This window comes from Triticum aestivum, chromosome 2B (assembly GCF_018294505.1).
Source record: "Triticum aestivum cultivar Chinese Spring chromosome 2B, IWGSC CS RefSeq v2.1, whole genome shotgun sequence".
Lineage (NCBI taxonomy): Eukaryota > Viridiplantae > Streptophyta > Magnoliopsida > Poales > Poaceae > Triticum > Triticum aestivum.
Genome location: NC_057798.1, coordinates 296,573,967 through 296,646,055, shown reverse-complemented (window position 1 = coordinate 296,646,055; position 72,089 = coordinate 296,573,967).

Below are 72,089 nucleotides of genomic sequence, written 5' to 3'. Positions count from 1 at the left end.
ATACACTTATCCGATTTTCTGCCTTATATTTAACATACTGAATTGCGCATTATAGCCTGGCTCGCGATCTCCCCCAACGATCATCGTCATCTGGGAACGCACTAGGGACGAACGCGATGGAGAGCGAGTCGCCTCCGCAGAACTTGCTAGAGTCATATCCGGACACGAGGGAGGTACTTCTCTCTTGTATCTTCACGACCCATCAGTCTGACCCAAGTCACATAGGTCGGTTCCTCGAGAACCCCATTGTCCAGAACTCCCTTTGCGGCCTCCGATGCCGCCACTGCCAGCGATACCCGTGACCTGAAGCACGACAAAGTAAAGAAGCAAGAACCAAGGAAAGCCGCTCAGCAGCCCGACAGATTTCAATGAAGAAAACTTACCCGGGTATCATTGGAGCGGGTGGCCTCGCCGGCGCCGCCTGCGGACCGTGCCGCCTCTTCTTGGCGGGCGGCTTCGTGCCGACCACCAGATCCGCCGTCCGCTTCGCGGCCGTATTCCGGGGTGCGACGTCCCCCTTCCCATGCGGCCAGCTACCCGCCGCCGCCCCGTGAGAGGACCCGGCCGCGGCCACGTCGCCACCTCCTCCCCTCGCCGCCACTGCATCGACGGTTTTCATCAACACACCCGTCGACGGCCGACATCTCAACAAGTCAGACACAAAAATACTTACCTGCAAGGCGCCCCGCACCAGCGTCGGTGTCGTCCACCTCCGGATCCTCAAGCTGCGCTGCCGCCGCCTCCGAGCAGGCCCACGCCATCTGCATCAGCGCCCTGTCATACGGATGCTGGATGGCATTGAGAAGAACCTCCCTCGTCACGTTGGGGCGGATGAGAAGATGAGCAGTAGCGAAATATGAAGACCAAAGACACACCAGTGGTGCAGGGTGCACATGGCTGTAGGGAGGCTTCCCGAACTCCCAGTCCTCTGTCAGCCCGGCCTTGGAGATGTCATTGACCCGACGGGCGATCTGATCCGCCCCTAGGCACAAGTTCGACATCCTGGTGGGGTCCTGCAGGCCCATCATTAGGCCAATGATGTGGGAGCTATACTGCAGCGGCAGCACCCAGCGTGCGATGAAGGCGGCGATGAGATCCATGCCGCTAAGCCCCTCCCGCTCCTTCATCTCCACCACCCACTGGCACAGGTTGAGTACCTCCTGCGTAGGGTGCTGGGGGAAGTAGGTCTAGTTTTGCTTCTCCCGCGGCGTAGCATCGACGAAGGGCAGCAGATTGATGTCGTCTGTGATAAGTTTGCGGACGTAGAAGAAGCAATTCTGCCACTTCTTGGCAGAATCCTCCAGCGGCATCTTGGGGCACCCGCCGCGCTCCCGCGCATCCGCGTCGAGACGATGGCGGCCCCGCAAGAAGACATCTCACTGGCGGTCAGCCCCTGCTGCTTCAAGAAGAAGCGGCGCACCTAAAGGTTGATGGAGGGCTTCACCCCCAGGTACCCCTCGCATAGGGTGACAAAGCCGGAGAGCTGGAGGATGGCATTCACGCCGAGATAATGCAGTTGGAGGCCGGAGAACTCCAAGAAGGTGCGGAAGAAATTACTCGCGGGAAGACCGAACCCGCGCATGAAGTGCGTGAAGAAGACCACGCGCTCGGTCCCCTTCGGCCGCAGCTCCTGCTCGCCCTCCGGTAGCCGCTCGGCGACGTCCGTCTCCCTTGGCAGGTGCCTGGTCGTGCGCAGATACTCGATAACCACGGCGGTGGTGGTGGAGCCCATGCACGAGCCTGACGGCAGCACCATCAGCGATTCGGGGTGGAGCAACAAAATAGAGAAGGGATTGACGGAGAAGTCTTGCTCAAGGAGCGGCAGAGCGTCACAGCGCACGGCGGTCGCAAGAGCAAGGAAGAAGAAGATGGGGAGCGCACGCAAGAGTGATTGTTGCTGCCCCCCTCTCCCCAATTTATAAGCCACGTCTAGAATGTGGGGAAGTGGGATCATTTACGCACGCCCCTCCCACTTCCCCGCCATAAGTGCGCACGTACCGCATGCCATAATTGCCTCGAGAATACCAACCGACTTGCAGACCCTGCAATAAATTCGTGCGCGTGGGCGGAGGGTGCACAATGGTGGGCCCCCGCTCGTTTCCCCGTACCATCGCGCGCGTGGCCTGTCAGGCCCCATCAGTTCCCGAGCACCACGTGGCGCCCGCGCGAAGCCCAAAAGATTGCTTCAAGATTCGATGGACTCCACGATTCCCGCCCGTGTCGGGATGTCGCGATCCGGCTTCCGGAAGCCAGCACACAGTGGGTGTTGCCAGACCCGGCGGTCGCAAGTTTCATCAACAAGCATCCGTTCAGGGGGAAACAGTGAAGGCCCACCCACTTGAAGCCGGCGGACCTTCACGGCTTCGGGGACTACTATCGGGGGGATGAACCCCGGGCAGGCAACGGAACCCGGATCTTTTTCAAAAATCATCAGGGCCAGCATCGCCCCTTAGTCTGGCTCGCACTTGGCCGGGTTCCTCAACCCGGCCAAGCCCCTCAACCCAGCCGAACTCTTCGACATGACCAAGACGGTGACCCGGCCCCTGCCGGCTGGTGCAAGCCGGCAGAACCCGGCGCATCGAGGCTTCCCCAACAAGTTAGCTCTCCTGTGGCGTCTTCCTTCACCCGGCCACAGGTCAGCTCTCGTCCCATCCCAGCCGTACAATGGGACAAGTATCCATTCAGAGATGAGCGAGGCAACAGTGCCCCACCAACTCCTCTGACCGACAGAGGCATGGAAACAGTGCCTCACCTACCCTACTGAATGAGGCTGGCATGGCTACAGCACGCCAGTCGTCACTGCTGATGACAGTAGATGGCGACCAGGTGGAGCGCCACTGTAGCAGACTCGACCAGGCCACTCAGTGACATCCGACAAGATAGAAAACAGTGCCGCCTCACACATGGGGTCCTCGCCCGGGGAACCCGGCAAGCCCTAACACCCGGCGGGTCCCAGCACCGGCTTCCGGGATGATGACAACCCTGCCCCACGGCCATGTAACTTTACCATTGTGACCCTAGGGGGTTGACCTATAAAACCCCCTAGGAGGCCTCCATGTACAGGAGAGACTATTAGTAGAACACACATACACATACACACAAACCAGGGAGAGGGAGCAACCTAAGCCTTGGCATGCCTTCCTTCTTCCTCCAGATAGCTATAGGAGCAACTCTGTACCATATCATATAAACAAACCTCGGCAGGACTAGGGGTGTTATCTCTCCAAAGATCTCGGAACCTAGGTATGTCTTGAATCCCATGCTCGCTCATGCCGACCTCGCCTCTGGAGGTGCCCTCGCTCCGCCTCCTCTCTTTAGCCATCCTTTGGCATCTGCCGTGTGCCCACCACGACAACTGTCGTGCTCACTTCTGCCCTGATCCTTATCTGATTCTGTCGGTCCTTGCTCACTCTCTGCCTCGTCCACTTCTCGCTGTGCCACCAAGGCTGCACTAACCACTTGGTTAGTTGCCACTAAGTATAGCAGCAATGACTCTTGTAGTTTGGGAGTGGGCACAGAAGATAAGTAGGCCTTCAACTCTTCCAGGGTCGTATCTGATTATGGGGTCCTAATGACCCACAAGTGTAGGGGATCTATCGTAGTCCTTTCGATAACTAAGAGTGTCGAACCCAACAAGGAGCAGAAGGAAATGATAAGCGGCTTTCAGTAAGGTTTTCTCTGCAAGCACTAAAATTGTAGGTAACAGATAGTTTTGTGATAAGATAAATTGTAGCGAGTAACAAGTTAGTAAAGTAAATAAAGTGCAGCAAGGTGGCCCAATCCTTTTTGTAGCAAAGGATAAGCCTGGACAATTTCTTATAATGAGAAAAGAGCTCCCGAGGACACATGGGAATTGTCGTCAAGCTAGTTTTCATCACGCTCATATGATTCCCGTTCGGTACTTTGATAATTTGATATGTGGGTGGACCGGTGCTTGGGTACTGCCCTTACTTGGACAAGAATCCCACTTATGATTAACCCCTATTGCAAGCATCCGCAACTACAAAAGAAGTATTAAGGTAAACCTAACCACGGCATTAGACATATGGATCCAAATCAGCCCCTTACAAAGCAACGCATAAACTAGGGTTTAAGCTTCTGTCACTCTAGCAACCCATCATCTACTTATTAGTTCCCAATGCCTTCCTCTAGGCCCAAATAATGGTGAAGTGTCATGTAGTCGATGTTCACATAACACCACTAAAGGAAAGACAACATACATCTCATCAAAATATCGAACGGATACCAAATTCACATGACTACTAATAGCAAGACTTCACCCATGTCCTCAGGAACAAACGTAACTACTCACAAAGCATATTAATGTTCATAATCAGAGGAGTAATAATATGCATTAAGGATCTGAACATAAGATCTTCCACCAAGTAAACCAATTAGCATCAACTACAAGGAATAATCAACACTACTAGCAACACACAGGTACCAATTTGTGGTTTTGATACAAGATTGGATACAAGAGATGAACTAGGGTTTTGAGAGGAGATGGTGCTGGTGAAGATGTTGATGGAGATTGATCACCTCGCGATGAGAGGATCGTTGGTGATGACGATGGTGATGATTTCCCCCTCTCGGAGGGAAGTTTCCCTGGCAAAACAGCTCTAACGGAGCTCTAGATTGGTTCTGCCAAGGTTCCGCCTCGTGGCGGTGGAGTTTTGTCCTGTAAGCTTTCCCACGATTTTTTTCCAGGGTAAAAGCCTTCATATAGCAGAAGATGGACACCGAAGGGCCACTAGGGGGTCCAGGAGATAGGGGGCGCGCCCAGTAGGGGTGGGCGCGCCCCCGACCCTCCTGTCCAGGGTGTGGGTCCCCTCAAGTGTTTCTTTCGCTCAATAATTCTTATAAATTCCAAAAATAAGTTCTGTGGAGTTTTAGGATTTTTGGACCTGTGCAGAATAGGTTTCCAATATTTGCTCCTTTTCCAGCCAGAATTCCAGCTGCCAGCATTCCCCCTCTTCATGGTAAACCTTTTAAAATAAGAGAGAATAGCCATAAGTATTGAGATATAATGTGTAATAACAGCCCATAATGCAATAAATATTGATATAAAAGCATGATGCAAAATGGACGTATCAACTCCCCCAAGCTTAGACCTCGCTTGTCCTCAAGCGAAAGCCGAAATCGAAAAATATGTCCACATGTTTAGAGATAGAGGTATCGATAAAAATAAAATACGGACATGAGGGCATCATGATCATTCTTATAACAGCAACATAAATAGATTTTGTCATATGATTTCTTATGCTCAAGTAACAATCAATTCACAATGTCAAGTATGGTTCAGAAACTTCATTGGAAGCTAACAAACTATAATCTCAGTCATTGAAGCAATTGCAATTTATAATAATGTCAAAAAGAGTCAAGAATAGAGCTTTTCAGCAAGTCCACACAATCAACTATCATGTAGTCTTCTACAATTGCAAACACTCACGCGGTACTTGCGGTTGTGGAGTTTCAACCGGACACTGAGAAAGATAGGGGCTTATTCTGTTTCCTCCCAACGTATTCACCTTTAGGTGATGTTAACAATAATAGTTCATGCTGACTTACATCCAATTGGATATATATATATATATATATATATATATATATATATATATATATATATATATATATATATCATGATCTTTCAAACACGAGGAGCTTGCCAAAGGATAAAATGAAAAAGGGAAAGGTGAGGATCACCTTGACTCAAGCATAAAGTAAAAACATAAAGTAAAAGATAGGCCCTTCGCAAAGGCAACCAGAGGTTGTCATGTGTGTTTAGGGTTGGATGCATGAAATCTTAATGCAAAAGAACGTCACTTTATATTGCCACTTGTATGTGGACCTTTATTATGCAGTCTGTCGCTTTTATTGCTTTAACAACAAGATCGTATAAAGCTTATTTTCTCTGCACTAATAAGTCATACATATTTAGAGAGCAATTTTTATTGCCTGCAACATGACAACTTACTTGAAGGATCTTACTCAATCCATAGGTAGGTATGGTGGACTCTCATGGCAAAACTGAGTTTAAGGATATTTGGAAGAACAAGTAGTATCTCTACTTAGTGCAAGGAATTTGGCTAGCATGAGGGGGAAAGGCAAGCTCAACATGTTTGGAAGGTCAATGACAATATACTTTAACTGAGGTGTGAGAAAATATAAACAATTACGTTGTCTTCCTTGTCCAACATCAACTCTTTTAGCATGTCATACTTAATGAGTGCTTCACAATCATAAAAGATGTCCAAGATAATATATTTCTATGTGAAACCTCTCTTTCCTTATTACTTCCTATTAATTGCAACGATAACCAAAACTATGTTTATCAACTCTCAACAACTTTTATGCCTCATACTTTCTATGTGTGAAGTCATTACTATCCATGAGATCAATATGAACTCTTTTATTCTTTCTTTCTACTTCCTCAAGATCATGGCAAGAAAGCAAAGCCCTTGACTCAACACTAATCTTTATTATAGATAGCTCACGGACTCGATTACATGAAGAGATCACAAAGCAAAACTCAAAACTACTTGATACTAAAACTTCAATCTACTAGATCAAGATACTGCTAAAAGGATCGAACTAAATAAAATGGTAAAGATAGGAGTGTGATGGTGATAGGATACCGGGGCACCTCCCCCAAGCATGGAAGTTGCCAAGGGGAGTACCCATACCCATGTAATTATGTCTCCTTCTTCACAGTTGGTGTTATGATCTTCTTGGCGATGATGCACTCAGGATACGATTCTCCTCATCGAGCTTATTGACTTGTTGTTTGAGGTCCATAATTTCTTTGCGGACCTTGTCCGTAATGGCTAAAGCTCCCTTTACCCAAGGATGTTGCATAGCTTCTAGAGAACAAGTGACGCTCTTTTTCATATTTTCATAAGAAAGAAATGTAAAGTTGGAAGGAATGACCGAATTTGGAATAGCCGAGCTATGTAGTTCCCCCATCATGAATTCTGCTTGGAGACGAGAGGTAACTTCTTGATCTTCCTCCATGGCATCTATCCTTTTCAAGTCGGCCTCCATCTCATCCTCCGTTGATGATCCAAAGTGATAAGCATCGCTATTTGCTCCTGGACCTTGTGTCAGGTGAGACACTCGACTCTCCCCGACTGACTCTTGAGAAGACATCTTGCTCTTAAACTGCAACAGGAATAGCTCGAAACGAAAACAGAGGATATTTACGTGATACGGTGGTCAAAACCTTCGGTAGGTTATATAATGAATTTTTACTGACCAAAATACGTAACGTGCAAGAAAATGGAGTCCGGGAGGCACATGAGGTGGCCACGAGACGGGGGGCGCGCCCAGTAGGGGTGGGCGCGCCCTCCACCCTCGTGGAGGCCTCGTGTCCTTCCCGGACTACTTCTTTCTTTCTAAAATTCTTAAATATTCCAAAACTGATAAAAATTGCCATTAGAATTGTTTTGGAGTCGGTTTACTTACCGTACCACATACCTATTCCTTTTCGGAGTCTGGAATGTCCTGGAAAGTGTCCCTTTATTCCTGCGGGGTCACGGTTTCAATAATATTAGTTTCAACATTGTGTAACGCCCCAAGATCGACGCTTCAGACGCCTTCCATGTTTTTCGTTGTCATCGTGTGTTTTATTTTGTTGTTGTTTCATTTCATCATGTCATCATGCATATTGCATCCGCATGCTTTTATAAACTCGTTACCGTTCGTAGTTGCCGATTCTCTCTTTGTCTCTGTTGACCAATTGTTAGACCCTTGTCTTCGTCGACCTCTCTCAGACCCCTCGTGTGCGCCCGAAACCTGCCCCGAACCTGACACGCACAGTTATCTCTGTTGGATTGGAATCATCCCCTAACATCCGCAAAATATCTTCATTTTATTTATTAGACTGCCTAGCCTATTTTTCCCGGACCGTCCGATTACGATCGAAAGGTCGAGATAACCCTAACCTATCCCACCGCTATATATAATAGGACCAAACCCTAAAATCTAGGGAGATGTCCCATCCATTCCATCGCCGCGCCGCCACTCCACCAGGCCTCTCCTTCCACCTCGGGATCCTCCCATTCCCCACCGAGCCAATCACCAGCCTCATCTGCCCCGATCCAAAATTCCATCGGCCTCCTCTTTCCTCAATCCTCGAGCTCCCGCGGCCAGCCCCCACGCTCGATCTCTCCCGCAGCCAGCCAGCGCCTGATCCAGGATGGATCGAGGCCACGGCCGCGCACGCCTCTTCCTCCTCTGCTGTCGAGCGCGACCCGCCTTCGTCTCCTCCACCCCGCCGGTGAACCCAGCCACCAAAGCTTCCCCTCACGCACCTCGTCCCTGCTCGTCCTCCTCTTGGTTGGATGGAGCAAGAGCTCGCGCCCGAGGCCTCCCGTCCCCTCGCACATCCACGCCTGAGATTGACCTCCTCTGTTGCCTTCCCATCCGTCTTCCCCGAGCAGGAGCTCATGCCCGAGCTCCTCCGCCACTAGCAGCTCCACCGGGGCCCTTGCGTCGTCGAGTTCCACCAGGCCCAGCTACGACCTCCCACTCTTGGCGCCCCTTCCTTAACCGTGCCTGCTGATGCCACCAAGCTCCCCCGCCGCTGCTGCCGTTCCCCTGCCATGGAGCCTCGGCCTCCTCAAGCCCGACGCTATCCAAGCCCGTTCCCGGCCAGATCCGCATGCCCAGCACCTCGCCGCCCCTTCGCGCCGCTCGTCGGAGCTCTGTTCACGGTCACCGGCACCCTACCCACCTCCTCTGCTTTGCCACAGCACGAGGAGGACGACCCCAGCGCCAAGTCTCGCTTCGCCGTTGACCACGCCCCTTCCTCCAGATCGCCAAGGCCCAGCGCCTGCGTCCAACCGGCCTGGCCAGACTAGGCCCAATGTGAGCAGCTCCCCAGCCCAGTTCAAATCAGTTTCGGCCTACTACATTTTTTTCCTGTTCTGTGAATTTCCTAATTTCCAAGGAAATGGCAGAATTGCAGAAAAAACCCTAGAGTTCATGCATTTAATAACTCACAAGTGGTGCATCATATGTAAAAACTTTATATATGTAAAATGCTTAGTTTTTCATGTAGTTTCATAATCTGCTACTTTCATCCATGTTAAAATGCTTAAACTTGCTGTTTGTTGAATTTTGCATAAATGCCATGCTAAAATGCTTTATTTCATAACTAATTAACTGTAGCTCCGAATTTAATAAACTTTTTATGTAAATGGGGTAGAAAATGCCCAGTTTAACATGGTGTACTTTATTTTGCTGTTTAACAACATTAAAATTGTGTTTAGGGTAGAACAGTAGCTAATTCAAAATATGGACATGAGGATTTTCCAGAATTGTTGTTTGTTGTTTCTGGCATCATTTAAACTTGCCTAAATAGCTAGTTTAATTATGCTTCACCTCTTGCCATGTTAACCAACATTTAATCTTGTCTTGTGCATAACTGAGAGAGAAACTAAATAATTGATGTGGTGTTCCGTCAATATGCAACTCGTTGCATATTGAGCTCCACTTAATTTGTAGTATTGTTTGTAGCACTTTGCCATGCCATGCCTCTTTAAACCGGACATGCATCATACTTGATTGTGCATCATTCCATGATTATGATTGTGTGTTTACCATGTTGTATGCTTCTTTCTGGTTTGCTTCTTTCGTTAGCTTCGGTTTCGTTCCGGAGTTGTGACGATTCGCTCGACTACGTCCGTTTGTCTTCTTCATGGACTCATTCTTCTTCCTTGCGGGATCTTAGGCAAGATGACCATTACCCTCGATATCACTTCTATCTTTGCTTTCTAGTTGCTTCATTCTATCCCTATGCTGTGCTACCTATCACTTGTTTTACCATGCTTCCCATATTGCCATGTTAGCCTCTAACCCTTTTACCCTTCCTAGCAAACCGTTGCTTGGCTATGTGCTTTTCTCAGCCCCTCTTATAGCGTTGTTAGTTGCCGGTGAAGTTGAAGATTGCTCCATGATGGACAGGATTATGTTGGGATATCACAATATCTCTTATTTAATTAAGGCATCTATATACTTGGTAAAGGGTGGAAGGCTCGGCCTTATGCCTGGTGTTTTGTTCCACTCTTGCCGCCCTAGTTTCCGTCATACCGGTGTTATGTTCCTTGATTTTGCGTTCCTTACGCGGTTGGGTGATTTGTGGGACCCCCTTGACAGTTCGCTTTGAATAAAACTCCTCCAGCAAGGCCCAACCTTGGTTTTAACATTTGCCACCTAAGGCTTTTTCCCTTGGGTTCTGCAGACTCAAGGGTCATCTTCATTTAACCCCCCCCCCCCCCCGGGGGCCAGTGCTCCTTCGAGTGTTGGTCCGAACTGGGCAGACTACAGGGCCACCACGGGGCAACTCAAGGGCTGGTTTTACTCGTAGGCTGACCTATCTGTTGTGCCCTGAGAACGAGATATGTGCAGCTCCTATCGGGATTTGTCGGCACATTAGGCGGCTTTGCTGGTCTTGTTTTACCATTATCGAAATGTCTTGTAAACCGGGATTTCGAGACTGATCGGGTCTTCCTGGGAGAAGGAATATCCTTCGTTGACCGTGAGAGGTTGAGATGGGCTAAGTTGGGACACCCCTGCAGGGTATAAACTTTCGAGAGGTGTGCCCGCGGTTATGTGGCAGATGAGAATTTGTTAATATCCAGTTGTAGAGAACTTGACACTTGACTTAATTAAAATGCATCAACCGCGTGTGTTTCCGTGATGGTCTCTTTTCGGCGGAGTCCGGGAAGTGAACACGGACTTTGTGTTATGATTGTGCGTAAGTAGTTTCAGGATCACTTCTTGATCTCTTCTAGCTTCTCGACCATTCCGTTACTTCTCTTCTCGCTCTTATTTGCGTATGTTAGCCACCATATTTTCTTAGTGCTTGCTGCAACCCCACCTCATTACCACTTCCTACCCATAAGCTTAAATAGTCTTGATCTCACGGGTTTTGAGATTGCTGAGTCCTCGTGACTCACCAGATACCATCACAACAGTTGCAGGTGTCGATGATACCAGTGCAGGTGATGCAACTGAGATCAGATGGGAGCTCAACGAAGACCTTGGTCGTTGCTATGTTTCGTTTCATCTTGATCAGTAGTGCAGCCCAGTTGGAACGATCGGGGATCTAGCAGTTGGGTTATCTTCTTTTCTTTCGGCTTCGTCCGTAGTCGGACTAAGTGTGTACTTTGAATGATGTATGAATTGTATGTTCATTGTGTGAAGTGGCAATTGTAAGCCAACTCTTTATCCCATTCTTGTTCATTACATGGGATTGTGTGAAGATGACCCTTCTTGTGACAAAACCACCATGCGGTTATGCCTCTAAGTCATGCTTCGACACGTGGGAGATATAGCCGCATCGTGGGTGCTACAAGTTGGTAATCAGAGCCATCCCCGACTTAGGAGCCCCCTGCTTGATCGAATCGCTGGCGTTGTTGAGTCTAGAACAAAAATGTTTTGAGTCTTAGGATTATACATATCGGAGAGTAGGATTCTTTTTACTCCTCAGTCCCTTAGTCGCTCTGGTGAGGCCTCCTGGCGTAGATGTTTTGTCTTTCCTCTCCTCAAATTTCACTAAAAAAATTTAGGATCATGCAAGTATCTTGGGATCGTTCCGATATTCTTATGACAAGAACATTGTTTTTGGTGCCTCCTGTCATTTAGGGGTTGTGGCAGTGTCCCGGGGAGTTGAGCTCCGAGGTGTTGTCGTCATAATTTAATCGTTGCAGTTCAGGAATACCTGAGTTTTGCCGACATCGAAAATCTCTTTTATGCAGTTGTTGGTGAGATAACCTCGACGCCACCTAGTACCGCGGAGTTCGAGAGTATTGCCATAGCTCGTATAACGGATGCTTTTCGAAGGTTGAGGTACACGATTTTTGAAGGTTTCTTGGTTATGTGTTGACAGATGGATACAGCTTGGATCTAGGGATTGTTAGTTTTGGGTGAGATATATATTGCTTCCCCTATATCCCCAACACCAGATTTCATAACCAGAAAGTTTCGGGAGTTTATAAGTGGGAATTCAAGTATCTCGTAGGATATCTTTCCAACAGACACATGATACGATATGGGATCTATCATATGTTTGTTTCCGGCTTATTCTGCAAGCCAAATCCTTTGTTTTGTTTTATTTGTGGTATTCGAGTTGCTTCGAAGTCAAATGTTGAATCCATACCATTCATAAACGGTGTTCTCATATTGCTATGTGAATACTTATCCTTCTTGATCATCGAGGTTGTCATGTTAATTCTTTTCCTACAGTGTGGTTCTCTTCAAGTGGGTCCGATCATTCTCCCCATCTACAAGATCATTTCTAAGTTTTCTCAACGGTGTTTGTTTCATCTGTACCAAGTTGCCTTTGTTTTCCCGCCCTCCCACCCTTTTTCTTCAAGGACTCAGATTTCTTAATCATGTATCCCTTTTATTTGTGAGAAGTCTCTTCATTCGTTTCTTTCAATGTTCTTATGCGGTGATTCTCAAGAAGATACTAATGGAGCTACAAATTTATTATTCTTCGTTATCTTTTCTTCTTTGGTGGATTAATTTCAAGCTTTGGTGTTGATTATATCTCTTCCTTTTGTTTCACATATCTTCCCATGTGAATTTCTTATCCAAGGCTCTCTTATTTATTCACCTTGCCTAGTTCATATCCGGAGTGCTCAAGATATCTCAGAAGATTCGTATTTTCCATTCTTAATATGTTCAAGCTATTTGGAGATTATTATCTCATTCAAGTCATTTAATTCAACCAGTGTAATGCCCCCTTTCAATCAATCGTTCAACGGTGTAACTATGAGTGGGCCCTTCAATCGTTCAACCGATGCAATAACCGCTAATTGTTCATCAGGAAAGCTATCATTAATAAGCAGTGGGTCATTAAGAACATTCTCTAACCTAGACAAGTTGTCTGCAACGGGGTTCTCAGCTCCCTTTCTATCAATAATATGCAAATCAAATTCTTGTAGCAAGAGAACCCATCTAATGAGTCTAGGCTTAGCATCTTTCTTTTCCATAAGATATTTAATAGTAGCATGACTAGTGTAAATAGTAACTTTGGAATCAACTATATAAGGTCTAAACTTATCACATGCAAACACAACTGCTAAGAACTCTTTTTCAGTAGTAGCATAATTTCTCTGGGCAGTATCAAGAGTCTTACTAGCATACTGGATAACATTCAATTTCTTATAAACTCTTTGCCCTAGAAAAGCACCTATAACATAACCACTAGCATCACACATAATTTCAAAGGGTAAATTCTAATTAGGTGGCTGAACAATAGGTGCGGTGATCAAAGCTTTCTTAAGTATTTCAAATGCTTCTACACAGTTATCACCAAAGACAAAAGGAATATCTTTTTGCAATAAATTAGCCAGAGGCCTAGAGATTTTAGAAAATTCCTTAATGAACCTCCTATAAAAACCGGCATCACCAAGGAAACTTCTTATACCTTTTATGTCCTGGGGACATGGCATCTTTTCAATAGCATCAACTTTAGCTTTATCAAATTCAATACCTTTCTCAGAAATCTTATGCCCCAAGACAATGCCTTCATTAACCATAAAGTGGCACTTTTCCCAATTCAAGACGAGACTAGTGTCTTCACATCTCTGCAAAACTCGATCAAGGTTGCTCAAGCAATCATCAAAAGAGGCTCCATAGACGGAGAAATCATCCATAAATACCTCACAAATCTTTTCACAAAAGTCAGAGAATATAGCCATCATACATCTTTGGAAGGTAGCAGGTGCATTACATAAACCAAAAGGCATATGTATATAAGCAAAAGTACCGAAAGGACAAGTAAAAGTAGTTTTTGATTGATCCTTCGTTGATACAGGTATTTGAGAGAAACCAGAATAACCATCTAGAAAGCAGAAATGTGTGTGTTTGGATAGTATTTCTAGCATTTGATCAATAAAAGGTAAAGGGTAATGATCTTTGTTAGTAGCTTTATTTAATTTACGGAAATCAATTACCATCCTATAACCTGTAATAATTCTTTGCGGGATCAATTCATCTTTATCATTAGGAACGACAGTAATACCTCCCTTTTTAGGAACACAATGGACAGGGCTTACGCAAGCACTATCAGCAATAGGATAAATTATACCTGCCTCAAGGAGCTTTAGTATCTCCTTTCTTACCACTTCTTTCATCTTAGGCTTCAATCGTCGTTGAGGATCTCTAACTCGTTTGGCATTGTCCTCCAAATTAATTTTGTGTTGGCATAACGTGGGACTAATTCCCTTGAGATCATCCAGAGTATATCCAATAGCAGCACGGTGCTTATTCAGAGTTTTCAATAATCTTTCTTCTTCTTGCTCTGAAAGGTTAGCACTAATAATAACGAGATATATTTTCTTTTCATCAAGATAAGCATACTTAAGATTATCAGGTAACGGTTCGAGTTCAAACACGGGATCACCCTTGGGTGGAGGGGGATCCCCAAGAATTTCAATGAGAAGGTTGTGTTTCAGAATAGGTTCCTATTGAAGGAACGCTTCATCTATTTCCCTTCTTTCCTTCATAAACATATCATTTTCATGGTCTAGCAAATATTGTTCTAGCGGGTCAGTAGGAGGCACGACAATAGAAGGAAGACCAATAATCTCATCCTTACTATGTGATTCCCTATCACGAGTTTGTCTATGAAATTTAGCAAAATTAAACTCATGAGACATACCCTCTAAGCCAATTGTAACAGTATCCTTTTCACAATCAATCCTAGCATTAACGTATACAAGAAGGGTCTACCAAAAATATTGGGACAAAAATCATCTTGTGGGGAACTAAGAACAAGAAAATCAGCAGGATATTTAACCTTCCCACACAAGACTTCAACATCTCTAACAATCCCAATTGGTGAAATAGTATCTCTATTGGCAAGTTTAATAGTAACATCAATACCTTCCAATTCAACGGGTGCAATATCATGCATAATTTCTTTGTATAAGTCATAGGGTATTGCACTAGCACTAGCACCCATATCACATAAACCATGATAACAATGATCTCCTATTTTAACAGAAATAACAGGCATGCCTACCACAGGTCTATGTATCTTAGCATCTGGTTTAACAATATTGGCAGTCTCACCACACAAATAAATAACATGCCCATCTAAATAATCATCCAAGAGATCTTTAACCATAGCAATACTAGGTTCAACTTTGATTTGCTCAGGAGGTGTATAAGTCCTAATATTACTCTTACGAACAACAGTCGAAGTTTTAGCATGATCCTTCATCCTAACAGGAAAAGGAGGTTTTTCAACATAAGTAGTAGGAACAATAGGATCACTATAAGTGATAGTCTTTTCTTCAACTATAATAGGTGTAACTACTTTTACTTCAACGGGAGGATTATATTTAAACCACTTCTCCTTAGGGAGATCAACGTGAGTAGCAAAAGATTCACAAAAAGAAGCTACTATCTCAGAGTCAAGTCCATACTTAGTGCTAAATCCACGAAAAGCATCGGTATCCATAAAAGATTTAACACAATCAAACTTAGGTGTCATACCCGACTCCTTACCATCGTTGGAACCCCAATCTTCAGAGTTGCATTTAATTATTTCCAATAAGTCCCATTTGAATTCAATAGTCTTGAGCATATAAGAACCAGCATAGGAAGTATCGAGCATGTTGCGATCATTGGGAGAAAGACGAGCATAAATATTTTGAATAATCATTTCTCTGGAGAGCTCATGATTGGGGCATGAATATAACATTGACTTAAGCCTCCCCCAAGCTTGAGCGATGCTTTCTCCTTCGTGAGGCCAGAAATTATATATGTAATTACGATCACGATGAACAAGATGCATAGGATAGAACTTCTGGTGAAATTCCAACTTCAATCGTTTATAATTCCAAGATCCCGTATCATCACATAGCCTATACCATGTCAATGCATCTCCCTTCAAAGATAAAGGGAAGACCTTCCTTTTGACAACATCATCGGGAATACCTGCAAGCTTAAATAATCCACAAACTTCATCCACAAAGATAAGGTGTAAATCGGGATGCAATGTTCCATCTCCTGCAAAAGGATTAGCTAGCAGTTTCTCTATCATACCCGAAGGAATCTCAAAGTAAATATTTTCAGTAGGTTCAGTAGGTCGAGGAGAAACTCTTTGATCTTCTGGTCGGGGTGAATATACCCCGAACAAGCCCCTCAAAGGATTAGCTTCCATAGTAACAAGTGACAGAAAATTTCAGCACACTATATAAATGTTTCCTTACCAAGTTCCACTCACGAAAAGCGCTACGATCCCCGGCAACTGCGCCAGAAAAGAGTCTTGATGACCCACAAGTGTAGGGTATCTATCATATTCCTTTCGATAAGTAAGAGTGTCGAACCCAATGAGGAGCGGAAGGAAATGATAAGCGGTTTTCAGTAAGGTTTTCTCTACAAGCACTGAAATTGTAGGTAACAGATAGTTTTGTGATAAGATAAATTGTAGCGAGTAACAAGTAAATAAAGTAAATAAAGTGCAGCAAGGTGTCCCAATCCTTTTTTTAGCAAAGGATAAGCCTGGACAAATTTTTATAATGAGAAAAGAGCTCCCGAGGACACATGGGAATTATCGTCAAGCTAGTTTAAATCACGCTCATATGATTCGCGTTCGGTACTTTGATAATTTGATATGTGGGTGGACCAGTGCTTGGGTACTGCCCTTACTTGGACAAGCATCCCACTTATGATTAACCCCTATTGCAAGCATCCGCAACTACAAAAGAAGTATTAAGGTAAACCTAACCACAACATTAGACATATGGATCCAAATCAGCCCCTTACGAAGCAACGGATAAACTAGGGTTTAAGCTTCTGTCACTCTAGCAACCCATCATCTACTTATTACTTCCCAATGCCTTCCTCTAGTCCCAAATAATGGTGAAGTGTCATGTAGTCGACGTTCACATAACACCACTAGAGGAAAGACAAGATACATCTCATCAAAATATCGAACGAATACCAAATTCACATGACTACTAATAGCAAGACTTCACCCATGTCCTCAGGAACAAACGTAACTACTCACAAAGCATATTCATGTTCATAATCAGAGGAGTAATAATATGCATTAAGGAACTGAACATATGATCTTCCACCAAGTAAACTAATTAGCATCAACTACAAGGAGTAATCAACACTACTAGCAACCCATAGGTACCAATTTGTGGTTTTGATACAAGATTGGATACAAGAGATGAACTAGGGTTTTGAGAGGAGATGGTGCTAGTGAAGATGTTGATGGAGATTGACTCCCTCCCAATGAGAGGATCGTTGGTGATGACGATGGTGATGATTTCCCCCTCCCGGAGGGAAGTTTCCCGGGCAAAAAAGCTCTGCCGGAGCTCTAGATTGGTTCCGCCAAGGTTCCGCCTCGTGGCGGCGGAGTTTCGTCCCGTAAGCTTGCCCATGATTTTTTCCAGGGTAAAGCCTTCATATAGCAGAAGATGGACACCAGAGGGCCACCAAGGGGCCTAGGAGACAGGGGGCGCGCCTAGTATGGGTGGGCGCGCCCCCCACCCTCCTGGCCAGGGTGTGGGCCCCCTTAGGTGTTTCTTTCGCTCAATAATTCTTATAAATTCCAAAAATAAGTTCCATGGAGTTTCAGGATTTTTGGAGCTGTGCGGAATAGGTTTCCAATATTTGCTCCTTTTCCAGCCAGAATTTCAGCTGCCGGCATGCCCCCTCTTCATGGTAAACCTTATAAAATAAGAGAGAATAGCCATAAGTATTGAGATATAATGTGTAATAACAGCCCATAATGCAATAAATATTGATATAAAAGCATGATGCAAAATGGACGTATCAGGTCCATTTCATGGGTCCTGCCTTCTTCAAGATTTTGAAGAACGGCAAGGCGTGCTTGGCAGACTTGGAAATGAATCTTCTTAGCGCGGCAACGCACCCTGTCAGACGCCTCACATCCTTAACTGTCCTTGGCGCTTCGATCTGCTCGATGGCTTTGATCTTGTCAGGATGGGCTTTGATCCCCCGATGGGACACAAAGAACCCAAGTAGCTTGCCAGAGGGAACGCCAAACACACACTTCTCCGGGTTGAGCTTCAAGTTGATCTTGCGCAGATTTGCAAATGTCTCCTCCAAATCCTTGATAAGAGTTGCTCTATCCTTGGTTTTGACCACAATGTCATCCATATAAGCTTCAGTGTTTATGTGCAGCTGCGGCTTGAAACCAATCTAGACTACCCTTGCAAAAGTAGAACCGGCACCCTTTAATCCGAATGGCATGCGGATAAAACAGTACGTACCACATGGGGTGATGAACAAGGTCTTCTCTTCGTCTTCCTTGGACATGAAGATCTGGTGATATACATAATATGCATCCAGGAAGGAAAGCAAATCGCAGCCTGAAGTGGAATCCACGATCTGATCGATGCACGGCAAGGGAAATGGGTCCTTCGGGCAAGCCTTGTTGAGATCTGTGAAACCTATGCAAAGCCTCCGTTTCCCGTTAGCCTTACAGACTACTACAAGATTTGCTAGCCCAGTGGGATGTACAACTCCTCTGACCAAACTAGCTGCTTCAAGCTTCTTGATCTCCTCTGCAATAAATTGTTGCCTCTCTAGGGCCTGCTTCTGACTTCCTGCTTGACAGGTCTGGCGTGTGGGAAGACAGTAAGGTGGTGCTCGATTACCTCCCTGGGGACACCAGGGATATCAGATGGTTGCCAGGCAAACACATCGATATTCTCCCACAGGAAGGCAATGAGCGTGCTTTCCTATTGGTCATCAAGGGTGGCGCTGATGGTGAAGGTACCATCAACGCCAGCCAGCCCTGTCGGGACCTTTTTCACTTGTGGAGCAGTAACCTTGGTCCTTTTGCTGCTGGAACTCTTCGGCAAATCATCAACAGGTGCAGTGCACTCCGAAGAGGTATGCTTCTCGGATTCTTTGCTAGTGTCCTTGCTATCCTTCTTCTTTCCTCTATTTTCCTTCGCGGGAACTGCTGCTGTCGCTGCCTCTGCCGTGGTCGTGTCCCGGTACATCTTGTCCATGCAAATGATTGCATCCTTCTCATCTGATGGGATGGAAATGATTCCAACTAGCCCAGGCATCTTCAATGTATTGTAGCCATAGTGGGATGCCTCCATGAAGTTAGCCAAGGCCAGTCATCCAAGGATCCCATTGTACGGCAAGGGGAGGTCGACCACATCAAACACAATCTTTTCTATCCGATAGTTCAACTCCCACTCCCCAAATGTCACAGGCAATGTGACCTTTCCCTTAGGATGACTCATGTCGGGATTAACTCCTTGAAACGTGTCGGTGACCTCTAACTCTTCTTCTGCTATCTAATGCTTGTTGATAACCTTTGGGGAAATCAGATTCAACCCAGCCCTGCCATCCACCAATATCTTAGTGACCTTCAGGTTGTGAATTATCGGAGAGACCAACAATGGCAAACGCCCTACTGAAGTGGTATAGTCAGGATGATCCTCTTCATCAAAGATGATGGGAGTGCATGACCATTTGAGTGGTTTTTGGGCCTCTGGTGTTGGTTCCACGACATTGACCTCACGCGCCCACCATTTGAGTTGGCGGTGAGAGGTGTAAAGTTATGAACCCCCATCAATGCACAGGGCATCAGTGGCCTTCTGAAACTCTTGCTCACTGGTTCCCTCTTAATCCCCTCCATCACTCTCATCATCACAGGCTTCCTTCTCTTGAACTCTGGCGGGTTTTCCTTTGTTCCGAAAAGGTTTGCCGGGGTGATTTGCTTCGCCGCCTCGACCCTTACCGCGAGCAACATTCTGACCCTTTTCCTTGTCAAGCTTCTCATACTTAGGTCTTTGCCTACTGATGAGATGCTCAACCTGATAACACTCTTGAAGTTCGTGTCCCTTGGTCTGATGAATCTTCCAATATGGCCCATTGTCTTTCCCGGCCTTCTCGGCAGCCGCAACTTCCTGGCAGTCAGCACACACGGCAGCTTCCTTGCCGGGGACTTCAGCCTTGGCTGTCTTGCAGGTACTAGGCATACCTGATCCTTCAACAGCCATCACTGTCTTATCCTGGCGCCTCTTGTTGTGCTTCTTCCTCTTCTTCTGACTGGTGGATTCATCATCTTCCTTTGAATCAATATTGATGCAGTCCTCTTCTCCGGGTAACTTCCTTCCTTCCTCCATCCGAGCACACTTATCCACAAGGGTGTAAATCTCCTTCACAGTCTTAGGCAACCGTACATTCATCTTGGAATAAATCATGCGGTTGTGCACATTGGACTGGAAGGCGGCTATCACAGCTACTGGATGGATGTTCAGGATATTCCTGTGGACTTTGCTGAATCTCTATAAATACTTCTGGAGAGTTTCTCCTTCTTTCTGCTGGAGAAGCTGCAAATCACTGGGCTGGCCTGGTTTTGATGGCCGCCAGTGAAGGCGCCAATGGACTCATGGCAAAGGTCAGCCCATGGAGAAATGAACTTCTTCAGCAGGTGCATCAGCCAAGACCTCACATTGGACTTGGGAGCCAGAGGAAACTAGTTGGCGAATACCTTCTCATCTCTTCCCCGGGCAGCTTGGACGGCAATGGTGTAGATGCTCAGAAACTCTGGCGGGTTGAGCCTCCCATCATATTTCTCGGGTATCTCTGGCTTGAACATGCAAATAGACGGCCAACGGACTTGCCGTAGCTCACGAGTAAAGGAAGGGAACCCAGCCTAGAAAGGTAGGCACCCGCCAATATTGAGTGCAGGCTCGTCGACATCAGGACCGTTGCACCAATTAGTCCGGTGGCGGCTGTGCGGCGTTGCTCAACGACAATGCACGCGTCTTCCCTTTGCATGTCCTCTAGGGCTTGCCATCGATATGGATGTGCTCGAGGGTCAGAAGAGGCCATCGAGACGTCATCAGGTTCTTAATGTTGCTGAGCTTGCGCTGGTTGCCGTGGCAAGGACTACACCGTGGGGGTGGCCCCTTTTGTACGACCAGCAGCACAAGCCATTGTCATCGCTTGGGAGGCTGTGGTGGGCCAGCTCGCAGTGAGCCCCCAGCCTCGGTGAAACCGAGCAGGCTCTGGATGGTGGCATGCCACTCGTCCATCTGCTCCACTGCTGGCGGGAACCTGAGTAGCAGCTGAGCCCATGCCGTGGCCTCTATAGCCGTCCTCGGCATGGGTGATGACGATGCAGATCGTGTTGTTGATCGGCTTCTGATGGTACCAGCAGAGACAGTACTATGCCCCGCTATTGTGGGGCGGCCACCTGGATAGCATAGTGGCGCAGCGAAGGCGCTTGAGGGCCAGCAGCTCCGTCAGGCGCAGCGGCTTGGTCGACTCGCCCAGGGGGAGGCGCATGCGCTGCGGTCACTCCTGTGACAGGGGGGGTCGAAGGGCGGCGATTCACCCCTGATCGAGTGCCATCGCTCCTGTTGTGCCCGTCGGCGAGAGGAAGAGGTGTGGACGAAGTAGTCCCTTCACCCGTACCTTGTGGAGCGTGGCCGTCGAGGTGTTGATGATGTCGCTCTCCTTCGGTGTCTCTCGCTCCTCCTTCAGCCGCGGGGGAAGTGGTGACGGTGCCGCCTACTCTAACCACATCCCCAGCGGTGTCCACATCCTCGCATGCCTCCGCACCTCCCGTAGCATTGGTAGCTGTGGGTGGCGGAACCTTTGAGGTGGATCGGTGAGCCTAAGCACCGGATTTCTTCTTGGGCGCCCTGGTTGATGGCACCTTCAAAGATGAAGATGACGCGCTGCACACGCTTTCAGGTTTGCGCAAGTGATCCCCCTACCTGGGGTGCCAAAGATGTTGTGGGAAACCACAGCCACCTATGGGACCAAGGGTCCCTTGCTGGTTCGGCAGGGGGGATGTCACATTGCACAAAGAGCAGAGGAGCATGGGGTAGCATGGCAGGGATCACACAAGCAATTTTGCCCAGGTTCGGGCCGCCGCGAGGCAAAAAACCATACTCCTGCTTTGGTGGATTGATGGTGGGAGAATTGTGGTGGAGCATAGGACACTTGCCCGGCAGGGGCGGTAGGGGCTACGCGCGAATGAGCGTGAGGGTGTTCAACTTTCCAACCCTTACTACGGTTGCCACAGGCCTCCTTTTATAGATCAAGGGGTCACCCCAACGGCAAATCAGTCATTATGCACTGATAAGATAGCAAACAATGCTATCATACCTAACTCTGTCGGGCTTATTTTGCCAGCTTCACGCCTCCTTGTTCGACACGTCGCAGGACGGGTGTCACCTGTAGGCTTTCCTATAGAAAGAGGCTGCCATGTGGCGAATGGCTGCCACTTAATCACTTTGTGGCCTGACACCGCATTGATTGACAACGTGGGTCATGGTGGAGTGGTTGATGAGGTGTTTCTTGCCTCCGTGAGTCCCGGCAGGCCCTGCCGGGACGTCTTGGACATTTTCTTTCGAGGGAGGCTCTGCCCTTGCCAAGCTCGTTTGCCCCGCAAGGGAGGCTTTTCCCCTGGTGGTATCTTGCTTCTCTGGCTTAATCTTTTGACAGAAAGACTGTAAGGGAACCTCCTACAGTATAATTGGTGCAACAAACCAAAGTTGCAAGTACCATGCCCTGAACCTGGGTGGGTGGGAAGGCATCAGCCCCTTCCCACCACTAGGCTATGCCTTAGTCCGCCTCTGGCTTAATCTTGGTCCTCTTGTTCTGCATGCTGGTCCTTCAAAGATCTTGGTCTCTTGTACTCTGGCATGTCCTGGGGCCATAATCTTGTCCCCATGCCTATGCACAGTCAGGGCAACATACCTAGGGTCTGTTGCACCGACACTGGCCAACCTAGTTGACTGTTGATGTCACTATGACGCAATGCTGAAATCATAAATACATTTACTGGAATTTTCATATTTCGAAATAAAATTAGAAATTTTAGTAAATGTTCAAAACTTCTAAAAATCATCGAAATTCAACCGTAACTCCAAATGAAATAATTTATAAATGAAAAATTATCAGAAAAATATGAAGAATCCATTTATGGCGTTTTCATGCAAGTTAAATCAACTTATACATTCTGATCATGTCAAATCAATTAAAGGGCATTTTAAATGCTTCTTTTGGAGTTTGAATTTGAATCTTTGATTCAAATGAACTTCAAACTAACATGGTAGCAATTTGCATTAGCCTGAATCACAGTGTATTGCCATGACATAATCATGCATCATATTGTTGCATTGCATTGATTGTGTTCTTTCTTGTTTGTCAATGTTTGTTCCCTCTCAGTAGCATACGATTCCAACGTTGTAATCATTGACACCGATGAAGAACAGTACCATCTTCAGAATTGCCAGGAAATAAAATCCCAATTGAGCATTCCCATACAATCCCACTCTCTCGCTCTTGCTCTCTTTTACTACATTAGGACAACAATGATTCAATTGTTACATGTTGCATAGTTAAACCCAATCCTCTGCATGACATGTATTTGCCATAGTAAATAGTTGAAAACCCACTAGCATGAGTTAGAGTTGTTTGAGACATGATGTGCCTACTCATTCATGCTTGCTTTTAATTCCTCCTATGCTTAGAGTTGTGTTAGGTCTTATTCATCTGGGATGGATTGGAATGGTGGTGAACATGTCCTACTATTGAGAGCTAAGTGTGTGAACACGATTTGGTAAAGGTAGCGATGAGAGGCCATGTAGGAATACACGGTGGGTTGTCTCATTGGGACCGTCCTCAGGACCGAGTTCTATGTTTGTAATCCAAGAGTTACTACCAGACATTGGGCTCTGGTAACTCGAACCCTCTTGGCTTATCAATCGCCTTGATATCTGTCGAGGAGTTGCAGCTAGTTTCTGGTGTTTGTAGGATATGTGTTGGTGGCCGTGCGTAGTTTTGACCCTAGGGGTGGGCTATGAAGCGGTAGAGACACCGAGGCACAGTGTACCAGGATGACACCCGGATGGTGCTCTTGGTAACCCTACTCTCTTCATTTGGGCCCATGATAGAGACCTAGGCCGGACTTCCATTACAGATACACAAATAGGTGATAAACCTGGACTAGATTCTTGCGTGGTTAGGGAGGTCATGGTCGACACCCTCGCCAGGCTTCCACTTCAGGGTTGCCGAGATACATGATGTGTACATGGTGGTAAGTGGTGAGACCGTGTGTGAAGAAGTACACTCCTGCAGGGTTATAAATGTTGTATTCGAGTAGCCGCCTCCTCAGATATGGACTACTTGGAAAGCTTATATGGTTCATAGATAACTTGAAGCAGATACTCTAAAATGAGCTAGATAGGTGTGAGCGCTAATGATGGCCTTCTCGTAGGGATACGGGAGCGGATCCATAGTGGTGTATTGATATGGTGAATATGTGGACTCGTGTGCACTCTATTGATACATATCCAATATATCTATAATTTTTTATTGTTTCATGCTGTTATATTATCATTCTTGGATGTTTTACAATCATTTTATAGCAAATTTACATCATTTTTTGGGACTAACCTATTGACATAGTGGCCAGTGCCAATTGTTGTTTTTTGCTTGTTTTTTACTTCGCAGAATATCCCTATCAAAAGTAGTCCAAATGCAACGAAACTTTTTGGAGATTTTTTTTGGACCAGAAGATAACTTGGGGGCAAAGAAAGGAGCAGAGGAGAGGCCCAGGCGGACCACAAGACACCAGGGCGCGCCCTGTGGGTTGTGGTGCCCACGGGGGTCTCCTGCACTGCCTCTTCGCCGTATAAATTCCAAAATATTCCAGAAACCCTAGAGGAGCAGACCAAACACAATTCCAGCCGCCGCAAGTTCCAGAACCACGAGATGCAATCTAACACCATCACATAGGGGTTCATCATCCTCATCGGTGCCTCTTCGATGATGCGTGAGTAGTCCACCATAGACCTATGGGTCCATAGGCAGTAGCTAGATGGCTTCTTCTCTCTTTTTGATTCTCAATGCAATGGTCTCTGGGATCCGATGAACTTGGAGTTTATGATCAGATCTATATCCATGAATATTATTTGAGTCTTCTTTGATCTCTTATATGCATGATTATTTATAGCCTCGTATTTCTTCTTCGAATCTTTGATTTAGTTAGGTCAACTAGATCAATTTTTCTTGCCATGGGAAGAGGTGCTTTATGATGGGTTCGATCTTACGGTGTTGTCACCCAGTAATAGAAGGGGTGGCAAGGTATGCATGTATCGTTGTTATTAAGGATAAAAAGCTAGGGTCTATTCCTACATGAATAGATCATTTCTATACCATTTCATCATTCTTAGTGCATTACTCCGTCTCTCCATGAGCTTAATACACTAGATGCTTGCTGGATAGCGCCGATGTTTGGAGTAATAGTAGTATATGCAGGCAGGAGTCGATCTACTAATCTTGGACGCGATGCCTATATATTGATCATTGCCTTGGATATTGTCATAATTATTCGATCTTCTATCAATTTGCCAATAGTAATTTGTTTACCCACCGTATGCTATTTTCTCGAGAGAAGCCACTAGTCAAATATATGGCCCCAGGGTCTATCTTTTATCATATTGTTTTCAGATCTATTATTCCAAAAACCCAAAAATACTTTGCTATACTTTTTATTTGCATCTTATATTTCGAGTTTTATTCATATCTATTTATTCAAACACATATAAATTGATCTATCTTTTTACCGAGGAGGGATTGACAACCCCTCTTACGCGTTGGGTTGCGAGGATTTGTTCTTTGTGTGGAGGTACCATTTACATAGTGTTTCTTGGTTCTCCTACTGGGTTGATACCTTGATTTCATAAATGAGGGAAATACCTACCATAGATGTATTGCATCATCCCTTCCTCTTTGGGGATACCGACGCAGTTTCAAGACGCATGAAAATGAATTTCTGGGGCCGTTACCGGGGAGACATCATCAACATCTATCAAGTTCCTAATCACAAATCTCGTCTCCTTGCAATTTACATTATTTGCCATTTGCCTCTCATTTTCATCTCCCCCAATTCACAAAAAAAATTCCTTTTTCTGCCTTCTTTTTCATTTGCCTTTTTTGTCAGATCTATTTTTTGTTTGCAATGTTGTTTGCATAGTTGCAATGTCTTAAATAAAGTACTATTATATTCCTTACCCGAACATTTTGCTTGAGATTGAAAAAAGTACCAAGGAATACATGACTACGCAATTTGAGCACAATAAGTATTTTAGCAAGGAACTTAAAGAACACTCTATTGTATTAGATGCTATAACAAAACAACTTGATGATATTTGTAGAGAATTTTGTAATCTCCAATCTAAGTATGCTCATGCTGAAAATTTTCTAGTCAAAATATTTGATGCACAAGCTACACTAGTAAATCAAATGACCGCTAAACCAATTTGTTTAGAAGATAAAAATGATGAAGATCTTAAAGTGATTAGTGTTTCTTCTATTTATTCCTTGTTTAGTAAAATTAAAATTGATGATAAAGGGACTGAAGAAGAGTCAACTTTAGCTAGAGGGCGTCCCGATAATTCGGAGGATGAAAATCTTGATGAAAAAATTGATAAAAGTGGGTTTGGAGAGGTCAAACTTTAACTAGTGATGTGCCCACTCTTTTGGATTACAAAGCCTTTAATTATGACAATTGCTCTTTGATTGAATGTATTTCTTTGCTGCAATCAAGGATAAATTCACCCCATGCCTATGAACAAAATAAAGCTTACTAAACATATTATAGATGCCATGATGAAAACTTTAGAAGAAAAGTTGGAATTAGATATTTCAATTCCTAGAAAATTACAAGATGAATGGGAACCCACAATTAAAGTCAAGATTAAAAATTATGAGTGCTTTGCTTTATGTGATTTGGGTGCTAGTGTTTCCCCAATTCCAAAATCTTTATGTGATGTGCTTGGTCTTACAGATATTGAAGAATGTTCTCTTAATTTGCACTTGGCGGATTCAAATATTAAAAAGCCTTTGGGAAGAATTAATGATGTTCTTATGTGCCCGTAGATTTTATTATTCTTGATATTGATTGCAATCCGTCTTGTCCTATTATACTTGGTAGACCGTTTTTACGCACTATAGGAGCCATGATTGATATGAAAGAAGGGAATACTAAATTTCAATTTCCACTAAGAAAGGGTATGCAACACTTCCCTAGAACACGAATTAAGCCACCATATGAATAAATCCTGAGGGCATCCTATGGATCAAAAACCAAAGATGACAATACTTATATTTTATGCATTATGCTTAGCTAGGGGCATAAAACTATAGTGCTTGTTGGGAGGTAAGACAATGAATAAATTTTATTTTTTGCTTTTTTCTTTCTTTCTTTTCTTGAGTGTTCACACAACTATGCTACTATTATGATTGTGATTTTTATGTTTCAATTAGTGTTTGTGCCAAGTAAATCCTTTGGGATCATGTTTGGTGATAGTTGATTTGATCTTGTTGAAAAACGGTAACTTATGCGCCCAATGGCAGAATTGTTAAAAATCACAGAAGTGCGATTGTTTACACAATATTGATATACAAACAGCCTACGTTGTCAAAAAATTTAAGAATTTTTGGAGTTACAAAAGTATGAACAAAGTCCAGATTACTATAGATTGTTCTGTTTTTGATAGATTTTGTTTTCGTTGCATTTTGTGTGCTTATTTTGATGAATCTATGGATTGTATTGCAGGGTATAAGCCATGGAGAAGTTGGAATACAGTAGATATAATGCAATAATAAAATATGAATGGGTTTGCAACAGTACTTAGAGTAGTGATTTGCTTTATTATACTAATGGAACTCACGAAGGTTTTCCTAAGATCTGTGTGATTGAAGTTTTCAAGTTTCTGGTGAGATCACGATGGATGAAGGAATAAGGAGTGAAAAGAGCTTAAGCTTGGGGATGCCCATGGCATCCCAAGTTAATATTCAAGGAGAACCAAGAACTTAAGCTTGGGGATGCCCCGGAACGCATCCCCTCTTTCTTCTAACGACCATCCGTAATTTTACTTGTAGCTATATTTTTATTCATCACATATCGTGAGTTTTGCTTGGAGCATCTCGTATTATATGAGTATTTTCTTGTTTTGCTTTTTAGTTTTTCCCAACTATCCTTGCTAGACACACCTATTTGAGAGAGCCAAAATTATGCTATGAATTGTTAGAATTGCTCTATGCGCTTCAATTAAATTTTTTGAGCTATGGAATTGCTCTAGAGCTTCACTTACATCTTTATGAGCATGGTGTGCTTTAATATTTTTGAAGAAACACTCTCTTGCTTCACTTAGATTAATTTGAGAGTTAGTAAATTTTTGAAGAAATTCTCCCATGCTTCACTTATATTATTTTAGAAGATGAAAATTTTGATGGTCATGTTCTTCACTTAAATTTGTTTGAGCTCATCAAAAGCAATTACAATATATGAAAGTACTCCCAAAGTGATAGATATTCAAGAGGAATATAATAAAAACTTTTATGAAGATCATTGGACAAAAAAACTTGATTCTTTGTAATAGTTTTGAGATATGATGATAGTAATATATGAGCCATGTTGGTGACTAATTATGCTTTAGTAAGAATATTGGTGTTAATGTTTGGTATTCCCTATGCAAGCACGAAAGTCAATAGTTATGCAATGAAATTACATCCAATTTGTGGTGCATTGTTCGGTGTTAGTTATTCTTAATGCTTGTTTATGAGAATTTCTGTTTCTTGGTTGGTTGCTTCTCAATCTTTTTGCTAGCCTCCACATGTACTAAGTAGAAATACTACTTGTGCATCCAAAATACTAGCTCATACTGCTCAAGCGGCAAGGGGTGACCAATATTTTCCTTGCTAGATGTGTTATTCTCAAGATGAGTGTTTATTCACTTGTCATTGCAAGAGAGTACGGCGGTAATAGGGATGCCCAGTCTCAAAATGAAAAATAAATTTACTTTATGATGTCAAATAATAAATTCCTTGCAAAGTGTTGGTATGGACGGTACACGTGGATACGGCTAGCCCTGGAATGTGAATGTATGGTGTAAAAAGGAATAAACTATATTTTATGTTTGGGAATCGCTTTTGATATATCTAGCATTGAAAGTGTTGGGAAATACTCAGTCATTTTCGTTGACGGGAAAAGTATGCCTCTCAAAAACAATTATCTCTCAATTTTTGCTTTGAGCTCTGGCACCTCTACAAATATCTACTTACCTCTACGAAGGGCCTTTCTATTTACTTTATGCAATTTTTGTTTTTATTTGAGTCTCCATCTTCTCTTATAAAGCACCAGCTAGGGAGCACTATGAGCGTACTTGAGCATTGGATGTAGCTAATATTCGAGTGTGTTTCGTGAATGGATCAATGATTGAGCATGATGGGCTAGGGATAACTTTATTTAGTGTTGATATTTTGAAATACATGGTTGCTTATTGATATGCTTGAGTATTGCAGTTATCATGTCAAATATAGACTATTGCTTGGAACCATCTAAAAGTCCAGATGTCCATGTTACAGAAGAAAAGAATATGTCATGAACATGTTAGGCAGCCTAGCACATCAAACATTATGTATTTATCATTTACCTACTTGAGTACGAGCAAGAATTAAGGGTGGGGATGCTGATACGTCTCCAAAGTATCTACAATTTTTCATTATTCCATGTTGTTATATTATCATTCTTGGATGTTTTACAATCATTTTATAGCAACTTTATATCATTTTTTGGGACTAACCTATTGACATAGGACCAGTGCCAGTTGCTGTTTTTTGCTTGTTTTTTACTTCGTATTAAACAGAGTCCAAACACAGCGAAACTTTTTGGAGATTTTGTTTGGACGAGAAGACAACTTGGGGGCCAACAAAGTACCAGAGGGGAGGCCCGTGGGGACCACAAGACACTAGGGCGTGCCCAGGAGACCAGGCACCCTCTGGTGGGTTGTGGGGCCCACGGGGTCTCCTGCACCGCCTCTTCGCCCAATAAATTCCCAAAAGTTCCAGAAACCCTAAGGAACAGACGAAACACAATTCCAGCCGCTGCAAGTTCCAGAACCATGAGATCAATTTGAACACCATCACGGAGGGGTTCGTCATCCTCATTGGTGCCTCTCCGATGATGCATGAGTAGTTCACCATAGACCAATGGGTCCCTAGGCAGTAGCTAGATGACTTATTCTCTCTTTTTTATTCTCAATAAAATGGTCTCTTGGATATCTATTTGATGTACACCCTTTTGCGATTTTTTTGTTGGGATGCAATAAACTTTGAGTTTATCATCAGACCTATATCCATGAATATTATTTGACTCTTCTTTGATCCCTTATTTGCATGATTATTTATAGCCTCTTATTTCTTCTTCAAATCTTTGGTTTAGTTAGGCCAACTAGATTGATTTTTCTTCCCATGGGAAGAGGTGCTTTGTGATGGGTTCGATCTTATGGTGTTCTCACCCAGTGACATAAGGGGTAGCGAGGCACATATGTATCATTACTATTAATGATTACAAGATGGGGTCTATTCCTACATGAATAGATCTTGTCTACATCATGTCATCGTTCTTATTGCATTACTCAGTTTCTCCACTAACTTAATGCACTAGTTGCATGCTGGATAGCGGTCGATGTGTGGAGTAATAGTAGTAGATGCAGGCAGGAGTCGGTCTACTAATCTTGGAGGTGATGCCTATATATTAATGATTTCCTTGGATATCGTCATAACTATTCGATCTTCTATCAATTGCCCAACAATAATTTGTTTAATCCACCATATGCTATTTTCTCGGGAGAAGCCGCTAGTGAAATCTACGGCCCTCAGGTCTACCTTTTATCATATTGTTTTCAGATATATTATTCCAGAAACCCAAAAAACCTTTGCTGCACTTTTTATTTGCATCTTTTATTTCGTGTTTTATTCAGATCAATTTATCCAAACAAATATAAATCGGCCTATCTTTTTACCGAGGAGGGATTGACAACCCCTCTTACGCGTCGGGTTTCGAGGATTTGTTGTTTGTGTGCAGGTACCGTTTACATAGTGTTGCTTGGTTCTCCTACCGGATTGATACCTTGGTTTCATAACTGAGGGAAATAATATTGTAGTTGTACTGCATCATCCCTTCCTCTTTGGGGAAATACCAACGCAGTTGTAAGCCCCATCATCTCTCACCCCAAAGAAACTACATATAGTCGTAGTACAAGATAGCGACTGAGTCAAAGTTGGCTTGCTGCAGTCAAACTCCATAACCCCATTGTTGATCCTGATGCATATGTAGATAGTCCTGCTATAAGTCTTGTTGAGTACATTTGTACTCATGTTTGCTTAACTTATGTTTTGAAGAGGAGACTTCAGTCTCAATAATGGTTTCTACGATGAGTTCGACATTGACCGATTAGCTTGGGAATCCCAACCAGAAGTCTGGCTCCTATGGAGGGTCTTGTAGCTAGACAGGCCTTCCAGCCTTCTTTCTTTTCAGTTGTGTGTACTCAGATAGGATAAGATTCCGCATGTGCTTGTTGCTTGTATGACTCTGTATGTCGGGTCATGAGACCCATGTGTGTACTATCATGCTATGTATGGCTCTTCGGACGCTTTTAAGTAAATACTTGAGTCAAAGAGTTATGTTGTGATGCCATGTTGTATGTACACATATCAAGCATATTGCGTGTATGTTATTGAAATGCTTGGTATGTGTGGGATCCGACACCTAGTTGTTTATCCTTGGTAGCCTTCCTCATGGGGAAATACCACCTAGTGCTTCCACTGAGCCAATGTAGTTTGCTACTGCTTCGGAACACATCGATTGACCGACATATGTCTTTCTTTGCTCCTGTGTCTATCCCTACGGGGAAATGGTATGCGGTGTTTACTTGAGTCCTTTGTAGCCTCACTACAACTCGGTTACACTCGCTACTTACCCGACACGTGCATTGCTGGGTCAGGTATGCATGTCCCTGTAAGTTCTTACCACCTTGGTTTATGACTAGTCATGTCAGCCCGGGTTCTCTATCATATGGATGCTAGCGACACTATCATATATGTGAGCCAAAAGGCACAAACAGTCTCGACCAAGGTAAGGCTGCGGCCATGGGGATATAGTGCGTGAGGGCGCAAAGTGATATGATGTGTTACTTGCTAGGCTGGTGTGACTTAGGATCAGAGTCCCTACATGCGCGCTCTGCCAGCGGTTGGGGCCGACGCACGATCACGATGGGGGCCCCATATGCATGTGGTTGCACTGCGCGTGTCACCATGATGCAGTTATGTGCGTCATGATGGAGTTACGCACTGCAAAAATAGCCATCCGGGCATGCCGATATTCCCGACCGTCCGGCTTCCCCATATTAATTCCCGTGACCATTATAACCTTAATCTCTTCAACCTTCCGATCACGTCCCACACAACAAGCACACCCACGAAGACACATTTAGAGAGGATATCTAGGGTGCTCCAATGGAGTTCGGCGTGCATCTAGTGGAGGCCCACCCGAGGGAGATGGATCTCTCGGCGGTCAAACCACCAACAGAGTAGTGGCAGGAAGCGTCACAAGAATAAGTAGATGATGATCAGATGATCGTTTATCCTAGTTAATTATGCATGTAATAGTTTACTTTGGTGTGTGCAATTCTCATGCGTGTACTAGCCATCTATGCAATTGGATGTTTAATTTGGTTATGGAATCATGTCCATATAGGTTGTTGTTCTGTATGCAATCACATCGTACACGGACCATACAAGGGAAACCGTCGATGATGAATTCATCAATCGCTGAAAATTGTATACCAGGAAGCGTTTTCCCATAACACAGACGGCTTAATAGCAGCAATCGTCTATGTTATTATCAGTCGTCGCACATATTTCTGACTACAGACCTGCTTGGTGTGTATCACACACATCTTGTTTACACGAAACATTTCTATTCCCTTGGATCAACGCAAATAGTTCATTCGAGTGAACTGTATGCCCTCTATCGCACACACCTTGATCTGGCTGACCATTTATGTTGTGTTGCGTAAGCACACATAGTTCATCCGAGTGAATTGTATGCCGTATATTGAAGACACCTTCATCTGGCTACCCGTTTCTGTTGTTCTGGCTCATCGCAAACAGTTCATTCGAGTGAACTGTATGCCACACATCGCACACACAACTATAATCTAAATCATGTTTGATGTCTCTGCCATCGCAAACCTTTTGTATCTTTTTCATAGTTTTTACATCACCTTTGCGATAAATGCATCACAAACAGTTTCGTCGAAGGGTCTCTGATTGTAGTGTCGCGTTTCGACCATCATGTAGTAGTGTGAGTAGAATGGGTTTTGAGAGGATTTGATGGAGTTATCTTATTCTCCATGAGATGAGGCTAAGGAATGTCCTCAACTAGGGCAATTGTTACATCATAGAATTTTCTTGGAATTTATAGAGAAAAATTCCTTTTTAAACATTTCAAAAGCTTGAAATCCAGAAATGGTTTGTGAGGTATTTGTACAATATTTTGAACATGACCATGTATTGAAACTCTTAAATATGGAAAATATATGTCCACCTAGTCTCCCTAAATTTTCTCAAATATTTTTGAAACTTTAAAATAATTTTAACCTATTAAAGACCATTTTTTGGCCTCAAGAAAAACCATTAAATAAAATTGTAAAATAACTTTTAAATAATATTTTTGTGGTTTTAGGGAGTCCAATGGCTAAAAGGATTCAAATATAATGTTTTAAATATTTTTCATAGCCCAACTTAGGTACTTGTAGTTTAAGCTTGAAAGTCAAGGATTTTTGGAAACCTAATTTAGAAAAAAGTTTTTGGCCAAATTATTTTTAGATAAAAAAATACTTTTTTGTCCTATAGACATGGAATGATCATTGGACAAAGTCTCAGAGCAAGGAGAAGAAGTGTAAGAATTGGAGGATTTATTTGATTTACAAGAGCACTAGAAATAGCAAGCAAAAATTCAAATCAAAGCAAATCCAAATCAACACAAAATCTTTTGTTGGATCGAAATTTCATGCCCTAATTAACTTAGATGATGTGGTATATAACACAGGGTGTGACATATCTACCCCCTTACAATAATATCGTCCACGAGATACCTAATCAAGGCTTTAAAGAGATACGAGAACTCGGATCTAAGGTAGTCTTCATGTTCCCATGTTGCTTCTACCTCAGTGTGCGTGCTCCATAGGACCATGAAGTACTTGATGGTGCGGCTTCGCGTATGATGCTTTGCATCATCCAAGATGCGAATTGATCTCTCGCAATAGGTCTGATCTGGTTGAAGGTCAACGACTCGGTGATTGATGTTCTTGTAGAAATGGGCTTGTCAGGAATTTGGAGACACTTCTTGTCATGGTTTTGTCACGGCGGATGTCCTAGTGTGAGGACTTAGTCGTGAGGCCATCTCAACTAGGTAGTATCTTGTTGGGGTTGATCAGAATCGAGAGACGTGAGGTTTTACCCAAGTTTGGCCCCTCGCGGTGGAGGTAAAAGCATACATCCTGCTTCATTGATATTGATGATGATCATGCTCACGATTACAAGGGTGCTCTTTTGCTAACTCTCCCTCGAGAGCTATTGACTTGTCTGTTTTAACTTGTCCCTCTTGGGGTGCCCTGCCCCTCCTTATATAAGTTGGAGGGGCGGCTTTCATGACTAGTCCTAGTAGGATTAAGACTACTCTATTACAAGTGGAATCCTAGTCCTCCTTCCTTTGTAAGGGAAATACTCCTTATACCTACCCTCTCAAGCTGGCCCACCAGACACGTACCTTGATCCGGTCTTCTCACGAGCCGCCTTCTGGGCCTCGGGCTTTGTTATTCGTCTAACCCGCCCTCCAAGTCACCAGTGAGTCGCCAGACTCGGGCAGTTCACCAGTGAGTCACCAAACATCAGTGGGTTGACTAGTGAGTCACCAATTTCTGGCCGGGTCATACGTCAGGCCGGGTCATACCGCAGGGTATATCCCTGACACTTTCGAAGTTGTGACACATGGAAAACAGAGTGCACATCGGATAACTCCGGTGGTAACTCTAACTGATAAGCGACTTCTCCTCATCTTGCGGTGATCTTGAAAGGGGCCAATGAATCTTGGCATGAGATTTACTTTGACATGGAAATTCTTGGCTCCTGTGAGAGGACTGACTCGCAGGTACATACAGTCTCCAACGTGGAAGTCTACTTCTCAATGATGGGATTCAACATAGCTCTTTTGTCTTGAGTTGGTGGTCTTCAGACGTTCTCCAACGAGCTGAACTTGTTCTTCGGCTTCGCGGAGGGCATCATATCTAAAGACTAGCCCTTCCTCAGTCTTCGACCAATTGAGGGGTGTGGGACACTTGTGTCTATACAATACATCAAATGGTGCCATTTGGATACTTGACTATTAATTGTTGTTATAGGAGAACTCGGGAAACGGAGGAAATCTTAGCATTTAGCTCCTTGTGCTAGGATACAAGCTCGGAGCATGTCTTCGAGTATCTGATTTACTCACTCTGTCTGACCTTCGGTTTGTGGGTGGAAAGTCGTACTAAAAGACAACTTGGTTCCCATGGCTTCTCGAAATTTCTTCCAAAACCTCGAGGTAAACTCAGTACCCCGGTCTGACACGGTCTCCTTAGGAATTCCATGAAGGCTTACAATTTTTTGATGTAAAGGGTTGCCAACTGGTGGCCTTCACAGGTTGTCTTAACATGGATGAAATGCGCTACCTTGGTCAAATGGTCGACTACGATCCAAATAGAGTCATGACCCTCGCATAACCTCATTAACCCTGTTGGAGCGGTCAAAGGTTCATGATTTGTATAGATGAGAGGGAGAGCAATATGGATAGGGTGCCTAGTAAGGGGGTTGGTACAACACAAGCTTGATTACACAAAGGCCGAAAGGGTCAACACATTAATTGAAAACAAAATGGGTGATGTGGTCGTTCACAAGTTCCTAGAGGGAAAGTATGACTTCCATCAAAATGCAACACAAAAGCAACACAACATAGCATGGTTTAATTTCAACCATTACAAGGACTCAACTTCGCATAGGGGTTTCATGACCTATCCTTCCTTAGGGGTTGTGGGCTAGCACGTCCTAGTCTTGAGTGGTGCCTAGGTGGTGGAATGCTTGATACCGTATACTCAATCTTCTGGGTATTCATCCTCGTCGTCATCCGTCTAGGTTTGTTCGTCGCTCGAGGGAGTGGGGGAACAGAGGAGCTCAACATGGTGTAACTTTTCCGGTGGTGTAATGAAGAGCTTGTAGTAGTCCCTTGTCGTTATATGGCGTTGCTAAGATGATCCCCCATTCTTGGCAGGCGTACTCTCCGGGGTCTTCCGCCTCGATAGGCAACATCGGTCTGTCTAGGGGGAGCAGCTTCCTTCTTGACCTTTTCTATCTTCCATTGGGCTCGGCGGAGAAGTTCCTTGGTCTCGTGAAGTTCCTTTTGGAGCTCCATTCACTCTGAGGCCAAGTGATGTGCCAAGTAATTGACACAAAGGCTAAAGTAGGTCTGGATTCAGAGTGGAAGTCCTTCCTCAATAGGTGGGGCTGGTACACTGCTCTTTTCATCACCCTCCTTCCGATAAGGTAAGTAGTGGGTTGCTGGCTCATCTGCCATCTTAGAAAGAAGCTCTCCAAGGTGGGTTAGTGCCTTGAGTGTAGCTATCTCGACTGTGAGGACTGGTGTTGCCATGTGGGGTCCCTCGAAGAACCATCTTGTGGGGGACTCGTTGGCCGTCATGACTACTTCCACATGGTACTTTGTCTTGGTGTCGTTGATCTAGTGCCCATGGTAGGTGAAAGTGGGGGTTGGTGAAACTGGCACTTCTAGAGGCTATCCTCGAGAAGCAAGGGGAATCCTGTGTTGAGAAGTCTTCGGGTATAGCGGCCATTTACAGAAGTTTTGAAGGGGATAGGATAATAAGGAAAAAATATCTTAGGTGCAGTGGGCTTGGAAAAACTCACAAAAGGAGATAAGTATAGATAGTTTGGAAAAATAGTGATAGTTTTCGAAAATTATTTTGTCCTAACTAACGTCCATGCTACATAAGGCTTCCTATAGTCAGGATGGCTTTGATAGCTCTGTGGGGACCCCGACTTAGACAGTCGAAGCCACCGATTGTGCATGTATAGTGATCCCATGGATCAATGCTCACTATACGTAACAATCTTAATATAAAGAGTTTACATCCATTACATAGCATCTTACAAAAGTAGGACCATTATGGTCAAGTCTTACATAGATAAAGACTCAAGGGCTAAATATCAGATAAAACATCATAGAGGAAATCTTTGTTGATAACTTGGACCCTTGCTATGTGCCTTAACCCTACATGCACTCTGACTGGGAAAGCATCCTAGTTCGCATGTTCGTCACTTAAGGACTCTTCTTCAAACTCCTACTCTTCCATGCCATGCCAAGTTAATAGCCAAGGACAAGCCATGAGTACATTCGAATGTACTCGCAAGCAACCCTTGATTGATAACAGGATGAACATGCATGGCTCTATTACTTAGTTAGCATTTTTACAAAAAGCTAGTTTTTCTCATGCAAGTATGATAAATACTTATTAGAATCATGAATGCGTTTGCAACATGTATTCAGGGTAACAGATATCAACATCGAGAAAGAGCTATGAACAACTCAGTCTCCAGCTTATCGTGACTTCCTCATGAATCACATCAACAGTGTTATCATCCCAATTTTTGTAAAACCTGGACATTGTTTAAGGAGCACCACCCAAATGTCCCTGGCCATGGACACTCCTATTTGAATAGTTTTACACTATACAGAGGTTCCTCACTTTACCCACAAGATCCGGGGGAACTTTTGTTTCATCCACGACAGCTACAAAAAAACACTTCTGTGATGATACGTGTTTGTAATAATAGGTCACATTTTCTGTCATGAATGTACATGAATGACAATTTTATAAAAGAATCAAGATAATCATACCTGTGTTGTTGTAGAAGTGTTCCATGAAAATACTCAAATTATCATAACAGAAGTGTCCACTTCCATGACAACAAATGGCGTGTCATGGATGTGTTGTCAACAAGGGTAACCGACACGGGACATCCACCGTAACGGATTGCTACTTCTTGAGCCTGCTTTGATTTTTTCCCTTGAAGAGGAAAGGGTGATGCAGCAAAGTAGAGATAAGTATTTCCCTCGATTGAGAACCAAGGTATCAATCCAGTAGAAGGCACAAGCAAGTCTCCAATCTATGCACCTACGCAAACTAACAAACACTTGCAGAAAACACAAAAAAGGGGTCGTCAATCCCTTCACGGTCAAGAACAAGAGTGAGATCTAATAGAGAAAACAAATAAAAGTAAATAAAACTCCGTGAGGTATTTTTGTGTTTTTGGTTTTATAGATCTGAAAATATATGATGGAAAATAGATCCGGGGGCCAAAGGTTTCACTAGAGACTTCTCTCTTGAAAGAAAACATACGGTGGGTAAACAAATTATTGTCGAGCAATTGATAGAAAAGCGCAAAGTTATGACGATATATAATACAATGACCATGAATATAGGCATCACATCCGTGACAAGTAGGCCAACTCCTACCTGCATCTACTACTATTACTCCACACATCGACCACTATCGAGCATGCATCTACAATATTAAGTTCATAAGAATAGTGTAACGCTTTAAGTAAGATGACATGATGTAGAGGGATAAACTCAAGCAATATGATGTAAACCCCATCTTTTTATCCTTGATGGCAACAATACAATACGTTCCTCGCTACCCCTACTATGTCAGTGGGTGAGGACACCGCAAGATTGAACCCTAAACTAAGCACATGTCACATTGCAAGAAAAAACCAATCTAGTTGGCGAAACCAAATCGTTAGTTCGATGAGAAATACAAAGATATCAAACCATGTATATAAGAATTCAAAGAAGATTCAAATAATATTCATAGATAATAAGATCATAAATCCACAATTAATCGGATCTTGACAAACACACCGTAGAAGAAGATTACATCGATTAGATCTCCAAGAACATCGAGGAGAACCTTGTATTGAAGTTCAAAGAGAGAGAAGAAGCCATCTAGCTACTAGCTATGGACCCATAGGTTTGTGGTAAACTACTCACGCATCATCGGTAGGGCGATAGGTGTGATGTAAAGACCCTCCGTGATCGAATCCCCCTCCGATGGAGTACCAGAAAAGGCCCCAAGATGGGATCCATGGGAACAGAGACCTGGGGCGGTGGAGAAGTATTTTCATGGATGCCTCTAGGGTTTGTGGAATATTTAGGTATTTATAGAACTCAGAGACGATGCATGGGACTCCCGAGGGGCCCACAAGCCCAGGGCGCACCCCTATGGCTTGTCGTCGCCTCGTGGGTCTTCTGACTTCATCTCCAAGTCTCGTAGGTGTCTTCTGGTCCAAGAAACATCATCGCGAAAGTTTTATTCCATTTGGATTCCATTTGATATTCCTTTCTTAAAAGCCAAAAACAAGGAAAAACAGCAACTGACACTCGGCACTAGGTTAATAGGTTAGTCCCAAAAATAATATAAAATAGCATATTAATGCATATAAAACATCCAAAGTTGATAATATAATAGCATGGAACAATCAAAATTTATAGATACGTTGGAGATGTACCACGGGTCACCATTAAGCTATCGGGTCCGGTTTTGGATCCGATAACCCATTAACAACAACGACCAATTGTAATTTTCCACGTGAAAAATTCTCATTGGCCGAAGGAACCACGTGTCAGCTCTGCATTGGGACAGATGGCGTCCAGTGAATGGACAGGGCGCGCCTATGATACATCAACATGTGGCTCGGCCCAACAGTGACCCATTTTGGTCAAAAGGACAGCCCGTTTGACTTGGTCAAAAGGTAGTGGGCCGGCCCACAAAAAGCCTGTTAATGGGTTGTTCGCATATTAGCCCATTTACAGCCTGCTAACTAACAACCCGTTATGGCCTCTCAGAATTAGGCCCAGTAGCGTCATCTGGGTCATCCAATATGATTCTAGCCCGTTGTATCTTCCGGCCCATATATGGCCCATGACATCTTCCTGCCCATATAAGGCCCTTTATAACTCTGGGCCCTTTAACGGCCTGTGGTGAACTGGCCCATAATGAATAGTATATCGCTATAAACCCATTAACGGCACATTATTCAGTTGGGCTGTTTCTAGCTCGTGTTTTATTTTGGCATTCTAAAGGCCGATTTATTCTTGGGCTCATTTCCAGCATTCGATTACTTACAGTCCGTTATTGGCCAGTTTCGCTGATGGGCCAAATTCAGCCAGTAGTTACGGTCTGCACATATGTGGCCCGTTAATCCATTGGATCGTTTTCTTAGCATCATCTAATATGACCCATTAACAGCTCATTATGCATGTCGATAGAATTAAGCCTGTTATAACTACCTGTCTATTAACGGCCCGTTATGGTCGACCCATAAATAGGTTATTCCCATTTTGGCCCGTTTACGGCCCATATTGCGGTCCGTTATTCGTCCATGAATAGGACGACCCATGTTTGGGCAATCGATCATATTGTAGCACCCAAGATGTGATTCTATCCCAATCACGTGATGTATTCATGATTAGGGCACAACCGCATTTCGAGCGCATAGCAAGGTGGACATCATTACAACATACCATCTACTGAGTAGATGAGAATACAAGATAAAGGCTTACACTCGCCACAAGCTACAACATGAATACATCAATACATAACAAATTTCATACAGAAGAGCAGGATCTGACTATGAATGAAATCAAATGAAAAAAAAGAACGACATCCACCCTGCTAATCCCAGGCTCCCGACACGGAACATATCCCTTGATCGAAGAAGAAGCAGAAGAAGAACTCCAAACAAGCAAGCATTGCACTCACGTCAGAACATCACATTACCTGTACCTGCAACTATTGTTGTAGTAATCTGTGAGCCACGAGGACTCAGCAAACCCATTACCATGGGTATCAAGACTAGCAGAGCGTAATGAGTATGGAATGGATATGTGGTGAGGCTATAGCAGCACTAAGCATTGTATGGTGGTGAACTTACGAGTACAAGAATAAGATGTGAAACTACGCAAACGGTGGCAAAATAGTAATGATCAAGAAGTGATCCTGAACTACTTATGAGTCAAACATAACCCCATCGTGTTCTTTCCCGAACTTGCTCGAAAGGAGACGGTCACGGTTACACATGCGATTGGTGTATTGTATTTCGGATCTGGTGTCAAGTTCTCTACAACTAGATATTAAAAACTCCCATTTGCCACATAACCGCGGGCACAACTTTCGAAAGATTAAACCCTGTGGGGGTGTCCCAACTTAGCCCATGATAAGCTCTCACGATCTGCAGAGACAATCCTCCATCACGGGACAACCCTAGCAAGCTCGGAATCAGTGCACAAGCTCTTCGAAGAAAGGAAAATAATCCCAAGGAGATCTCCCGGTGAGTCAGATCCGTGTCCAGAGCCGTACGCTCTCTATCTACAGACTCATCCGTCTATGCAAAGTGGACGATAGCCAAAATACCATCGAGTTGCCCCGAGGTGGCACCGCCGACTGCTAGGTAGGTGGGCCAACACTCATGTCGAGCACTGGCCCAGGGGTTGTTGATTAATTATCCTCGAGGCCCGGGAAGTCCCTATGCAGGTTTTACTTATTATTAGGCAAATGGTAAAACCAATGTTGGATCTCCTCGAGAAAGCTTTACTTTAGACAAAGAAACAAGGGGGTCCCATTAAGCCTGACCACGTTAGGAACGCAAAATTCAAGGAAACATAACACCGATTTAACGAAAACTAGGGCGGCAAGAGTGGAACAAAACACCACCAAAAGGCCGGGCCTTCCATCCTTTACCAAGTATATATGTGTTTTAATTAAATAAGAGATATTGTGATATTCCAAGATATCCATTTTCCAACATGGAACAATCTACAACCGCGCGTGCAACTAGCAACGCTATAAGAGAGGCTGAGCAAAATGGTAACATAGCCAAACAATGGTTTGCTGGGATGGTGGAAAGGTTAGAGGTTGTTTCATGGCATATTGGGAGGCTTGATAAACAAGTGGGGGGTTGCGCGACATAGCGATAGCATCAAGACAACTAGAATAGCAAATATAGTAGTGAGATCCAAGGTGATGATCATCTTAGCTGAAATCCCGTTAGGAAGATGACCGAGTCCATGAAGTAGACGAACCAACGTAGTCAAACGAATCCTCACAATCCGCAATGTTACCCGAACTAAGAAGCAACACCAGAAAGAAGCAAACGACATGGTAAACACTCAAGCATAAATATGGCATGATGCACAATCAAGTATGATGCATGTCCGGTTTAAATATGCATGGCATGGCAAAGTGCAACAAACAATACTACAAATTAAGCGGTGCTCACTATGCAACGAGTTGCATATTAACGAATCACCACATTCAAGTATTTAGTTCACTCTCAATGAACTCAACATGTTTAAATATTCTTAACATGGCAAGAGGTGAAGCAAAATGAATCTACCTATCTAGCCAAGTTTAAATGAGACCGGAAATAACAAACAACAATTCCGAAAAATCCTCATGTGCATATTTTGAATTTGACACTATTTGCCTATAATAATATTTTAATGTTGTTAACACAGGGAAATAAAGTGCACCATGTCAAACTATGCATTTTTATATCCCATTTACATATATAGTTTAATTAATTCAAAGCTACGGTTACTTAGACATGGAACAAACCATTTTAACATGTCATTTAAGCAAATTAATACAAACAGCAAGTTTAACTATTTTAAACATGGATGGAAGTTGGATATTGTGTAAGTAGATGAAATCCTAAACATTTTACATATAAAGTTGTTTTAATCCGATGCACGGTTATGAAGTTATTATATGCATCAACTTGAGGGTGCAATCTGTAAAACAGGTTTTCTCTCGATAATTACAGAATTCACTGGACAGAGAAAAAACAATTGGGCCGAATCTGAACACAGGCCGAACAGAGTAGGCACTGGGGGGTCAGCTCACCCATGGGCTTCGGCCCGTTGGTGAAGCGGCTCGGCCGCGCTGGGCGGCTGGGAATGCTAGTTGGGCCTTGGCGCCCTTGCAGCCCACGCACGCGACGAGAAGGCACACGGCAGGCAGCGTCGCCCTTCTCTGCTCGATGCAGAGACTGGATCCGGTCACGGCGGCTTCAGGTAAGGTAGGGGACCGACAGCTAGCAACCGCGGCGCGGCAAGCGAAGGAGAGGAGGCCGGATCTGGATGGGAGGGCGGCGGGGTCGGGGGTTTCCAGGGCGTCGGATCCGGACGGCGTCGAGGAGCTCCGGGCGGCACGGAAGCTTGAAGCAAATGCCATAGCGCTCCCTGTGCAGGAAGAAATAGAGGGTAAACGAGGTAAGGTTGGCAGGAGAAGGAAGGAAGAGGTCAAGAGGAGCAGGGAAGGAGCGGAGAGGTGACATGGGTGGTCGTTGAAACAACTCCGACGGGTCTTGCTGGAGTCGACGAGGAAGGAATCCAGCGGTGGATCCTCCAGAATCAGGCAGCGCGAGAAGCAGGGTGACGAAGGCTTGGGACAAAGGACCCGGTCGAGGCAGGGGTATGTTGTAGAGAAAGCAGGGAGACATCAACGTCGTCTCCCTCGCGGATGCAAGCGGGCGGCAGTGCAGACCTCGTCGGGCGTGGAGGACGGAGCTGGATCGAGACAGAAGAAGGCCCCAGGCAGCCATGGTTTTCGTCCATGGAGGTCCCGTGGTGATTGCCTGCGGCGGCGCCGGTCGTCGGACGGCGAGGCGAGGAGGAGGCCGGGGATGATGTGCTCGGGAGGTGGAGGCGCAGATTGAGCAAGAGCTCGCTTGGGGACGTGCTCTGGCAGAGGGGATCGGGTGCTGGTGCGGTGGTGGCTATGGGTTGGCTCGGGTGAGATCTGGAGGAAGATGCTGCTGGCGGCGGCGCGAGGGACAAAGGTGCTAGATTTTAGGGTTGCGGGTCTATATATAATAGGGGTCCAAAACGAGCGATAGATCGGACCCTTCGATCGTAAGCCGGTGGTCGAGAAGAATAGGCTATAGAGTTCAAACAAGAAACCGAAGATATTTTAGGGATGTTTGAGGTTGATCCGGACCCAACGATGACGACAGCCCGAGTCGGGTCCGGGAGAAGTTTCCGGACTAGATTGCAATGGTGGTTGGTGGCTGTGCGAAGAGGATAGGTGGTTTGATGAGATGGAATTGAAACCCCGGTTGGTCTTAGAACGATCAACGAAGGCAATGGGGGGACGCAACACTACGAACGGATGCAAGTTTTGAAAAGAATGACGTCACAAGTGCCTATGCAAAGCAGAATATGCGATGATGAATGCAACAAACAAATAAATCACGCATCGACAAAAAAAATGGAAAGCATCTGGAGCGTCGGTCTCAGGTCATTACAACACTCCCCCACTTACAAGAGATCTCGCCCCAAGATCTAGGGATGGCACCGGAGACAAGTGGAAGAGGAATAGGTAAAACAAAGTTGCTTCTTCGACAAACGAGTGAAACTAACAAACCTTTCAGATGTTGAACAACTTGGAAGAAAGAATTCAACGGAGATGATGATTTTATGAAAGAATCAAGATAATCATATCTGTGTTGTTGTAGAAGTGTTCCATGAAAATACTCAAATTATCATCATGGAAGTGTCCACTTCCATGACAATAAATGGTGTGTCATGGATGTGTTGTCATCAAGGGTAGCCGACACGTGACATCCACCCTAACGGGTTGCTACTTATTGAGCCTGCGTTGATTTTTCCCTTGAATAGGAAAGGGTGATGCAGCAAAGTAGAGATAAGTATTTCCCTCAGTAGAGGACCAAGGTATCAATCCAGTACGAGGCACAAGCAAGTCTTCAATCTATGCACCTCCACAAACTAACAAACACTTGCAGAAAACGCGAAAAATGGATTGTCAATCCCTTGACGGTCAAGAACATGAGTGAGATCTAATAGAGAGATATAAAACAAATAAAAGTAAATAAAACTCAGTGAGGTATTTTTGTGTTTTGGGTTTTATAGATCTGAAAATATATGATGGAAAATAGACCCGGGGGCCATAGGTTTAACTAGAGGCTTCTCTCTTGAAAGAAAACATACGGTGGGTAAACAAATTACTGTCGAGCAATTGATAGAAAAGCGCAAAGTTATGACGATATCTAAGTCAATGACCATGAATATAGGCATCACAACCGTGGCAAGTAGGCCGACTCCTGCCTGCATCTACTACTGTTACTCCACACATGGACCACTATCCAGCATGCATCTAGAGTATTAAGTTCATAAGAACAGGATAACGCTTTAAGTAAGATGACATGATGTAGAGGGATAAGCTCAACCAATATGATGTAAACCCCATCTTTTTATCCTTGATGGCAACAAAACAATACGTTCCTCGCTACCCCTACTATGTCACTGGGTGAGGCACCGCAAGATTGAACGCTAAACTAAGCACCTCTACCATTGCAAGAAAAACCAATCTAGTTGGCCAAACCAAATTGATAGTTCAAAGAGAAATACAAAGATATCAAATCATGCATATAAGAATTCAGAGAAGATTCAAATAATATTCATAGATAATTAGATCATAAATCCACAATTCATCAGATCTCGACAAACACACCGCAGAAGAAGATTTCATCAAATAGACTCCAAGAACATCGAGGAGAACCTTGTATTGAAGTTCAAAGAGAGAGAAGAAGCCATCTAACTACTAGCTATGGACCTGTAGGTCTATGGTAAACTACTCACGCATCATTGGTAGGGCGATAGGTGTGATGTAGAAGCCCTCCGTGATCGAATCCCCCTCTGGCGGAGTACCAGAAAAGGCCCCAAGATGGAATCCCATGGGAACAGAGACCTACGGCGATGGAGAAGTATTTTGTGGATGCCTCTAGGGTTTGTGAAATATTTAGATATTTATAGAACTCAGAGATGATGCATGGGACTCCCGAGGGCCCACAAGCCCAGGGGCACACCCCTACGGCTTGCCGTCGCCTCATGGGTCTTCTGACTTCATCTCCAAGTCTCGTAGGAGTCTTCTGGTCCAAGAAAAATCATCGCGAATGTTTTAATCCGTTTGGACTCCGTTTGATATTCCTTTCTGAAAAAGCCAAAAATAGGAAAAAAAATAACAACTGACACTAGGCACTAGGTTAATAGGCTAGTCCCAAAAATAATATAAAATGGCATATTATTGCATATAAAATATCCAAAGTTGATAATATAATAGCATAGAACAATAAAAAATTATAGATACCTTGGAGATGTATCACGGGTCACTGTTAAGCTATAGGGTCCGCTTTTGGATACGATAACCCATTAAGAGCAACGACCAATTGTGATTTTCCACGTGTAAAATTCTCATTTGCCGAAGGAACCACGTGTCAGCTTTGCATTGGGACAGATGGCATCCAGCGAATGGACGGGGCGCGCCTATGATACGGCAACATGTAGCTCGGCACAATAGTGGCCCATTTTAGTCAAAATGTCAGTCTGTTTGACTTGGTCAAAAGGTAGTGGGCCGGCCCACGGATAGCATGTTAATGGCTTGTTCGCATATCACCCATTTATAGCCAGTTAACTCACAACCCGTTATGGCCTCTCGGAATTAGGCCTAGTACTGTCATCTGGGTCGTCCAATATGATTCCATCCTGTTGTAACTTTCAACCCATATATGGCCCATGACATCTTTCTGCCCATATGAGGCCCTTTATAACTCTGGGCCCTTTAATGGCCTATGGTTAACTGGCCCATAATAAACAGTATATCACTATAAACCCATTAATAGCCCATTATTTTGTTGGGCTGTTTCTAGCTTGTGTTTTCTTGGGCTCATTTCCAGCATTCGATTACTTACGGTCCATTATTGGCCTATTTCGCTGATGCGCCAAATTCAGCCAGTGGTTACGGTCTGCACATATGTGGCCCATTAATCCACTGGGTCGTTTTCTTAGCATCATCTAATACGGCCCATTATGCCTATTGATAGAATTAAGCCTCTTATAACTACCGGCCTATTAACGGCCCGTTAGGGTCAGCCCATAAACAGATGATTCCCATTTTGGCCTGTTTACGGCCCATATTGTGGTCCCTTATTATTCCATGAATAGTACAACCCATGTTTGGGCAATCGATCATATTGTAGCGCCCAAGATGCGATTCTATCCCAATCATGTGATGAATTCATGATTAGGGCACAACCGCATTTCGAGCGTGTAACAAGGTGGACATCATTACAACATACCATGTACTGAGTAGATGAGAATACAAGATAAAGGCTTACACTCGCCACAAGCTACAACATGAATACACAATACATAGCAAACTTCATACATAAGAACAGGATCTGACTATGAATGAAATCAAATGAAAAAGAAGAACGACATCCACCATGCTAATCCCAGTCTCCCAACCTGGAACCTATCCCTTGATCGAAGAAGAAGCAGAAGAAGAACTCCAAACAAGCAAGCATTGCACTCGCGCCAGAACATCGCATTACCTGTACCTGCAACTGTTGTTGTAATATTCTATGAGCCACGAGGACTCAGCAATCCCGTTACCATGGGTACCAAGACTAGCAAAGTGTAATGGGTATGGAATGGATATGTGGTGAGGCTGTAGTAGCACTATGTATGGTTGCTAACTTACATACAAGAATAAGATGTGAAACTATGCTAACGGTGGCAAGCTAGTAATGATCAAGAAGTGATCCTGAACTACTTATGATTAAAACATAACCCCACTATGTTCTCTTCCCGAACATGCTCGAAAGGAGACAGTCACGGTTACACACGCGGTTGGTGTATTGTATTTCGGATCTGGTGTCAAGTTCTCTACAACCGGATATTAAAAACTCCATCTGCCACATAACCGCGATCACAACTTTCGAAAGATTAAACCCTGCAGGGGTGTCCCAACTTAGGACATGATAAGCTCTCACAATCCACGGAGACAATCCTCCATCATGGGACAACCCGAGCAAGTTGGAAATCCCGGTGCACGAGCTCTTCGAAGAAAGGAAAACTATCCCAAGGAGATCTCCCGGTGAGTCGGATCTGTGTCCAGAGCCGCACGCTCTCTATCTATGGACTCATCCGTCTATGCAAAGTGGATGATAGCCAAAATACCATCGAGTTGCCCCGATGCGGCACCGCCGACTGCTAGGTAGGTGGGCCGCTACTTCTTTAGCTTGCATTGGTTTTTCCCTTGAAGAAGAAAGGGTGATGCAGCAAAGTAGAGATAAGTATTTCCCTCAGTATGAGAACCAAGGTATCAAGCCAGTAGGAGACAACGCACAAATCACCGAATACCTGCACAAACAATCAAACAAACTTGCACACAACGCAATAAAGGGGTTGTCAATCCCTTCACGGTTACTTGCAAAAGTGAGATCTAATAGAGATAGATAAACGATAGAGTAAATATTTTTGGTATGTTTGGTTTATAGATTAGAAAGTAAAAGATTGCAAGAATAGTAGATCGGAAACTAAAATTGTCGATCGGAAACTTGTATGATGGAAAACAGACTCGGGGGCCATAGGTTTCACTAGAGGCTTCTCTCAAGATAGAAAATAATATGATGGGTGAACAAACTACTGCCGAGCAATTGATAGAAAAGCGCAAAGTTATGACGATATCTAAGGCAATGATTATGAATATAGGCATCACGTCCGTGTCAAGTAGACCGAAACGATTCTGCATATTCTACTATTACTCCACACATCGGCTGCTATCTAGCATGCATCTAGAGTATTAAGTTCATAAAGAACGGAGTAACGCATTAAGTAAGATGACATGATGTAGAGGAATTAACTCAAGCAATATGATGAAAACCTCATCTTTTTATCCTCGATGGCAACAATACAATACGTGCCTTGCTGCCCCTGCTGTCACTGGGAAAGGACACCGCAAGATTGAACCCAAAGCTAAGCACTTCTCCCATTGCAAGAAAAATCAAACCAGTTGGCCAAACCAAACCGTTAATTCGAAGAGACTTGCAAAGATATCAGATCATGCATATAAGAATTCAAAGAAGATTCAAATAATATTCATAGATAAGCTGATCATAAATCCACAATTCATCGGATCTCGGCAAACACACCGCAAAAAAGTATTACATCGAATAGATATCCAAGAACATCGGGGAGACCATGGTATTGACAATCAAAGAGAGAGAAGAATCCATCTAGCTACTTGCTATGGACCCATAGGTCTGAGGTAAACTACTCACGCTTCATCGGAAGGGCAATGATGTTGATGTAGAAGCCCTCCATGATCCAATCCCCCTCCGGCAGGACGCCGAAAAAGGTCCCTAGATGGGATCTCACGGGTACAGAAGGTTGCGGCGGTGGAAAAGTGTTTCTATGGATGCCCCTGATGGTTTGGGGGTATATGGGAATATATACGTGAAGAAATTTGGTCAGGAGACCCATGAGGGGCCCCAAGACAGGGGGCTCGCCCTACCCCCCGGGCACGCCGTCCAACTGTGTGGCCACCTCATGGCTCCTCCGACTTCATCTTCAAGTCTCCTGGTTGGCTTCTGGTCCAAGAAAGATCATCGAGACATTTTTATCCCGTTTGGACTCCGTTTGGTATTCCTTTTCTGCGAAACTCTAAAATAGGGGAAAACAGGAATTGGCACTGGGCTCTAGGTTAACAGGTTAGTCCCAAAAATAATATAAAATAGCATAATAATGCATATAAAACATCCAAAACAGAGAATATAATACCATGGAACAATAAAAAATTATAGATACATTGGAGATGTATCAAGCATCCCCAAGATTAATTCCTTCTTGTCCTCGAGTAGGTAAATGATAAAAACAGAATTTTTGATGTGGAATGCTACCTAACATATTTATTCATGTAATTCTCTTTATTGTGGAATGAATGTTTAGATCCGTAAGATTCAAAACAAAAGTTTAATATTGACATAAAAACAATAATACTTCAAGCATACTCAATCAACACCTCACTGACATAATAAGTCGGCCGTTGAACTGGGTACTCTTTACCCGCCTCCTTGCGCTCCACAACAACTGCCACACCGACTGCCTTATTACTAGCAACCACGTAAAGGTGCAAAGGCTCTTTGCCGATAGGAGCAGCTAGGACGGGCGGCTTGGCTAACTGTTTCTTGAGCGCCTTGAACGCTTCATTAGCCGCATCACTCTAGACAAAATGATCAGTCTTTTTCATCATCTGATATAAAGGAAGCGCCTTCTCTCCAAAGCGGATTATAAACCGGCTCAATACCGCAATGCGACCCGCCGGACGTTGAACGTCGTTAACGCACACCGTCTTAGGGAGTGATGTGATGGCTTTAATCTTCTCCAGGTTAGCTTCAATACCCCATTCTAAGACCAGGAACCCTAGTAGTTTACCAGCAAGCACACCAAAGACACATTTGGTCGGGTTAAGCGTCATTTTATAGACCTGAAGATTGTCAAAAAATTCCTTCAGGTCATCCAGGAGAGTCTTCTACTTCCTAGATTTAACTACAATATCATCCACATAAGTGTGAACATTATGTCCAATCTGACTGTGAAAACAATTCTGAACATAGCGCTGATAACTCGTCTGGGCACTCTTGAGCCCAAAAGGCATTGAGACATAACAGAAAGCTCCAAAAGGGGTTATGAAGGTTGTCTTATCTTCGTCTTTAACTGCAATCTTAATCTGATGATAACTAGAATAAGCATCCAGGAAGCATAAACTCTCACAACCCGTCGTCGCATCAATGATCTGGTCGATACTGGGGAGAGCAAATGGATCAACTGGACAAGCCTTATTAAGATCTGTAATCAACACATATACACCATGTGCCATTTTTCTTAAGTACAAGCACAAGGTTAGCCAACCACTCAGGGTGAAAAACTTCCACGATAAACCCAGCCGCTAAGAGCCAGGCCACTTCTTCTCTAGTAGCCTTATGTCGCTCTTCATTGAAACGACAGAGGAACTGCTTGACCGGCTTAAACTTAGGATCCACATTAAGAGTGTGCTCAGCGAATTCTCTTGGTACAGCCAGCATGTCAGAAGGTTTCCATGCAAAGACGTATTGATTCTCATGTATGAACTCGATGAGCGCGCTTTTCTATGTTGGGTCCAGATTAGCCCCCACTATAAATTGCTGAGATGAGTCGCCAGGGACAAAATCCACCTGCTTAGTATCATCAGCTTTAAACTTCAATAGAGAGTCCTGCTCAGTGGTGGGTTTGTTTAGAGGAGTCATATCAGCCAGGTTAACTCCTTATAAAACTTGAGCTCTTCTGTGGCACAGGCCGACTCAGCATAGGCAGCATCTCCTTCCTCACACTTCAAGGTGACTTTCCGATCACCATGGACCGTAATTGTCCCTTTTCGTCCTGGCATCTTATGTTGCAAATAGACATAACCAGGGCGAGCCATAAACTTGGCATAAGCCGGCCGTCCGAACAAAGCATGATATGCACTCTTGGTTTTAACTACCTTAAACCACAGTGTCTCTACCCTATAGTCATAGTCATCACCAAAGGCCCCTTCTAAGGAAATTTTCCCCACAGGATATGCGGACTTACCAGGCACCACACCATGAAAAATTGAGGAAGACGGTTTAAGATCCTTGTCAGTTAAAGTCATCCACCGAAACGTGTCATAATATAGAATGTTGATGTTGCTGCCACCATCCATAAGCACCATAGTGGACTTATAACCACCCACTTGAGGGGCTACCACCAACGCCACATGACCCGGATTTTCGACCCTGGGCGGGTGATCCTCCCGACTACATGTGATCGGATATTCTGACCATCGCAAATACTGTGGCACTGCCGGCTCAACAACATTGACTGCGCGCTTATGAACTTTCAGATCACGCTTGTAGAGACTCGTGGTAAAAACGTGATATTGACCTCCATTAAGCTACTTCTGTTACTCTGATACCCTAACTGATTACCCTGTTGCTGGTTGTTCTGACCAGACTATTGATTGTACCCACCATGATTACCTTGACCTTGATAACCAGAATTTGAGTTGTCGTCCCCAAAGCCAGACCCTTGAGGACCAGATCCTGACCCGCCAGGCGGCCCATGTTATTACCATGATTCTGATTAAAGTTGTAATTTCTATATTCTCGCATGATAAAGCAATCCTTCCAAGCATGAGTGGTCGGCTTATCAGGCAGACTGTGTTTCAGGCAAGGTTCATTCATCATTGCTTCAATATTGAAGTTTTTTCCTCGGCTTGCCATTACCATTGGAGCGCTGGTGTTTAGACCCAGCGTTGGTATTAGCTACTAGATCTGGCCCGCCATCCGGGTGTCTTCGCTTACCACCATTGCCTCCTGCCACATTCTGTTGCTGACCCTTACCATTGCCACTCTTTTTTGCCTTTGTTTGATTTCTCCTCTTAAGATCTAGGGTCCTTGGTGCTGTCAGAGTCGACGTATTTAATGAGAGCTGCATGATACGTATCCAACGTATCTATAACTTTCTATTGTTCCATGTTGTTATATTATCATTCTTGGATGTTTTACAATCATTTTATAGCAACTTTATATCATTTTTTGGGACTAACCTATTGACATAGTGCCCATTGCCAGTTGTTGTATTTTTTGCTTGTTTTTTACTTCGCAGGAAATCAAAACCAAACGGAGTCCGAACGCAGCGAAACTTTTTGGTGATTTTTTCTGGACCGGAAGACATGTGATGGGCCAAGAAAGTACCTGAGTGGGGCTCCGAGGGGAGCACAACCCACCAGGGCGCGCCTGGGGGCCCAGGCGCGCCTAGGTGGGTTGTGCCCAACTCGTCCGCCTCCCGCACCGCCTCTTTGCTCTATAAATACCCCCAATATTCCAGAAACCCTAGGGGAGTCAACGAAAAACAATTCCCGCCGCCGCAAGTTCTAGAAACCAGAGATACAATTTAGACACCATCACAGAGGGGTTCATCATCCTCATTGGTGCCTCTCCAATGATGCGTGAGTAGTTCAATGTAGATCTACAGGTCCGTAGTTAGTAGCTAGATGGCTTCCTCTCTCTCTCTCTCTCTCTCTCTCTCTCTTTTGATTCTCAATACAATGGTCTCTTAGAGATCTATTTGATGTAACTCTTTTTGTGGTGTGATTGTTGGGATCCGATGAACTTTGCATTTATGATCAGATCTATGTTTTTATCCATGAAAGTTATTTGAGTCTTTTGATCTCTTATATGCATGATTACTTATAGCCTCGTATTTCTTCTTTGAATCTTTGGTTTAATTAGGTCGACTAGATCGATTTTTCTTGTCATGGGAAGAGGTGATTTGTGATGGGTTCGATCTTATGGTGCTTGATCCCAGTGACAGAAGGGGAACCGACACGTATGTATCATTGCCATTAAGGATAACAAGATGGGGTCTAATTCCTATAGGAATAGATCTTGTCTACATCATGTCATCATTCTTATTGCATTACTCCATTTTTCCTTGAACTTAATACACTAGATGCATGCTAGATAGCGGTCGATGTGTGGAGTAATAGTAGTAGATGCAGGCAGGAATCGGCCTACTAATCTTGGGCATGATGCCTATATAATGAACATTGTCTGGATATCGTCATAATTATTTGAAGTTCTATCAATTGCCCAACAGTAATTTGTTTACCCACCGTATGCTATTTTTCTCGAGAGAAGCCACTAGTGAAATCTACGGCCCCCGGGCCTCTTCTTTATCATATTTGCCTTCGAGATCTATTTTTATTCTCTTTTATTTTCAGATATAATAATCCAAAAACCCAAAAATACCTCGCTGAATTTTATTTTATTTTATTTGCATCTATCAATCTACTACAATTTTATCCCATCAACTTGACAATTTCTGGCATCGTTACCCGAAAGGGATTGCAACCCCTTTAACACGTCGGGTTGCAATTATTTGTTCTTTGTGTGCAGGTACCGTTTACATAGTGATGCGTGGTTCTCCTACTGGTTCAATAACCTAGGTCTCATCACTGAGGGAAATACCTATCGTTGTTGTGTTGCATCATCCCTTCCTCTTTGGGGAAATACCAACGTAGTTCAAGCCAACATCACCGCCATGAGCTCCCCCATGTCATTACAATAACGCTTGAGCCACCCCAGCTTCTGCTTAAGGGGGGTGAAATGACAGTTTTTCTCCAAGACCAAGACTGCTTGGTTCGCCGCAATACTATCTGATGAGTGAATAATTGTAGAGACCCGCCGGACCCAATGATGGGCCGACTCATCCTCACACTGCACACAATTATCCAGATCAACGATTGTCAGAGGCTGCTTGCATGTTCCTTGAAAAAAATTCATAAAACGTGCCTTCAACTCTGCCCATGAATTGATGGAATTAGGAGGCAATCCTTTCAACCATGTACGAGCTGGCCCATCCAACATCATGGTAAAGTACTTAGCACAGACTTCATCACTGACATCCAACATCTCCATGCCGAGCTCATAACTTTCAATCTAGCCTTCAGGGGGGAGATCAGCTATATAATTGGGCACTTTACGAGGACCATTAATATCCTTAGGCACACATTCGTTACGCAACGCTGGCACCAAGCACGGCACCCCAACCGTTCTAGAGATTGTTCCAGCTCCCATCGAGGTTGAGGGAGTCACCGGAGGCTGCTGATAAGCCCCTTGTTGAGCCACCATCGCCAATGGAGCCGTCGTTGCCTCCACCTCTTAGTGGGCTCTGGCTTCATCCATAATCACTTGAGCATTAGTAAGGGGCGGGTTATTCCCACAGGGCGGGTTACGACGCGTTCACTGCTAGAAACTGTTGGTGACTCCACGCACCGACTATAACTGCGACTTTGGTGAGGGGTTGAATGGACACGATCACGGCTGTAGGAGTATGCCGCTTACTGCGCAACAGCGGTTTGAGGGAGTTCAACTACGTTCCAGGTCTCTATCATCTCCGGTGACTGTCCCTCGATTGGAATCCCCGCCAGCCAGGTCGCTACTGCCAACATGTTTGTCGGATTCAAGGCTCCGCTGACCCAAGAAAGGTTCGAACTCTGGGGCGTGTGCGAAGAACTCAACCTCTCCAGCGAACCAACTCGTCGCTCTCACGGCCTAGCTCAATGAATAGGAAAGGAAAGAGACACAACAGTTTACCCAGGTTCGGGCCACCTTGCGGTGTAAAACCCTACTCCTGCTTTGTGGTGGATTAGCCTCGCAAGGGGATGAGGATGAACTAGTATAGGGGGAAGAACAACCTCAGGAGGTCTGTTCTTGTGTGGATGTGAGCTTTTGAGGGTTTGGGTTGGGTCCCGGATATCTCTCCTCCTCCTATGGTGGTGGCTAAGCTATATTTATAGTGGCCTTGGTCCTCTTCCTCCGAACGAAGGCGGGAAGGGATCCCACAATGGCCAATTTTAAAGGGGGGAAGTAGTACATCTTATCCTGACGAAAGGTAGTCTTTGCCCGCAAAGCTTCTGGTCGTGATGCTGCGGTTGGCTCGACGATGACATTCATCCAGGCGGTCTTGGTCTTGTTGCACGGGAATGGAAACCTTTGGTTGATTCCTCGGGACTCCGCGCCTGCGCTTGCCTCCTTAGCACCAAAGAGGAAACCTACTGCTCTACGCCCGCTGTTGCCAGCCTGGCCTTGGTCGTCATGGCTTGCGTCACCCGAACCTCATGAGATGGGTGCCTGCATAAGAATCTCCGCTCCTCAGGAGCCAGCCTGAGGAGGTCGCTTCCTCTAGAGGTCTTGTCACCATCCGCCTCATGAGGCTTGGCCCCTCGCAAGGGCTTGTCTTGTCGATGCTGAAGATGCGTCGTACCAGGCCGTCAATGGAGCCATGTCGTGGGCCGCAGGCAGGCAAGTTTGGTTGCCCTGGTTCCCAGAATGCCGACAGTAGCCCCGGGCCCAAGGCACGCTCGGACTTGTCTTCGAGGCGAATCCAAAGGGCAAGGGCGGAGCGCTGCGTGCCCCAATCGCTTGCGGATCGGGTCGACGCATGGCGCTTGATGGGACGTGGGCATCTCCACTTCCCCATGCTGCCTTGGCACCCATCCGACTTGACAATTTCCTGTTGCATGCAGAAAAACCATCATTACTCGAGATCATGGGAGGCTGGTGGTTGGCCTTCCTCCGGCTATAAATGGGAAAGGAGTAGAGCCCCCTGCTCATCTTTGTCTTCTCGCTACTTGATCCTCCTTCTTCCTTTCTATCCCGTTGTCTTGCCAGCAAGCCCATGGCGCCAGTGACAAGGTTTTTCGCTGTGGAAAAGGGGAAGGCCCCAAGGAGGGGCCAGGCTCACTGCCGCCCAAGAGAGGCCGCGGACGCCTAAGGGAGTCCTGGATTAAGGGGTCCTCGGACAGCCGGACTATATACTTTGGCCGGACTGTTGGACTATGAAGATATAAGATTGAAGACATCGTACCACTACAACAAAATAGACATGTAGAGACGTTTTCGATTTGACGCTTTTATCTACGTCTCATTATTCAAAATCACATGACGCATAGGGACGTCTTGTGAGGCGCAAAGGACATCGTCCCTTGATTCCCATAAAAAAACTAGGTGCGTCAAAATATATCTTGTTCAACCACCATCAACCCTTGTCCCCATCGTGCGATATGGGCTAAGAAAATAACTACCGTGGAAAAAGAGAGCGATCTATGTGACCTCTAAACCTAGCGCCGCCATGCCACGCGGCCGCCTCTTCCAAGATCCTGGTCCTCCCCACCGTAGACTCGCTGTCCCAGGTCCACCCCCTACTGGCCTCCCCCTCTCTCGCCGGCCGCCAGCAGCATCCTCGTGGTCTCAGGGACGCCAGCTTCCAGGCGGCGCCCAGCCCCACTCCGGCCGCCTCGACCTGCAGCTCCGGCACACGGTGCACTGCGGCTAGAAGGGAAGATGACGGATGGCGGGGTCGGCACAGAACTGCACATCGCCACTCCTCCTACTGAGTACTGACTCACCCCCGCCCCCAAGTTTTGCACTCCTGGTCCACCACCACCATTAACGAGACATGGTACTGATCAACTAGGCGCTCGTTTGTTTGTAGGTACACTGTCGGTGTCGATCAGACTTGGATTGAGATTCATATTTCTATGTTGCTTTTTTATTTGCCTGCCCACTACAACAATGATATCAGAGACATACTAATTAGTTTATGTGATCCTCGGCACAGGTGGAGCTCTCGGTACGGCGAGGACAGGCGCCCGTCCTACCTTGATTTGCCGGGGAAGAAAATTACGTACAGGTATACGTATGTTTACTCGCTCTGATTCATCGATAGTTCCTGAAAAAATCGTTGTCTTGTTGGGTCGTGAGTCAGTGAGCAGCGATTCTGTCCTCCAAGGTTCCAGCCGTACAATGCAGCACGAAGCCAGCCGGAGCTTACCTAGCAGCACAGAGCGGCGCACGGAGTCGGCGGACGGCTGCGGTCGGCGCGCGATCTGGTGGACAGCGAGAGCAGCGAGGCCAGCAGCCAGCTGGAGCGGCGAGGGCGCGGTCAGCGTCCACAACCCACCTGCAGCCCCCTCATCGACTCCGTGTTCTTTTTCCATCCTTGTTCTGTTTTCTCTTTTTGTAGTGGTGTGTACACCAGTGGCTGGAGATTCATAACATATTGACGAAATTTTCTAATTAAAAACAGTGAGAATGTGTGATATGTGATAGTAATTACTCAGTGCTTTACAGTCATTTTTATATGTGCTTTATGCTCTGTGATAGAAATTTGTCTGAATATTGATGACTAATTGACAATTGCTGATTAAAAACAGTGAGTGTGTGTGGGTGGCGCAGCCGCGTTGCCAACTTTGCTGGCGAAGGGAAAACATGGATATGAAGGGGAAGGGCTAGCAAAGGCAAAGGTGAGGTGTGTAATTTTTTTGAATTTTAGTGGCATTTTCAGCTAAAAGTATTTGTGTGCACTACCATTGTCTTTCGAATTTTTTTTGTGCTTTAGAGTTCGCCCCACCTCAGAAAAAATCGTCCTATGCCACTGATTCCTCGGGGAAAAAATGTCCGTCCCGGTGAACTGCCACCCTCTCTGTCGTGCGACCAAAAATTGTCCATGTGTCCTCTGCCATGTGAAGCTTGTTGCCATCATGCAGACTGACCTCGTGCCCGCCACTATCGACCAGCGGGAAGCTAGCGAGTGATTTGGGGAACATAAGGGACTTGCGCGAGCGCACAAGGCAGCCAATCATCTATAGGTGAGTTGATCTACTTTTTTAGTTTTAGTTGTTGTTCTATGAATTCATTCCAAGTAAAAAATTAGAGCCCCTGCCTTGATGCGTACTTAATTGTGGAGGAGAATCTTGACATCACATTTACTTTAGGTTATCTCTATTACAATATGGGCCAACAATACTTTTTTTTTTCTGAACTCTCATATTTTTACTGACTAAACTACTAGTTCAACTTAAAGTCGATCTTACACTTGTTTGCTCCCAAATTATTGGTACACACGAATGTTGGTGCTTGATAAAAAGCCTGTGAGAATATCCGGATAGAATAAGGTGATCAGTGTTATTAACGAATTTTTCTTTTTCATGCAATTAATAATGCTCGTGTATCAACTATCAAATCACCTTCATTTTCCCCCATAACTGATTATAAGAACTTTGTGCCCACGTTCTAATATTTTTTTGAATAAACATGCCTTGTACTATAAGAGGGAGAGATCAACTCATACATGTGGTTTCTCATCTGCAGAAACTTTTCTGATGTTGTCTGATAAAGAGCACCGTGGATGGATATATTATCATTTTTGGTAAAATCTAATCATTGATTATGTGAAACATCTGGATCAGATGCGTTGCACTATGTTTGAAGCAGCAAAATGGCGTCATGCTCGCTTTTGTGTTAGACTGAAGATTATTAATGTGAACTAACATGAGAATTCAGTTTTTTATGGTAAATGTCGTCTTATACTCTTATGTAGAGATAGTATTAAGGCTTGGAGATTATTAGTGTCACAACCATGAGAGTTCAGTCCCCGTATGTTAACCTGATGTTATTTCTTTACATATTTTTTGTAAGGTATATCCATCAACAACAACATGATGTTTCTTCCTTTTACAGTATACGTATCTATACTTCATTGGTAACATGACATCAACCAGACTAGATTGAACTTCTGGAGGGCATGTTTACTCGGTGTGGTACATAGATACCATTCTCTAATATTATGGTTGTATGTTCAGCAAAGGAGAACTCACTGGTAGAAGTTCTAATGATTCTTTTTTTAAATCTCATTTTGCTTTCTTTGCAGAAAACTTGTACGTGCGGATTCTAAAGGTAGCCACCACAAGGATAAACTACAGAAGTAGAGAAAGCAAGGAGCTGTTGTTCCACTATCAGCATGTAGAAACTAGAAATCATATACTCCTTCCGTTCCTAAATATAAGTCTTTTTAGAGATTTCGATATGAACTACATACGGAGCTAAATTAGTGAATCTACACTCTAAAGTACATCTATATACATCTGTATGTAGTCGTAAAAAGACTTATCTTTAGAAACGAAGGGAGTAGATATATTTCAACTAGTTTGTGACATGTAATTTTGTTATTGATGATGTGTACATTTGAGTTGTAAAATACTACTGCTCTCATTAATACAATGCTATTATTTTGCGCTATGCCATACAATTTTTGAATATTTTCTGGTATGTAAATGGGAGTCAAACTGTTTAATATATAATAATGTAATCTTATTAAGTGCAACTTAATTAAGAAATTATGCAACGAAAGAGAATATATGCAGTTGCATCTAGCATGAATTTAGCAATGCGTCTCTAAGGGCAGGAGGACGCTCTTAAAACGTCTCATCCATGTAGACACGCTTTGTAAGGACGGTCTTAAAACGTCTCATTTTCCTGTAGACACGCTCCCTATGCGTCTCAATGGTATTTGAGACGGTGCGTGGGGAGACGCTCCAAAGACGCTTTAATGAGCGACTCTAAAATCCGCTAGAGATGGTATATTGCGCCTCTAGCACCTACATTGAGCGCCTCTACATGCTTATTTTGTTGTAGTCCGGATGGGACTCTCTTTTGCGTGGAAGGCAAACTTGACAATTTGGATATGTAGATCTCCTTCTTTGTAACCATCTCTGTGTAACCCTAGCCCCTCCGGTGTCTATATAAACCGGAGGGTTCAATCCGTAGGACAACAACAATCATAATCATAGGCTAGCTTCTAGGGTTTAGCCTCTACGATCTCGTGGTAGATCAATTTTTGTAATACTCATATCATCAAGATCAATCAAGCAAGATGTAGGGCATTACCTCCATCGAGAGGGCCCGAACCTGGGTAAACATCGTGTCCCCCGCCTCCTGTTACCATTAGCCTTAGACGCACAGTTCGGGACCCCCTACCCGAGATCCGCCAGTTTTCACACCGACATTGGTGCTTTCATTGAGAGTTCCACTGTGCTGTCACGGTAAGGCTTGATGGCTCGTCTTGTTTTCAAGGACAACATCACCTCTGGGGGAGCCCTGGCTATATGCCAGACTCTCCGGCTGGGCGGCTTTGTCATGACCGCACGTTCGGCCGCCGCGCCGACAATGACTTCTCAGGTCATCAAGAACAGCCTCCACGTTGGCTCGGAATTCATCGGGCAGATGGATCCAATGGAGCTCTCCTCCCTGAACGAGCTCTTGGATCGCATCGCCGCCCTGGGAGTCGCTACAGACTATGATCGGGTTGGGCTTAAACCCGACCAAAGGGAAATTAACTCTCCGCCGGTCACCCATCAGATAGCGGTGGTGGAGGAACAATGCAGCGATTCTTCCTCTATTTTGAGGACGAACTATGTCCGGATTCCCGAGCTCTCCGAGCCGGATACCCGTCTACGGGAGGACATGGCCCAAGCTCCGAACCTAGAATCAGACGGTGGGCCAGGAAAATTGGGCAGTATCTGGGAGTCCGAGCCGCCAAGCTCGGAAGCTCCTTCGCCCCTGGGTCTCAGATCGGGTCAGGGTTTGGACTTAAATCTACCCACCCACCCAGACACAAGTGATGTTTCCCACATCAGACAAGAGCCCCAGGAGACAGTACATCACTTCTGGGCCAGATTCTTCCTTGTAATGAGCAAGGTTAAGGACTATCGCGAGGAAGACGCAATCTCATTCTTTTGCAAAAATTTCACGGACAAGGGAATTCTCAACGCCATAAGTCGCCGTGACATAGCACACTTCACTGACTTGGCGGCCATAGTACAGAAGTACTGTGCGATGGAAAGCGCATTGAAAACCCAAACAAAATTCCGGGATCCTCCGGCTCTCACTAAACCCCTTGTTCGAACAAAAAGGGTGCACTCTCACAAGTCACCCGATCCAATCACAAAGAAACCAAAGCCCACTACAGGGCGTGGAACCGTATTGGAGGGATGGCTCAATGGGCCATGCAAAATCCACAGTACATCGGATACCATACCAACACACAGCCTTAGAGCATGTTGGATACTCTGGCAGGTGGCCAAGAGCGGCGAGGATCTCCTCATCAACAATACCGCAGAGCACCATCCCGCGGAAAATAACAATACAGTACTGACAGTCTTCGAGACTTTCGCCTCAAACAATAGGCGTAAGCAAGCACCCCGCAGCCTCGTCGAAGTCTGCCACATTGCAGCAATAAAGCCATGGAATGACACGGCCATAACCTTTAATGCCAGTGATGAACCTCAATTCCGAACAGTCCGAGCACCAGCCGCTTTGGTCCTTACTCCAATTGTGGACGGCTTCCGGCTTACTAAAATGCTCATGGACGGTGGCAGCGGATTGAACCTCATTTATGAGGAAACTCTCAACAAAATGGAGATAGACAATAGACGCATTAAGCAAAGCAGCACGACCTTCAGTGGAATCATCCCTAGTCGGGAGGCACGATGTGCGGGAAAAATAACACTGGATGTGGTATTCGGCACGCCGGAGAATTATAGGTCCGAAGAAATCACATTCCAAGTGGCCCCGTTCAATAGTGGATACCACGCCCTTTTAGGGCGGGATGCATGCACGAGCTTCCAAGCTATACCCCATTACAGGTACATGAAGCTCAAGATGCCCGGTCCCAATGGAATCATCACTCTAGCCTAGTGATCCAGACATAGCACTCCGTGCCGAAAAGAAAACCTCCGCACTAGCCCTGGAGGCATTATCCGAAGCTCTCATGGCCGAAGAATTAACTGCGCTGCGCTCCAAAGTGGACAGGGATGACGTGATACTCGACAAACGGCCCAAGTCCACCTCTTTTAAACCAGCAGATGAAATAGTCAAATTCCAGGTCCACCCAATGGACCCTACAAAAACAACATCCATTGGGGCACAGCTGAACCCCACAATAGACGTCGCACTATGAGAGTTCTTGCGCGAGAATTGGGACATCTTCGCCTGGCATCCTTCAGACATGCCAGGTATCCCACGCAGGTTGGCCGAGCATAGCCTAAACATACTAAAGGGATACAAGCCAGTTAAGCAGACTCTTCGGTGATTTTTAGAACCCAAGCGATAAGCCATGGGAGAAGAGCTAGCCAAACTTCTAGAGGCCGGATTCATTAGAGAAATAAAACATCCGGACTGGCTAGCAAACCTGGTAATGGTACCAAAGAAGGACAAATCCTGGCGCCTATGCGTCGATTTCAAGGACCTCAATAAGGCTTGCCCTAAGGATCCCTTCCCCCTCCCCCGCATCGATCAAATCATCGACGCTACATACGGCCCCTTCTGTTTTAACACCATGCCTTTCGGGCCCAAAAACGCCAGTGCAACCTATCAACGCATGATTCAGACATGCCTGGAAACACAAATCGGCAAAACAGTGGAAGCATACGTAGACGATGTGGTCATCAAAACCAGACACGTCGAATCTTTAATAGACGACTTGAGGCTTACGTTCGACAATCTCTGAACATATGACATCAAGCTCAATCCAGAAAAATGCGTTTTCGGCATACCTGCAGGAAAGCTCTTGGGCTTCATCATTTTCCATATAGGAATTGAAGCAAATCCGGCTAAAATCCGAGCTTTGTCACAGTTGGCTACCCCAACAGACCTCAAGCAAATCCATAAATTAACTGGATGCGTGGCTGCTCTAAGCCGCTTTATCTCCCGACTAGGAGAAAAGGCACTACCTCTCTATCGCCTCCTTCGACGCACCGAACACTTTGAGTGGATGGATGCGGCTACGGCCGAACTGGAAGAAATAAAGGCCCTCCTGGCCAGCAATCCAATCCTGGCCGTGCTAAATATCAGCAAACCTATGCTTTTATATATAGCTGCAACACATCAGGTTGTAAGCGCAGTGCTCATCGTCGAACGAGAGACGGACGGACACAAATTGCCGCTTCAAAAGCCGGTATACTGCGTATCCACTGTCCTCACTCCATGCAAGTCGCGGTACCCACATTATCAAAAGATAGCATACACAGTCTTCATGGCATCCCGGAAACTACGACACTACTTTCAAGAGTGTTCAATCATGGTGGCCTCTGAAGTACCCCTCAACGATATAATAAATAACCGCGATGCCACGGGCCGGATTGCTAAATGGGCTATCGAGCTCCTCCCGTTCGACATAACATACAAACCACGGCGAGCCATTAAGTTGCAAGTACTGGCTGGCTTCGTCGCCGAATGGACAAAAGCCGAACTCCCTAAAGAGTACGGCGCGTACTCCAATTGGATCATGCACTTTGACGGCTCTAAGATGCTGGCTGGTCTGGGGGCAGGTGTTGTCCTGACATCCCCCACCGAAGATACTGTCCAATACGTACTACAAATACTATACACTGATTCCAACAATGCAGCCGAATATGAGGCTCTGTTGCATGGTCTTCGGATGGCAATCTCTATGGGCATTCAACTCCTAGAAGTGCGTGGGGATTCGAACCTCGCAATATCTCAAATAAATGGGGACTTTGACGCCAAGGACCCAAAAATGGTGGCCTACCGCAATGAAGTCCTCAAAATGTCAGCTCGGTTCGAGGGGCTCTAATTCCACCATGTGGTCCGAGAAAACAATCAAGCGGCGGATGTCCTTGCCCGCGTCGGCGCTAAGCGCGACCCCGTCCCACCTAATATCTTCTTGGAAAGGCTGTTCAAGCCATCCGTGGTGTGGGAAGGGGAGACCGGCAATACCAGTCCGGATCCGAACACAACCCCAGATCCCGAAAACTCTGACGTAACCGGAGGCTCCGCCACCGAAATAACACCTTCGGACCACGCGAATATGGTTTTCATCGCCCCGTGGATGGAACCCTTCTTAGCCTACCTAAATAGGCAAGAACTCCCTGAGGACCAAAATGAGGCACGGTACATTGTGCGGCGTTCTAAAGCCTACAAGGTCCACTAGGGATAGCTTTATAAGAAAAGCGCGACTGGAGTGCTCCAAAGGTGCATCTCCAAAGAGGAAGGACGACAGCTTTTGGCAGAAATTCATGCTGGACTCGGCGGCCACCACGCCGCAGCTCGCGCCTTTGTAATCAAGGCCTTCCGTACAGGTTTCTACTGGCCGACAGCCCGAGCAGACGCACAGGACCTCGTCCAACATTGCGTCGGTTGCCAGTTTTTTTGCAAATCATAGCCAGATGCCACCTACCGCTCTCCAAACAATCCCCATAACTTGGCCCTTTGCGGTCTGGGGGCTCGATATGGTAGGACCCCTTAAAGGAGGAAGCCATAAGAAAAAATACTTGTTGGTCATGGTAGATAAATTCACCAAATGGATAGAGGCCAAACCAGTTAAAACGGCCGAATCCGGAGTAGTGATAGACTTTGTATCTGGGGTCGTCCACCGTTATGGTGTCCCCCACAACATCATCACTGATAACGGCTCCAACTTCAAAGCCGACGAGGTGAAAGCTTGGTGCGGCAAAATGGGCATTAAGCTCGATTATGCCTCTGTCTATCACCCACAAACAAATGGTCAAGTCGAGCGAGCAAATGATCTTATTATGAGCGGCATCAAACCTAGACTAGTGCGATCCTTGAAGGAATCAGATAGGCACTAGGTTGAGGAGCTCGACTCCATACTATGGGGGCTGTGGACCACGCCAAATCGCACCACCGGATACACACCATTTTTTATGGTGTACGGCGCAGAGGCAGTACTACCCTGCGATATCATTCATGACTCACCTTGAGTGCGCATGTACGAAGAGAGAGAATCCGAGCTAGATCGGCAGGATAGTTTAGATGCCTTGGAGGAGGAGCGTGACGTTGCAAAGGCCCGTTCCGCATTCTATCAGCAGCAGGCTCGAAGGTACCAAAGCAGAGAAGTACGGGCCAAAACTTATAACATTGGCGAACTCGTTCTACGCCTACCGGAGAAGAAAAAGGACAAGCTCAAGCCCAAGTGGGAGGGTCCCTTCATCATTGATAAAGTTCTCATCGGAGGAGCGTACCGTTTGCATGATGCCTCAGATAATCGACTCGAGCCGAACCCATGGAACGCGGCCAGACTCTGAAGATTCTACGCCTAGTGCCAAACTCTGTGTTCGTCTCCTTACCTCCGCCTTTTTTTTAAGTTATATTATCTCTCTCTTTTTTTATAGCCTTAAAAGCTTTAAGTGCGCTCCGATTGCACACTCCGGCCGCGCTATGCGTGCTCAATATACCTGGGGGCTTCTTATGCAGAAGCTTAAGATAATTATCTTCTGGGCTTTATGCCCACCACATATGCATCACTTCTCCATATGTGCCTTTTTTCTCCATTATATGCATTGATATGACTTAAGTTTTGGCCAAGCTGGGTTGCCTGGCTCTTGTGTTTATGCCCTATGTTCCTGTTAATTCGGCTAGGGCATAAGGGGAGCACCTCTGCGATTGTTACTGCCGGGTCATCCGGATGTGTACCTCAAACTGGGTGAAGCCGAAAGCTAGCGTTCTTAAGGGAATATTCGATCGGTGAACAAAAGATGTTTCTTACTTATTTCAATACATGCCCCAGATGTTTATATCCTGCGTTGCTTTTCGCAGCTCGGACATGCACATTAATGCATGCGTACCCAGGGAAAGGAAACCTTAACGGAACTATTCTCCCTGGAAGATGTTTCTTACTATCCATGTAATATAACATAGCTAGTTGGGTACTTGTTTGTTCAAGCACTTACGACCCCTACGCCTGGTTTCCACGCATACCCCGAGTTTTACATAACTAAGCGGGTATTCGAATATACTCCGGACTGTAGGGTCCGGAGGTCGAAGCGAAAAGGTCCGCCATGACAAATGATTTACAATCCGGCTAGAGACAAAATACGTCATTTGAAGTACACAGTCACTTAGACTGACTAAATTCTTCTTCTATACCATCCAACAGGCTATCTAGCCTACAATCCTGTTGGGAATACTTTGCGGCTAATGCTACCTGGTCATATACCAGACTCACGGGGATCACTTTGCCATCTGATCCTACAAGTCCGACCTCGGCCATGTGATTCGGGTCAGCCTTGGTGTATCGCGTCTTCACCATGGCCCAGGCTTCCCTTGCACCTTGTCGGCAGGCTGATATCTTCCATAATCAGATGCGCCGCCGTGCTCCCTTGAGCATCTCCACAAGCTCTCACATGCCTCCGGGCAGGGATGCGGATGGCCACAAGGCCTGGGCAATACCCTGCATCACCTGCCAAATTTGTCTGTGCAGTTGTGAGAGCTCTTGCAGCAGATCACCTGCAGATCCGGGCATCTCCTCTTCGGGACGACCTGTCAGCATACCTATAGACATAATTCTGTTAGCCCGTGATACGTCTCCAACGTATCTATAATTTTTGATTGCTCCATGCTACTTTATCTACTGTTTTGGACTATATTGGGCTTTATTTTCCACTTTTATATTACTTTTGGGACTAACCTATTAACCGGAGGCCCAACCCAGAATTGTTGTTTTTTGCCTTTTTCAGTATTTCGAAGAAACAGAATATCAAACAGAGTCCAAACGGAATAAAACCTTCGGGATCATGATTTTCCAACCGAACGTGATCCAAGAGACTTGGACCCTACTCCAAGAAGTGCCCGAGCAGGTCACGAGGGTGGAGGGCGCCCCCTGGGCGCACCGCCCTACCTCGTGGGCCCCTCGGAGCTCCACCGACGTACTCCTTCCTCCTATATATACCTACGTATCCCCGAACGATCAGAATAGGAGCCAAAAACCTAATTCCACGGCCACAACCTTCTGTATCCACGAGATCCCATCTTGGGGCCTGTTTTGGAGCTCCACCGGAGGGGGCATCCACCACGGAGGGCTTCTACATCATCACCATAGCCCCTCTGATGAAGTGTGAGTAGTTTACTTTAGACCTTCGGGTCCATAGCTAGTAACTAGAAGGCTTCTTCTCTCTTTTTGGATCTCAATACAATGTTCTCCCCCTCTCTCGTGGAGATCTATTCGATGTAATCTTATTTTTGTCGCGTGTTTGTTGAGACCGATGAATTGTGGGTTTATGATCCAGTATTATCTATGGAAAATATTTGATTCTTCTCTGAATTATTTTAAGTATGATTGAGTTATCTTTGCAAGTCTCTTTGAATTATCCTTTTTGGTTTGGCCAACTAGATTGGTAGTTCTTGCAATGGGAGAAGTGCTTAGCTTTGGGTTCAATCTTGCGGTGTCCTTACCCAGTGACAGAAGGGGCATCAAGGCACGTATTGTATTGTTGCCATCGAGGATAACAAGATGGGGTTTTTATCATATTGCATGAATTTATCCCTCTACATCATGTCATCTTGCTTACGGCGTTACTCTGTTTTTTACTTAATACTCTAGATGCATGCTGGATAGTGGTCGATGAGTGGAGTAATAGTAGTAGATGCAGAATCATTTCAATCTACTTGTTTTGGACGTGATGCCTATATACATGATCATTGCCTAGATATACTCATAACTATGCTCAATTCTGTCAATTGCTCAACAGTAATTTGTTCACCCACCGTAGAATACTTATGCTCTTGAGAGAAGCCACTAGTGAAACCTATGGCCCCCGGGTCTATTCTCATCATATCAATCTCTATCACTTTATTTACTTGCTTTGTTTTACTTTTCCTTTACTTTTTACTTTGCATCTATCTATCAAAAATACCAAAAATATTATCTCTATCAGATCTCACTCTCATAAGTGACCGTGAAGGGATTGACAACCCCTAAGCGTTGGTTGCGAGTTGCTATCATTTTGTGTAGGTATGAGGGACTTGTGCGTGGTCTCCTACTGGATTGATACCTTGGTTCTCAAAAACTGAGGGAAATACTTACGCTACTTTGCTGCATCATCCTCTCTTCTTTGGGGAAATCCAACGCAGTGCTCAAGAGATAGCAAGAAGAATTTCTGGCGCCATTGCCGGGGAGGCTCACGCAAGCAAGTCAACCATACCAAGTACCCATCGCAATCCCTATCTCTCGCATTACATTATTTGCCATTTGCCTCTTGTTTTCCTTTCCCCCACTTCACCCTTGCCGTTTTATTCGCCCTCTCTTTCCCGTTTGCCTTTTCCCTTTGGCTTTCTGCTTGCTCGTGTGTTAGTTTGCCTATTTGTTGCGATGGCTCTACCTAGATTTGGTGACCTTCACCTTAAAAGGCTAGAGGAGATCGAAAGCAATGTTAGAAAGTTTATGGTTTTGCAATTTGAGCACAATAATTTCTTTATAAATGAACTTAAGGAACAAAAAAGTTTTATGAGCTTTATGAATAAAGAACTCGATGATATGTCTAAAGAATTTGATGGTATAAGGGCCCAAATTGCTCGTCTTGAAAAGATGACCGCTGAAATTTCGGATATGCAAGCTACCTTAGTCAATAAGATGGCCGCTAAACCGAATTCTTATGAAAATCAAGATGAAGATCTAAAAGTCATTGATATGTCCGCCATTAAATCTTTGTTTTGCAATATGAATCTGAAGATTATCTTCCTTTACCTAGAAGGCGTTTTAAGAATTCGGAGTTTCTAGATCTTGATGATGAAATTGATGAAAGTGGGATTGAAATAAATAAAAATCCTGATGTTGATAAACCCACTATTTTGGATCTCAAGGAATTTAATTATGAAAATTGCTCTTTGATTGGTTGTATTTCCTTGTTGCAATCCATGCTAGAATCTCCTCATGCTTATAGTCAAAATAAGGCCTTTACCGAACATATTGTTGATGCTTTGATGCAATCTTATGAAGAAAAACTTGAGTTGAAAGTTTCTATCCCTAGAAAACTCTATGATGAGTGGGAACCTACTATTAGAATTAAAATTAAAGATTTTGAGTTTCATGCTTTGTGTGATTTGGGTGCTAGTGTCTCTACTATTCCCAAAACTTTTTGTGATTTGCTAGATTTCCGTGATTTTGATGATTGCTCTCTAAACTTGCATCTTGCGGATTCCACTATTAAAAAACCTATGGGAAGAATTAATGATGTTCTTATTGTTGCAAATAGGAATTATGTGCCCGTAGATTTTATCGTTCTTGATATAGATTGCAATCCTTCATGTCCTATTATTCTTGGTAGACCTTTCCTTAGAACGATTGGTGCAATTATTGATATGAAGGAAGGGAATATTAGATTCCAATTTCCCTTAAATAAGGGTATGGAACACTTCCCTAGAAAGAAAATAAAATTACGATATGAATCTATCATGATAGCCACTTATGGATTGCCTTCCAAAGATGGCAATACCTAAAGCTATCCTTGCTTTTATGCCTAGCTAGGGGCGTTAAACGATAGCGCTTGTTGGGAGGCAACCCAATTTTATTTTGTGTTTTTTGTTTTTGCTTCTGTTTAGGAATAAATAATCCATCTACCTTCTGTTTGGATGTGGTTTTAAGTTTTAATTAGTGTTTGTGCCAAGTAGGACCTATAGGATAACCTACGATGATAGTTGATTTGATTCTGCTGAAAAACAGAAACTTTGCGCGCACGAATTTAGTTATGATAAATAACAGGAACGTGATTTTGCGTTGATTCTTTTTGCTTCTGATCAATAAAAATTTTTTCCAGGACTTCCTATTTTGGTAGAAGTTTTAGATTTCCAAAAGTTTGCGTTAGTTACAGATTGCTACAGACTGTTCTGTTTTTGACAGATTCTGTTTTTCGTGTGTTGTTTGCTTATTTTGATGAATCTATGGCTAGTAAATTAATTTATAAACCATAGAGAAGTTGGAATACAGTAGGTTTCTCACCAATATAAATAAATAATGAGTTCATTACAGTACCTTGAAGTAGTCTTTTGTTTACTTTCTTTAACGGAGCTTACGAGATTTCTGTTGAGTTTTGTGTTGTGAAGTTTTCAAGTTTTGGGTGAATTCTTTTGATGGATTATGGAACAAGGAGTGGCAAGAGCCTAAGCTTGGGGATGCCCATGGCACCCCCAAGATAATCCAAGGACACCAAAAAGTCAAAGCTTGGGGATGCCCCGGAAGGCATCCCCTCTTTCGTCCACTTCCATCGGTAATTTACTTGGAGCTATACTTTTATTCACCAACATGATATGTGTTTTGCTTGGAGCGTCTTGTATTATTTGTGTCTTTGCTTGTTAGTCTACCACAATCAGCCTTTCTGTACACATCTTTTTAGAGATCCATACATGAATTGGAATTTGTTAGAATACTCTATGTGCTTCACTTATATCTTTTGAGCTTGATAGTTTTACTCTATGTGCTTCACTTATATCTTTTGAGCGTGATAATTTTTGCTCTAGTACTTCACTTAGATCTTTTAGAGCACGGTGGTGGATTTGTTTTAAAGAAACTATTGATCTCTCATGATTCACTTAGATTATTTTGAGAGTCTTTAATAGCATGGTAATTTGCTTAATGTTAATATACTTGGTGTTCAAGATATGTGAAACTTGCTTTTGAGTGAATTGAATACTAAGATAAGTTTGATGCTTGATAATCGTTTTGAGATATGGAGGTGATAATATCAAAGTCGTGCTAGTTGGGTGATTATGAATTTGAGAAATACTTGTGTTGAAGTTTGCAAGTCCGTAGCATGCACGTATAGTTAAAGTTGTGTAACAAATTTGAAACATGAAGTGTACCTGGCTTGTGCATCCTTATGAGTGGCGGTCGGGGACAAGCGATGGTCTTTTCGTACCAATCTATCCCCCTAGGAGCATGCGCGTAGTACTTGAATTTTTGATGACTTCTAAATTTTTGCAATAAGTATATGAGTTCTTTTGACTAATGTTGAGTCCATGGATTATACGCACTCTCACCTTTCCGCCTTTGCTAGCCTCTTCGGTACCGTGCATTGCCCTTTCTCACCTTGAGAGTTGGCGCAAACTTCGCAGGTGCATCCAAACCCCATGATATGATATATTCTATCACACATAAACCTCCTTATATCTTCCTCAAAACAGACACCATACCTACCTATCATGGCATTTCCATAGCCATTCTGAGATATATTGCCATGCAACTTCCACCATCATCATCATGACATACATTACTTTTGTCATATTGCCATTGCATGATCTTGTAGTTGACATTGTATTTGTGGCAAAGCCACCATGCATTATTTTCCATACATGTCACTCTTGATTCATTGCACCATCCCGGTACACCGCCGGAGGCATTCATATAGAGTCATATCTTGTTCTAAGTTTCGAGTTGTAATCCTTATGTTGTAATCAATAGAAGTGTGATGATCATCATTATTAGAGCATTTCCCAAATAAAAAAAGGAGAAAGGCTAAAAATAAAAAAAGAAAGGTCCAAAAAAAAGAAAATAAAAAAGGGGCAATACTACTATCTCTTTTTCCACACTTGTGCTTCAAAGTAGCACCTTGTTCTTCATGTAGTGAGTCTCATATATTGTGCTTCAAAGTAGCACCTTGTTCTTCATGTAGTGAGTCTCATATATTGTGCTTCAAAGTAGCACCTTTTTCTCATGTAGTGAGTCTCATAAGTTGTCTTTTTATACTAGTGGGAATTTTTCATTATAGAACTTGGCTTGTATATTCCTACGATGGGCTTCCTCAAATGCCCTAGGTCTTCATGAGCAAGCGAGTTGGATGCACACCAACTAGTTTTCTTTTGTTGAGCATTCATAGCTCTAGTGCATCCGTTGCATGGCAATCCCTACTCCTCATGTTGACATCAATTGATGGGCATCTCCATAGCTCGTTGATTAGCCTCATCAATGTGAGACTTTCTCCTTTTTTGTCTTCTCCACACAATCCCCATCATCATATTCTATTCCACCCATAGTGCTATATCCATGGCTCACGCTCATGTATTGCATGAAGGT